This window comes from Marmota flaviventris, chromosome 4 (assembly GCF_047511675.1).
Source record: "Marmota flaviventris isolate mMarFla1 chromosome 4, mMarFla1.hap1, whole genome shotgun sequence".
In the NCBI taxonomy this organism is placed as follows: domain Eukaryota; kingdom Metazoa; phylum Chordata; class Mammalia; order Rodentia; family Sciuridae; genus Marmota; species Marmota flaviventris.
Window position 1 is genome coordinate 33,286,243 of NC_092501.1, and position 59,447 is coordinate 33,345,689.

General features: G+C 40.3%; 1 protein-coding gene, 1 non-coding gene and 1 pseudogene across 3 annotated transcripts; 1 reads left to right on the forward strand and 2 right to left on the reverse strand.

Annotated features, from left to right (window-relative positions):
* Window positions 1-2,440: 2,440 nt before the first annotated feature.
* On the reverse strand, window positions 2,441-11,242 carry Slc35g1 (solute carrier family 35 member G1). 2 transcript variants are annotated; one of them, XM_027939960.2, is made up of 3 exons: window positions 10,968-11,242; window positions 6,833-7,013; window positions 2,441-4,951 (listed from the first exon to the last, which is right to left on the reverse strand). In XM_027939960.2, the coding sequence occupies exons 1-3, from the start codon at window positions 11,158-11,160 to the stop codon at window positions 4,213-4,215; spliced, it is 1,113 nt and encodes a 370-aa protein (XP_027795761.1). In that variant the 5' UTR covers window positions 11,161-11,242; the 3' UTR covers window positions 2,441-4,212. The 2 variants fall into 2 exon arrangements, with proteins under 2 accessions (XP_027795761.1, XP_071467182.1); XM_071611081.1 differs by lacking the exon at window positions 10,968-11,242 and adding an exon at window positions 10,128-10,905.
* Window positions 11,243-21,123: 9,881 nt separating this feature from the next.
* LOC114096393 (large ribosomal subunit protein eL21-like) lies at window positions 21,124-21,701 on the reverse strand (annotated as a pseudogene).
* A 9,631-nt stretch (window positions 21,702-31,332) lies between these two features.
* Window positions 31,333-31,436, forward strand: LOC114096497 (U6 spliceosomal RNA). The gene has a single exon (XR_003583439.1). It is a non-coding gene; the product is annotated as a U6 spliceosomal RNA (small nuclear RNA).
* The last annotated feature ends 28,011 nt before the right edge of the window (window positions 31,437-59,447 follow it).

Consider the following 59,447-nt stretch of genomic DNA (forward strand, 5'->3'; position numbering starts at 1 on the left):
TCATGTGCCCAAATGACACAATAACCAAATTCTAATGCCCACTGCTGACCACAGATCCATACACAGATCTGGGGTGTTATCAAGGAAATCTTTCTTATCACTAGATTACTCTCAAGAAGCTAATTAATATTTGGGGGAACAGAGAAGAGGCCTGAAGAATCATCAGAGGGAAGAGAATAGTGCATGGGAAACACAGATAATCAGACCCATTACCCCACTCAGAGCCAAGCACAACTCCCACAGAGAACTAGCCAACTGGTGACATGGCAACACCTATGCATAAACTAAAAGGAGCAGTGGCATGCAGCAGTTCTCCATGAGCCAACTGGCCAGGAAATAAAAGCTACCCAATAACAGAATTCTGTGCTTGGAGTCAAGGGGGTTTGCATTCTGACATGGTGAGGCTGTTCACCATACCCAGGGTAGACATCATTTTGAAGAGGAGAGTGAATGATCAACACTACAGTATTAACCACAGTTCAGTACTCCATGTTTTTGTCCTTTTCGTGTACAAGTCTATGGCACTCACTTGTAGGATGGCTTAGGTGAGTACTGTATTTCTGTGTAACAAATGAGGAAAACAGGCCCAGGTACATTAAGTGAGTGCCTGATTGGAAAAAGACAAAATCACACTCAAGTCTTTACTCCTAATCTGGTGCTTTGACCACTGCTTCAAGGTGGATTATGTGGGTGAGAAGCTGGAGGCAGTGGAACAAGCAGAGCACTAGCAGAGCCACTGCCAGAGGCTGACAGACTTCACAAGGCAAATAACAGAAGGGGAGGAAAGCAGGGCAACCACAGAGGGAGGATGCTACTGACAGATGTGGGAGTTAGTGGGAAGACTGGCACAAGTATCAAGTTTGTGTTGGGAGGAGGGAAATCAGGGTGGAGAAGTGGGAGCAGGGCCAGATGAATCACTTTGATATGAGGGTGGGCCGAAGGCACCACTGTGGCTTCATGAGAACCAGAGTAACAATCAAAGTGGGGCTTGGGGAGATTAATCTAGCCTGGACACAGGATCAGAGTGGAAGAGTTGAAAACAGGCAACCCCAAATGTCTTCTTTGATATAAGGAGAGTAACTAAGAACAGAGTAGGGACGAAGAGCATGAGAAGAAGATTAACATTAAACAGGGATGAGAGGTGGGAGGGAAAGGGAGAGAGAAGGGAAATTGCATGGAAATGGAAGGAGACCCTCAGGGTTATACAAAAGTACATACAAGAGGAAGTGAGGGGAAAGGGAAAAATAATACAAGGGGGAGAAATGAATGACAGTAGAGGGGGTAGAGAGAGAAGATGGGAGGGGAGGGGAGGGGAGGGGGGATAGTAGAGGATAGGAAAGGCAGCAGAACACAACAGACACTAGTATGGCAATATGTAAATCAATGGATGTGTAACTGATGTGATTCTGCAATCTGTATATGGGGTAAAAATGGGAGTTCATAACCCACTTGAATCAAAGTGTGAAATATGATATATCAAGAACTATGTAATGTTTTGAACAACCAACAATAAAAAAAAAAAAAAAAAAAAGCAGGCAACCCAATGAGGGCACTGTTGTGATAAATCAGGGCTGGGGTAAGTCTTAGACGATGATGGAAATGGCCAAGGAAATAATAAGGAAACAATGAATTCACAAGACAAAAATAAGATATCCCAGGATTTAGTAACAGATCAGCCGTGAGAACCAAAAGTACAGAGTTTAAAACTTCTACAACCTCTGAGGGTCTAGAAAAATAAAGGGCTTATTAGAACAGAAAATTGGTGCCTTTATTTTAGAGATGTCAGAGTTGAAGTGACAGTGGAAGACGGACAGATAAACAACTTGAAATTTGAGAATACATGCCAGCTATATAGCTAAAGGTCAATCTTCTGCAGAGAAGGACTTTTGAAGCACATGATGAAAATGAGAAATGTTATTTTACATACAAAATTTTCTATAATCATGAAAATCAACATATAACTTTCATATGATTTTATTACTTATAAAAACAAGTTATGAAAAATATTTTCCTTTTAGAGATATAGAAACTACAATCTTTGCAAAAATATACACACCCATAATTGTTACAACACATAGCCTTGTATACACCTTGGACATTAGAAGTGTTTAAGAATCATACCCTGTAAAAGTTGGAAGAAGAAATGTTTTCTTTAACTTTAGTCATATATGGCGTCATTCAAGTACTAAAGCCACACTGTTGAAATAAAACATGTCTCTAGAATATAGGTCCAAAGGGATTTAACTTTCAAGATCCTATAGATTCTTTTATTTTGCAAGGTAGAAAACTGGAATTAATCCATCTTAGGTAGCTCCAGGTGTGGTTCATTTTCCCTATATTTTTTTCATGACAGTATGTGGGGGGAGGCCATGAAAACCCATCTTGGGCAGATCTCCTCTCTGTCATCTCTAATCTATGGAGCATGGCTCCTATATGATGATTTCTAAGATACTTTTGAGCTCAAAAATGCTCAGATTTTTAAATTATCCACAGTACTTTCAAAATGATACTTTCACAAGTTTTAATTCCAATATTGCAAGTTAGGTAAAAGTTGATTGAGCTGACTCACCTAAAGAGAGACTTCATTTAGCATTTGTCAGGTGAAAAGCATTAGTTAACTAGATAACCAAAAGCCTAAAGTTCCCTTTTGGAATTACTGGAAAAGGTCTTTTCTCACCAAAGCATAAATCCCAGAAATCAAATTCCTTACTTTGGAAGAATTGTAATGAGAGGGTGGGAAAGAACCTTTAGCCTTTCTACTCAACAGCTTAAGATAATGATAGATGATGTATCTGACACAGTAAGCGTTGGAGGCCACTAAAGGTTCATGTGCATGTATTTCCTATATTGGGACTAACCTGCCACACTTTCCTAGATACCCAATTCTTTCTTCAACTGGAGAATATTGGCCAGAAGATGCTCCAGATAAAAAAAATGTATTCTTTGAATTCATGATGTATCGTGGTGCAGCTTGATAGTTAACATCATGCTAAAACACTAGAACTTCCCAGTGATTTTTTTTTTTCTATGTAAGAAACTATAAAAGTCAATGAACTGTGGGGTTCACAGGTCATTACATTTAATGTATAGCATAAGCATTATTACATATAATCTCATAAAGGAAAAAAGACTAAGTTTAATAGTAGAACTGCATTTTTAAAAGTTACTTAAAGTCTATAGTCCAAAGATAGTGATTCAGTAGGTAAGGGAGATACCTATTAGGATAAACCTAATGAAAGTGAGTGTTGTAAGTTAAAATAGTAAAATCTTAGCAATATTATAGGTTTCAACCTAATAAGATCCTGAGAAAATTTTATTTGGCATCACACTATAAATTCAAGGAGAATTTATAGAAAAATCACATCTCAAGTGAGAAGAAAACACTTCAGGATAGAAGTGTGCACACTGATCATGCCAAGATTTTGCTCTTGTGATTTAAAGACTGGAAATCTTGGAATGTTTAAAAAAAAATAGTGCAGTGTCAAAAAAAAAAAATAATGCAATGTCAAAAAACAAAAGAGGACAGAATTATAAAATGATATCTACAGTTGCTAATGCCACTGAAACAGAAAATTACTGACCAAATTTGGTCATTTAAAGACTTTTTAAAGGTTACATATAAAAACTCCACCATCAAAATGAAAAGGCACAAATGAGTTAAAAGTATGATTGGTAATCATTTATAAAATCCTCAAAAATAAGGCCAATTCATTTGACTATTAATACCAATAAGTAGGCACCTATACCAAACTTCAGTTTTGGCATCCTAAATGGAATTATGTTGCAAATGAATTGTTAACATAATACTAATGATAGCAGCATTATCAATAAGTTTCTTAGGCTCTACACAGCTAAAATAATTTCTAAAATTTCCCCACTCAAATCCCATCAGTACCAAAAATATGTTTAAAAATTATATATTATTAAGAGTCATAAATTTTTTTGCAGTTTTTCTTCAAATAATGAGCTCTCTTCTCATCAAGGCCACCTCAACAACAGCAAAAACAAAACAGAAAACTACCAAAAAATTTTGCTAGACTACCCAGGATAGCTATTCTTAATTAAAGACATACCATATCCAAAAATGGTACTTTATTTATGAAATTTATTAAATATAATCAATTAATAATTGCAAATTTCCAGGTGTGTGTGTGTGTATTTGAAATGGTTGATGGTGTACTTGAAAAAAATATCAATTTCAGCAATGATGCTTCATTTGGAACTCTGGAACCATCTACGAATGGCTGCTCCAGCACTACTGGCTACTACACAGAAAGCACCACCCACTGTCCACCAGCTTGGTATGTCATTAAAGAAAATAATCTGAAAAATAAAAGCAAAGACCACATCCATTGTCTTCATTAGTGCTACGGGTCCTGCATTTTCTATTTGAAGTGCTTTTGTGATAAATATCTGACCCCCCAAACCAAAGAACCCAATGAGTATAAGAAACAGCCTGTCCAAGCCACAGTAAGGCACACTCCATTCTCCTATTATAAAGAGGACGATGATGCTTTCAGTGAGGCCAAGTATGACATAATACCAAATGCTCAGAAAGTAGTCCACAGATTTTCCCATTTTTCTTAGGATAACTAGAGTCACCGCAGCAAACACGGCATGTCCGATTGCCGCAATCATTCCCTTAAGATGGACTGAATAACTTTCTTCCATCCCCGAAGTGTCGGAACCAAACAAAAATGGTGGTCTCACGATAAGGATCACTCCAGTGATTGTGAACAAGGTGAAGAAAGCATCCCAAAGGCTATACTTTTCCTTGAGAAATATCCAAGCAAATAGAGATGTAAACACTGGGCAGCTAAACGTGATAACTGTGGCATCTGCGAGGGACGTTGTCTGGAAAGCATAGTATATAAGGATCATGGCAGTAGAACCAAAGACTCCTCTGAGAATGAGGAAAATTCGTTGACCTTTTGGACCTATAAACCCAGTTCTGTAAATTCAAATGAAGAAATGCATATTAAGTGAACTTGGTATTTGTTTTTCAAGCAAAATGTGTAAACATTTCAAAAGTACTAAATATCAAAAGGGAATAATAAATTAATCATAATATCTGCCACTGAATATTATATACCTTTAAAAAATGTTTTTTAAGTATAGCTAATGACATTAAAAGTGTTCACAGTACAAGCAAAAATAGCATACAAGAATCTCATAAACAATATAAATCAGTAAATATAGATATTATACATACATCTATGATTTTTATGTTTGCAAAAAAGATAAAAAGGAAAATAGGTTGGATGTTAATAGTTATACCTTAGCAGGTAGACTCATAATTTTCCTTATTTTCTCCAAAATTTTTATGATGAAAATGTGTCATTTTTATAATAAATATAATTTCAAAATTTATTAGCACTGTAAAGGGAAATTTGATCCTAGCGAATGTGCACTCTCAATCTCATGAGTTTTTCTATAAAAGTTGAAGCAAAGTGAAAATTTACTTTAGCCACTGAATGTGAAACAACTTTTTGTTATCCTTATGACAAAAGAGTTAAAATACATTACAAAAGCATGTGTAGTGTTTGGATAATATCCGGACAGCTCTGGATATTCAGAATTAGAAATCAAAGAGTGGCTACCCTCGGCCCATTTTTTGAAAAGCCAGGAGTTAGTCTTCTGTGATAGTGAAACATAAAATGTGTCAAAACAGATTAGGGCCAAAGATTTTAAGAAAACTCTTGTGACAATATTTTCATCCCCAAATGGAGAAGGTGGTTATGTTAGGCTGAGTTCTGTTGCCACTAGTACAAATTTCTTATCTTATCATCATTTATTTTCTTAAGTTATCAAGAGTTGCACATATTCACACTGGAAATCCTGATAACATTTATCTTAGTAGATTTTCACTTTTTGCAACAATTCCTCACTCAAGACATGGAGTGAAACTCTTCTAAGTGAATTGGCATCATGTTAGGAGACACAAGGAGACTTAGGTGGCAAACGGGTAAAGATTTTAATTTGGGGTTTAAGCATCTCTGCCCATAGACAGGGAGAGCCAGGCAGCCAGCTAATAGGGACCCACTGGCCTCTCTCCCAGGGTTCAAAGTACACTGGGGTGTGTGTAGGTTATAACAACCTGAGAACGCATGATTTAATCCTGGGGAGAATGGGGGATTCCACAGGGAAGCCAAAGAGGTATTGGCAGGGATGGAGGGATGTGGGGGGAACAGTGAGGGGACAATAAATATAGTGTTCATATACTGTTATGTTCTACATACACAAAGCACTCTGACCTAGAATAAATCTTACTTGACTCTTGCAAACCACCTTGCAGGGCAGAAGACAGAGTATCATTCCAAAGGAGGAAGCTGAATACGAAAGTAGCCAGAAAGACCTTGTTCAAGGTTATCCTTATCCTTATAGCTTTCTGGGGAAGACCTAAATCTTAAACTACTATGGCCTTGTGCCTACACTGGTAAGAGAGCAGCCTGTTTCATTTAAAGAAACCTCTGACTCTAGGAGACACCACTACTTCCTTACCTTTACTTTTTTCCTTCCAAATACTAGTGATGCCAAAGGGAAGAAGGGAAGGTGGTACAAGGTGAAGGGAATTATATAGGGAAAGCTTTATTTTCAAAGCGGGGTAGTGGTGGTGAATGACTCTCTCTCCTCCTTTTGTGGACATGTGGTAAGCGCTTACAACAGCATCTTGTGTGGATAGATTCATGTGCCTTTTTACTTATCAGAGCTAAGGGGTATAGAAACTGGTAAATCTATGATAAAGCAGATACTGTAGAGAAAATAAGGCAGGTCAAAAGATTGACATACATTTATTAATAGCTTCTACTTTGCAGCTTTAAGAAATACTTACTTTCTGTATATTAAGCAAGGGATAATAACTAGCACTTGGAACACACATCGAAATGCACTAATTTCTACAGCATGGACGTCTTGTACTTTTTTAACAAATAAAGAGGCCACTGAGAAAAGGAAGGCAGACAATAATGTGTAAAACAAGCCAAGTCCAGGACAGGGTGCTTTCTTCTTGGTTTCTGAAAAAGATTAAATTCTGGTTAGTCCTTGCTTCCCAGTGTACTTTTTTTTTTTTTTTTTTACATCATTTGCACTTAAAAATTGAGAAAAATGGAACTGTGTCAATGGCTAACAGACTACAAATACTTCCTTCTAAGCATATCCATTTTTTGGACCTGTACCATTTCCCCCATCAATTATGAAGAACCCCTAGATAAGGGCAACAATTTAAACCATTTAAAAAATACTGTTTCACCCTATAAAATGGATTTCCTTTGGCTTACTGAAGAATCACCCTCTCTTACAAGTCACGAAGCAAAAAGCTTGCCAAGGCAGTGAGAGAAATCTTCAAGAAACACTTGTCAAGATGGAAGTGAAAAATACTTCCCCTCTCACTAGTGAACATGGCTTTTTGAAGAAAGTGTTCTTTTCTGGAAAACAGTTAATAACAGGGTTATCTGATCATTTGTTGATTTGGTGAGCCCGTGAGCTCCTCCAGGGCTAGGATCTCAGCTATCCTGTCCCTGCCTGGCAGATGGAAGACCCTGAATAAATATTTGGTGAAATCAAAGAATATGAGAGAACTTCACAAAAGACTTAAGAGTCTAACAGGACTGGCAACAACATAACATGGGAAGGTTCTCTGTTATGGAATCCTGAACTGTAAATCACATACGTAACATGGTTCACGACTCATCTTTCCAGTTGAGGGCAGGGGCTGCAGGGTCCCCAGTGCCCTCTGACTCCCAGGAGTTTTGCAGAGACTCACTTCATCTAATCCTTATTTCTTTGCTTCATCTGAACCAGGAAACTTGTGCTTTCTCCAGAGCATCCAGTGTTCAATCTGCTAATGACAATCTGTGTTTAGCCCCTTCTTGTCTTAGTTTCCTGTCACAGGAGTAGAACCTGCTTTCACTGTCACTCCTTGGTCAATGAAAGCAAACAGAGCAAGGTAAGCAGAACACTCCCTAAAAGACCACACACTGAGGACAAGAAGGAAATACAACTGACTGATGTCAGTTAAGAGCACACTGAACATGATGAGTGTGTGAACATGTACAATTTGCTGGAAAACTAGGATTATCATTTCAATCTAGGAAGGTACAATGTGTTACTCAGCTATAGAACACTATTGCATAACAATGTTTTTTTTTTTAAATGTCCTTCTCAACATCCTCATGTCAGTTAGATACCTTTGCCCACAAGTGACTAAAAATCAAGACCAAAGTGTGATGATGCAGTCCTTCCGGGGTCACTGTATAGCCTGACCTTTGTAGTCAAAGATACCCCCTCTCATCAGAGACCTCCACTCTTCCTCTTCTGCACATCTGGAGAGACTGCTTTGAAGCTAGCAACCATTAACTCTTATAGGTGCCAGAACCTTCTATGTTCTATTCTGTCCCTACATATTCAAATAGTGCAGAAGTGAACTGCATATGCCCACTCAGGCCATGAGAAGGAAGTTTTAGAGGACTTCCAAGTTAAGTACCACAAAATGCATGCCTTGCCTGTGGTCAGCCCTGGAGTTTAACTTCTGAAATTTCAGAATTCAGATCCAAATAAAACAGTTTTTCTTAAAAGCAACCCAGCCCACGATACATAGAAACTGTACCCTCAGAACAGAATGAGAAGGTCAAGGACAGAAAACATCTCCCTGCTCTATAATTCAAGGATGTCCTCCAACCTAAACTTGTCAATTTTTCTCCAGGAAAATTTCAGTTTAACATGATATTTAACTGTTTTAAAAGGTAATTTTACACTCTTGGCTCTGATGATCTTTCCCTTTAAAACACATACACACTTTTTTTCTTTAAACCTATAAATACTTAAGGCTCATGTTTCCGGATTGGACAGGACAGATGTTAGAAGGCTTAGCTGAATCTGATTATTTGTTAATGAAGGTGAGGGATGAGGGTGAGGAACGGGTATACTCAGGCAAACCTCAGTCTTTTACTGAATAATAATTTCAATTCTGTCAATGGAGATGAGCAACAGGGTGGGATAACCCAGAGAGGTGTGTGCTCATGTAATGTATTTCCACGAGCACATGGAACATATCCAATAATGTGGCAACCCTAAATAATTCAAATTAAGTAAGTGTAATTTCCCAAAGGAAACTGAAAATTTGCTCAGCTCTTTGAGCCTCTGCTTTAAACTGGTGATCACAAATCTGGTTGGGAATTAGAATCCCCTGAGTAACTTTAAAAAACTCAATTCCCAAGCCCCACCCCAGACCCACTGAAACAGAACCTCTGGGGCTGTAAAAGCTCCATTATTTGAGGACCACTACTGGTCAACAGAACTCACTCCTTCCAGGAAGATACAAGGCCCAGTACTAAGCCAACTTCTCCCTGCTTCAGCCTAAGATCTACATTATTCCTGAAGAAAGCAAAAAGATCTCTTAGGACAGCTGTACACTGTCTGTTAGGGTCATGCAAGAATGCAAGAAAAATGGGTAAGAATTCTAACCTGAACTTGAACATCAACATTGTTAAGATAACTACTTAGATAGAGTCTAAAAAGGAGACAGTCAAAAAGTTCCATGACAACAGTATAGTGGTTTAAAATACTTTTTATGACAATCTTCTTTTCAGATTGTTATCTGATTGCCTTACAATAACTATTACTAAGTCTTATTGTTAGGAATTTTCTTTGAAGTTAAAAGACACCACAAGATTCTTAGGTGTGCTCAACACAGGTTTGTCATTTTGCCATGTGTTAAGTATTCCTTGTTGATTCACAAAGAGGAAATGTTCATGACTTTGCAAGGATTGACTTAGGATTTATGACATTTAGCCACTGGCTGATAAGGTGAGAAACTGACCTCTTCAAGAGCTGCTCACTGACCAATTTGAGGTAACCTGGCTCTAGAGGTACCAGTGCTTGTATAAATGACCAAAAATCGGACAAGTTTCTATGAGCACTTAAGGAAGAAATGGAGCAAGAATCATCTTCCAGGGCTTGTCTCTCTAAATTGGGTAAAGTGCATACAGTGAGGAGGTAATATTGAGGCAAAATTAAGATAAAGGAGATAAAATTAAGAGACATAGAAATCCCAGGTCACATTTAAGGGAGGAGATCCAGGAGATCTGGGGATGCAAACATTATAACTTGGTCTTAAAACGAGACCTCACTATGTTTCCTTCTAGGAAGCTGTGCCATGGAAAAGGCCTTGGGCTGGGTCTTTGACAAGCTGGGATCCTAAAGCTGGTGCTGCTCAGACCTGCAGTGTTTCACACAGTCAGACCTTGGAAGAAAAACAAAAACAAAACAAAACAAAACAAACTCTCCCCAAATCCTCACTTTCCTGGAACTCACTTTTCTTCTTTGTCAGAGACCAAGGGTTGTCACAGGGTAGAGGGGGGTGGGGTGCGGAAGGGGTTTCCTGTCTTTGAGGACTAGGAAATCCTTAACAGGGAGTTTTGCATAAGTTGCTAAAAAGTCCTCCTATTCTCCAAAGGTTAAGCACCAATGGTCCTACTCAACTTTGCCTTTCCAAGAGTCTAAGGTTCTGGGACAAACACTTTTTTGGAGCAGACATGCTTTTCAACTTCCTCTTCAAGGAGTCGGGTTTAGGACCGAGATAAGTTTTTGAGGGTCAGCTTTCTTTTAACCTCGGCCTTGGCCTCTCTCGCTAACCTCCCACCTACTACTTCCTCGGGGAGGGCACAACAAACAGCAATCTGACTCCAAGGTCCTGCCAGCAACACTAATTACAGGAGGAGCCTTAGAATCCGCAAAGGGTTGCGAACACAATCCGAAACTTTCTCCAGTCTTGGCGCCGGCGGGGGCACGGAGGGGCTTGTGCTTTGCAGCCCCCAGGTGACAGCTCGACGGTCTTCCCGGGCGCGGGGCGGAATGCTGAGGGAGGCGCGGTGGTCACTGTACCCTGTCTGCGGAGACCCCAGCCCCAGCCCGCCGGCCCCCGCCCGGCCCCCAGGTGAGACCCGCGCCCGGGCCGCACGCGCACTCACCGGGCTCCGCGCGAGAGCAGCACGGCGAGGATCTGCAGAGCCAGCATCTGCCGCCTCCGGGTGCCCCGGCTGCCTCGGCGTCCGTAGGCTCCTCGCTGGCGTTCGAAGGCGCGTGGTCGGTCAGCTGCAGCCCAGACTCCAGAAGCTCGGCAGGCTCCCCGGCGCGCTCCTGGGCGCTCTCTTGGGGCCCCATCTCGTGGCCCACGCTCTCCCGGCGGCCGGCGCGCCGTCTGGCGCCGACAGCAGCCGCTCGGCTGCCCTGTTCTTCCGGCCGGCGGTGGCGCTCGTGCGCATGCGCGCGCTCCCTCCCGACTCCCCTGCTCCCTTGGGACCGCGCTTCTGTCCTCCGCTGCCCTCTTGAGTGCTTCTCCCGGAGCTTCTTGCCCAGGGGCAGATCCGCCGCCTCCCTGGTGGGGCTGCGGTCAGGCTAGACGGGCCAGCGGCTTTGGACCATCCTTCCCAGGGCACACTGGTCCTCTCTCTGTCTTTGCACAGACAGGGAGGGACGCTGGGTTTCCAGCCCTGGCGCCGCGGGTCCCTGTGACCTTCTCTTGAGATTCAGAGATTGAGTATTTATGTATTGGTATGGCACCGCATTCCGCACCTTTGGGATACCCTGGAGACTGCAGAACACTGTGCCTGTCTTTAACCCACCAGGGGCTTGTTGTCTGTTTCTCTCTTGTCTCATTGCTATTTTACTGGTTTGGGAAGTAATGTGTAATCATTGGGAAAAATATATAAGGCGAAGCAGAACTCATTTAGGTGCTTTTTGCAATAGTTAGGACACAACACATTATTAATCTGTTTTTTGTTGTTATTGTTGTTAACTAAGGCATCCTGATTGAGTCAAATGTAAGATACAAATTATCTTATCTAGTAAGATCAAAGATACATGTCATTTGACCTCAGGATTCACTAACAGTCCCTTTATGCTGGTGTCTCTTTCTGTGTGTGTGTGTGTGTGTGTGTGTGTGCGCGGGCGCGCGCGTGTGCTGGGTTGCAGGGGTGGTACTGGGGATTGAACACAAAGACGCTTTACCACTGAGCTACATCCTCAGCCCTTTTTATTTTTTAATTTTAAGACAGGGTCTCACTAAGTTGCTTAGAGTCTCTTTATATTGCTGAGGCTGGCATGGAACTTGTGATTTTCCTGCCTCAGCCTCCTGAGCCTCTAGGATTACAGGCATACACTGCTGCAGCTGGTCTCTTTATGTTTAAGTACTTCTTTTTTCATTCCTTTGCTTGCTCTAAATGTGACAGGACATTCTCTGGGCAAAGATGAAGGTGTGTAAGCCATTCTAGTCCAGTCTCCAAGCAAATTACCAAACAAGAGAGTGAGGTTTGTCTTTTTTCAGACATCTCCACAAATGGAAACAGTACTAGACTCTAGGAATCCTACATTCTGGCCTGAGTGTGTGACCTCAGACAGTCACAACTGTACCCCTTGAAGCCTTGATTAATATTCTTTATCAAATAGAGATGAAATGTTTCTCTTCCTACTTTACAGAGTTGCTCTGCAAATAATATGTCATTAACAGCCCCTGGAAAACATTTTACTGGAAAATCAAGATGTATTTTTACCTAGGGTGAACATACAGTTTGTCCTTCAAACTGGAACTTCTTTTTTTAAGATTAGAAGGGTGAGCTCTTTTAAAACTTATGAGGACAATAGGCATAAACTGGGACTGTCCTAGGCAAACTGGGACAAATGGCCACCTGAATTCTAGCTAGATTAATATATATCATTGCCATGTCTGGAAAAAGAAGTTAAGGCTGATCAAAAATATATGCAACAGGGCTGGGGCTATAGCTCAGTGGTAGACAGCCTGCTTGCACGTGTGAGGCACTGGGTTGGATCCTCAGCACCACATAGAAATAAAAATAAATAAAGATATTGTGTCCATCTACATCTAAAAAAATTTTAAAAATAAATGCAACAGCTTTTGTTGTTGTTGCAGGGAGGGAGGGTTAGGGTGGTAGATCATGAATATGAAGGAACAACCAAAAAGCTTCTCCAAATATCAGGAAAGTCGGGTGCAGTTTCACAGTTGCATTCTAGGATGTAGATGTGAGGAGAGTCTGAAGAATCTCCCTCTTCAAATGATGAAGATGGTGGCTAGGGAGTGTGAAGAGGAAGAAAGGAAGTGCCTAACGTGTAAGGCCCTGGGTGCCATCCCCAACAACCCCCCCCCCTCAAAAAAAAGAAAGAAAAAGAAAAAAGTGTGATGAATTGAGAAAGTGTCCTGACCACTTCATTTTCAATACCATCCTTAAAAAAGGAGAAGAATAAAAAAAGAAGGAAAGTACCATTGTGACTAAGATTTGGAGGCATAATTTCAGTATTGTAGTTTCTTTCCTTTAACTTTCTCCCCTTCCACTGCTGACCTTGAGAAATGAATGGTATCAGTCATATTCATTCTCCCATCTTAGCTAATCAAGAGCCATGCAGAAACAAAGACAACTGATAAGAAAAATATGAACCACACCAGACTCAAAAGTCATGGGCCTGCTGCAGCTTCTCCTAGGAGGCATGCAGACGTTCTTCCTTGAGCTTTGTTACATCAGGGCTTTGGTGACAGTGACACGGAGTTGGTGAGGATGGATTTCACTCACCCTTATTGTGAAGGATGGGGGAGACCTGCTCTCAGCCAATTGTAACAGTCAGATGTTACATTCTGACCCAGGTAGAGGAGACAGGGAAGAAGGCTTGACTTTGAGGTGGCATGGAGATGGAACGGACAGGATTCACTGACTGGATGAGAAAGAGTATTGCATGAGATGTTCCAACTGAAACTCTTCTGCATCTAAGGGGATTCCGTCTTCCAGTGAGGACAGGAGCTCCCACCATGATGCCAGTAAGCATGGTGGGGGTGGCACTTCTGAGGTCAAGAAGCAAGACGAAAGCGGAGGAGAGATGGGTTCTACTTGTCCCTGTTAGCACCTGGAAGTCCATTGTCCTTGCTGTTCCCATGGCAACAGATGGAGACCTTCGTGTACTGCCAGAGTGAGCCTCCTGACTTCCAGTACTGTTTGCATGTCAAGGGTGTTCCCATGCGAGACATTTGTATATCAGGAACTGTCTTTTTTTCTAGTATGTCACTGCATGCCTACCAGACTGGTACCTGGGTACTGATTTGAAAGACTGCTTTTTTTTTTATTTTTCAAAAAAGATCATAGTTTCTTACCCTTTCAATTAATGTACCTCATGACTCGGGACATAGAAATTTGTTCCAAAGAGTGCAGCCTGATGTTTATGTTTGGGGGGAAAAAATCAGTACTGTGAAACACAAGATCATACTTCTAAAAAACCTTGTTAAATGAAAGAGGGAACATGCAAAAGAGAGGTATAAATGGATAAATGTAGCCTAGTATACCAGAGAGAGAGAGGAAAAATAAACTGTTCAGATAGTTGATATGAACTGACTCTGGAAATATAACAAGAAAAAAAAAGCCAGGAATAACTCCTCAAAACATTATACATAGAATCACCATACGATGTAGCAATTCCACTTTAGGTGTAGACCTAGAAGAATTGAAAGCATGAACTTGAACAGGTTTTTGGAATGCCCGGTACTCATAGTGTATATGCAAATGAAATAAACCAAACATAAAGGATAAATATCCTGTACTTATTAGAGGAGCCTAGTGTAGTCAAATCCATGGAGACACAAAGAATAGGGAGTTAGTGTTTAATGGATGTGGAATTCAGTTTGGGAATGGTGAAAGAGTTCTGTGGATGAACAGTGGTGATGGTATGTCACCATGTGAATGCACTAATGCCTCTGAATGTGTACTTAAAGTCGTTTAAAGGGTAAATTTTGTGTTATGTACATGTTATTAAAAATTTTTTTTAAAGGTTAAAAAAGTTGCCAGGGGAAACCCTTCTGAGAGTGTCATCGACAGATAATAAACCAGCAATGTGCATCCAGAGTTGAAGTTAACCTAGGCCTGCACTCACACCGAGGCATGCAAGGTATTTTCTTCAGCACCAGTCTTGCCCTTTCTTCAGCTCTGGCTCACAAAATGAAGATGAGCATAAAAGAAAGAAACAACTGGAAGCCAGGCATGGTGGTGCACGCCTGTAATCCCAGCAAGTTTGAGGCCAGCCTCAGCAATTTATCCAGATCCTGACTCAAAATTAAGAAAATAAAAAGGACTGGGGATGTAGCTCATTGGTAGAGCACATCTGGGTTCAATCCTCAGTGCAAAAGAAAATAGAATAGAAAAAGTAAAAATAATAGGAGAGGAGAGGCAGCATGGTATAGTGTCTTCCAGGCTCTTGAAACTTACCTACCCAAGTATCCCCAGTTGCTAAAAAATGTCAACTTGGAACTCTGGGGTCAGAATTTAAAGTCCTTATCAGATTTTTAAGTTTCGTTAAAGTCCTATGTTCCAACTTAAAAATGCATGCCAATTTTCCTTTCTGGTCCCTGATATGTTTATCTTTATCTTCATACCATCTTTCATGTAACACATCTGACTAATGTTTGAATGCTTACATTGAACCATTTACAATTCCTGGCAGGCAGAGAGTGAGAAACAAAAGAGGCAAGGTTCCCGACCTCAGGGAAGGGGAGAGGTATGCTGGAGAATGGAAAAAAAAAAATGCTGGCATTATCTAGCAAAATTGCTGTTCCAGAGGGTGTGGGTCTGTCTTAGCTCTAGGCTTTTTGTCCTCTCCCAGTTTGAAGGATTGGCCTGGGAGTCCGCATGCTGGGTCTGGGCTGGTGCAATGCTCTGGATGATTCCCCTCTCTCTCCCAGCCTCCATTTCCTGAGTCACAGGGCTGCATCCCCAGCAATGATTGAGGGCTGGAGGTGCACCCTGCAGGCCTTGGCAGCTCCCTTTCCCTGTACCTGGGACTTTCTCCAGTTCTCCCTTGTTTTCTTACCCTTTGGTCTGTTCCCACACTGCAAAAGGTAACTCCTGTATACATAAATGATTTCTGACACCCCAGGGAACCTCTGTCCTCCTCTGAGAACTTTTTGTTTACAGATTCTCTGAGAGGGAGCATGCCTGAGCTTTTGACTTGGCCCCAGATGATTCTACATAATCCACTGTAACCTTGGATTTGTTGTGATTTGAGACTTGGATTCCACTCAGCTCTTGTTTTAATAACTACCATTTATGAAACACTCAAAATATGCCACGCACTATTAAGTATGTTGACTCTTTTAATCCTCCTGTGAACTTTATCAGGCAGTTGAGCATAATTGTTAAAAGCAGGACTCTGGAGTCAACTGCTCTGGGTTCCCATCTTGGGTGCTCCACTTATCAACTATGTGACTTCAGAAAAGAGATGGCCTCCCTTTTACTGAGCCTCTATTTTCGTGTCTATAAAATGAAGTAGCAGTAGCATCTAGCTGCTGCCAAGATGAAATGGGACAATACATACAGAGCACTAGATAGCAAGTACTCTTTAACAAAAAAAAGTATGCATTATATTGTGTGCATGCATGAATATGTAACAACAAATATCATCATTATGTACAACTGTAATGCACAATAAAAAATGTAGAAGAAATAAATCAAAGGAAAGCAAAACAAAACATCATGGGATATAGCAAAAACAAACAAAACAAATGTGTGAATTTTATTGTCCCCATTTTACAGATAGAAAAGTGAAGCTCAGAGATGTTAAGCAACTTGCCCAAAGTCACATTGATGGGGAAGGGAGGAGGTAGGATTAGCACCCAGGACTGTCAGTCCCCTAAGTGGGTAGCCTAGGTAACTGTTCATCCAGAACGTCTGATTGCTGGTTTCTGAGAGCACCTTTTTAGAACATAGTTTCTTTCACCTGATATTTTGGCTTGAACCCTGAGATCTATGCACTGTCAACATCAACATTCTGTGACAACTTTCGGTGTAACAGTGATGCTGTATGCTTTGCACCAGACTTATGGTGTCCTGTGCCTCTAAAATCTGAACCTTCTTGGAGTAAAATGCTATGAAAAAAAGCAGAAAATCAACTTTTAAAATGATGTTAACAGAAGCCACGATTCCTGCAGATGTGCATTTACCAGCAAATTTTGAGTCATTAGCCTACTAATCAGCCGTCTCCCACGCCTCCTGAAATCTCTGACTTCTTTCACTCTCCTTATTGGTTCATAAGTGTAGTTTCAACTACGTGCTTAATGCCAACTCATAGTTCTCATGCAGAAATTATACTTTGATGCTTCTACATATAGTGTCATGTTCATAATTATTTTTTGTAAAAATTTAAATGGGACTAGAATAATCATACAAAAAATATGGAAGTCATAAATGTATAACTCAATGAATTGTCAGTTACCCATGGAGCATACCCAAGTAAATTACACCGAGATCAAGAAAGAGAATGTGCTCAGTTCCCTAAAAATCCCTTTTGTGCCTCCTTACATCACTATACCCTCCAAACTTAAGTGCCATCTGGATTTCTACAACTATAGAATTAGTTTTTAAACTTCATGTGATTGGAATTATACGGTATGCATTTGTTAGGCTTTGAATGTGCCCCAAAGTTCATGGTGGAAACTTAATCCTCAGTGCAACAGTGTTGAGAAGTGGAATCTTTAAGAAATGATCAGGTCATAAGGGCTCTGCATTCTTGAATGGATTCATGCCATTAGTATGGGAATGAGTGAGTTGTCCCGAGAACAGATTCCTGATGAATTTGACCCCCTTCCCTTTCTAGCACATGTTCCCTCTTGTTCTTCTGCCTTCTGCCATGAGGATGACCCAGCAAGAAAGTACTTGCCAGAATGTCAGCACCTTGACCTTGGGCTTCCCACCTTCTAGAATTGTGAGACATAAATCTCTGCTCTTCGTTATCCAATCTCCAGAATTCTGTTTTAGCAGCACAAAATAGATGAAGACAGCATTCTTTTTTTGCCCCCATGTGGTTCCTCTAATACCATATTTGTGAGAGTCACCTATGTTACTATGTACGACTTTTGTTGATTCTTTTTTTTTTACCATATAAGAGTATAGTGTATATCATACCTCATTACAATGTTGACTATCATGAGAGACACTACTACATTTAGAACTACATGTCTGTTGCCTATCTAATATATTTCTCTCGCAAAAACTTGGAGAGACTATTTGACCTGAGTTCCAAAAAGTGTTATGCCATCCTCTCCATATAGTGAACTCCAAAACTCACGTTTATATTTGTTCACAAATGTATATCAACTGTGTACTAAGTAACCAGGTACCAGGGTGGACATCAGACTGGAGGACCTTGAGGATTTAACAGCCTAGTGAGAAGGGGCAGAAACATCAGCAGATAAACACAGAATGCTGTGGTAATGTTAGAGAAAGCCAAACCTAGGACTGTTAAAATTACTTTAAATGATGTAATTTTTAAACATCCAGTCAAAGTTTAAAACATTCGGTTTTCACTCAGCTCGTATTAGGGAGCCAACCTTCTGGAATTCCCACAGGCGCCTTTATAGATCATTTAGAAGGCTTTAGGAAGATTAAAGAGAGTCACTCTGTTCAAAGGGTCTCAGTGTTCAGTCAATTGAGAAGATCCCATTATGCATCAAAGAAATGCCAGGCTTTCCTCCCCACAGGCTTCCCTACCTTTGTGTTCCCCTTAAATGTCCTCAGTCCTTTTCATTTCTTACTTACATCCTCTCTCAACCAGCCCATCCATTCTCTGGGCTTTAACTATCATTTGTATCTATCCATGACCCCCATATCTTTAATTCCATTTTGATATTTTCTCTGAGTTCATATTTAAGAACCTGAGGGCTGGGGATATAGCTCAGTTGGTAGAGTGCTTTCCTCACATGCATAAGGCCCTGGGTTCAATCCCAGAACCACCAAAAAAAAAAAAAAAAAGAAAGAAAAAAAGAAAAAGAAACTGATATGTGGGGCACAGTGGTACATACCTAAAATCCCAGTGATTTGGAGGCTGAGGCAGGAGGATCACAAGTTTGAGGTCAGCCTCAGCAACTTAACAAGACCCTGTCTCAAAATAAAAAACAAAAGGGCTAGGGATGTAGCTCAGTAGTAGGGTGCCCCTGAGTTTAATCCCTTGTACCAAAACAAAACAAAAACCAAAACCCTGATATTTAACTACCTATCAGGGCACATGGATCCCTGGTTGAACTGACTGCTGTCTTCACAATCCTCCCCTTCATCTCTCTCCTATCCCAGTGGAAGACCTACCAATCACTCAGACTGGGAGCCTTTTTAGATCCTTTCTCCACCGTCTCCCTCCAAATCTAATAATCTATAATCTAATAATCATATCATTCAATCAGACATGTTAATTCTACTTTATAACTACATCTTGACTCTGACCACTCTCTTTAATTTCATGGCCACTATGCTGATTTAGACTCCTTCCATCTTCCTCTGGATTATTTCCACTGCCTTCTTACAGATTGTTTGATTTCAGTCTAATTTCTCATACTGATCTGTCTTCTGAACCATGATTTAGAATGTGGATCTGATCATGTTGTTTCTTCACTTCAGTATCATCAATGATTCTCCTTTACCTATAATAGTACTTCCCAAAAGGTGTTCCCTAAATCTGCTGCGGTAGACTCGGATGTGCTAAGGGTGGCCAAGGTTGGCCAGATGTGTTATACCCCAGTGTACCACATATGTTTCCATTTTCCTCATGCAGCATGAATGGAAAGATTAGAAAGGACTGGCTACAAGATTTGGTACAGACTCCAGACCTTCCCAGCTTCTCTATCTCATCTCCAGCACTCATCATTTCCTAACTTATGATCTTCTGGTTGCCATTTCTTGTTGCCTGCAAAGCTACTGCTTGCCCAGGTTGACAGAAGAGCACAGTGGGCGAGCTCTGCTATCAGCCTGAAATGAACTTCTCCTTTTTCCATCTGGCAAACTTCTACACGTCTTTTAAATTTTGATTCATGCTTTGCCTTCTTGAGTAGCCTTCTCTGAGTTTCCAGGGAGGAATTGGCCATTCCAGCCTTTGTGCTTCCACTGTAACTCATAATCTATCTATTATGTGCTCTTCACCATTACTCATAATCAGTTATGTGCGCATGGGAACTTGTAATATACTGCTATTATGTGCTTCCATTGTGACTCAAAATCCTCCGTTACGCAATTCCACTGTAACTCATAATCTACCTCTATTATGCACTTTCACTGTAACATATAATCTACCTTAATTATGGCACTGTCATGCCAAAGAGCACCTTTTGGTTTACATATATATTTCCTTTGCTAGTTTGTAACTTGTTTGAGGCTTTCCATCTGTTTTCCCAGTGCCTGGCACAAAAGAGACTTAAGAAAAGATTAGGTAAACCAAATAAAATATGATAATTTATAGTGAGGATGGGGCAGGTTATGCTGCTGTGACAAGTGACTACACAATAGAAGTTTGTTTCTCAGTCAGCCTTTTGTCAATCAGGTTGATGGATGCATATCAGCTCATAGAAGTGTATCAACTCATGCTTCTATGGTCACTCCAGAGAATTATGCTTGCTTCTGTGTGTGTGTGTGTATGTGTGTGTGTGTCTGTATATGTGTGTTCACTTTTGAAACTTGTATAGTATATATAGCATAAATTTTAGTATTTTACCAAAGCGTTCAACTCAGTGGAGTTAATTATATTCACAATGATGTGAAGCCATCACTACTATCTAGATCCAGAAATTTTTCACAACTGCAAATGAAAATCCTATCCTCATTAAGCAGTCACTTCCCAGACCCACTTTTCTCAGCTCTTGGCAACCATTAATCTGCCTTCTACCTCAATGATATCTGACTATTCCGGACAGTTCATAACAATAGAATCATAAGATATGTGATCTTTTATGTCTAATTTCTTTCACTTATAATATTTTCAAATGTCATCTCTGTTGAGATATATATATATATATATTCAGTACTTCACCATGTTTCATTCTTGTTTATGGCTGAATAATATTTCTAATATTTTGTTCCTCTATTCATCAGTTGATGGATATTCCCCCCCCCATACCATCTTTGGCTAATGTGAACTGAGCTGCTCTGAATATTTGTGTGCAAGTTTTGTTATAGGAATAGAATTGTTGGGTCATATGGTAATTCTTTTTTATTTTTTATTTTTTTGTACCAGGGATTGAATCCAGGGTCACTGACCACTGAGCAACATCCTTTTTAATTTCTTATTTTGAGACAGGGTCTCACTAAGTTGCTGAGGCTGGCTTTGAACTTGTAATCCTCCTGCCTCTGGCTCTTTTTTTTTTCAATTAAAAAATCATTTTTATAGTCCATGGGCCTTTAATTTTTTTTTTTACATTTATTATGCCATGAATTCATAGGGAATAGTTTCCAGCGATTCAGGCTCCTTTCCATTTGTTCTCACAAAATGTGCTTCTCTGGGTGGGGCAGGCTGGCACTTCAGCTGAACCCAGGTACCTTTCTCTTTGACTTCCTTCTTTTTCTGATCATTTTCCTTCACATATTTCAGGAAGCTGTCTTGGCTCTTAAGAGTGCTTAATATGCCCAATACGCACATTAATTCTCTTGGCAAGAATCTTGCCCTTGCTTATTCTAACAATGCCAACAACATGCTGGGTATCATTGTAGACTCCCAGTTTTGCCATGATAACATTTGTGGAGCATTCCTTTTTGAACAATACCCATTCCCTTGATGTCTACAACATCACCCTTCTTATAGATTCTCATATATGTGGCCAAAGGAACAACTCCATGTTTTCTAAAAGGCCTAGACAACATATATCGGGTTCCTCTCCTCTTTCCCTTTGTGTTCTTCATTTTGGAAAATTACTGGAAGATGGCGGATCTGGATAAAAAGCCTCCCTCTGGCTCTTGAATTGCTGGTGTGTACCACCACACTAGGCATCACATGGTAATTTTATGTTTAATCTATTGTACAACCACCAAAGTGTTTTCAGCAGTGGTTACACCATTTTATGTTTCCTCTAGCAATATATGAAGATTTCAATTTCTACATGTTTTCATCACCAATTATTATTTACCATTTTTTAAAGAAAGTATTATTATTACCATTATGGCCAATACATGCTGTTGATAGATTCACATCACTACTCATGTTTTATTGGACAAGACAAATTATATGATCACATGTAACTTCAAGAGAGGTGGGAGGCCCAGTTCCATCACATGGCAGATGTGGGTGGATGCAGTGCTGGGATATTTGTGAACAGCCCTAATGACTATCACACAGTTGATGTCAAGGGAGACAAAAGATTAAATCAAAATAGACCCATCATGTCTCTGCTAGTCCTCATGCACAAATCAGGCCATTATCTCTTACTTAAGTATTATAAAGTTTCCAGAAGGAAATTGAAATAGAGAATTGCTGAGAGTGGCACAGATGTGAGCTTAGAAATATGGGAAGGAGGCATAAAGGCCGAGGAAAGAACAGAAACCAAGAAAAATAATCTAGGGCTAGAGATGTAGCTCAGTGATAAGAGTGCCTGCCTAGTATGTGCAAAGCCCTAGAATTGCAAAATGAAAAAAAAAAAACAAAAAACAAAAAAAACTTCTAAGTAGGATACTTAAGTTGGTTAATTATAAATACACTTTAGGAAAACATACAAGAGCGTATTTCTTTGAAAAAAAGTTAGATCTCTTTTTAGCACAAAATGTACTGTAGCCAAATACCACCCAAACTCTATAGTGATGAAACATTCACCCTAGAAGTTAATTCATCTCTCAACAGCTTCCCAAGTAACTGTGATGGTATATTTTGTTAGATAAATTAACTAAATGATAATCTTCTGATGCAACTACAAAATCATTCTTAAAAATAAGGAAATACAAATGTGCATGAAAGGATTTTGCTGAAAAGGAGCACTTGGTGTCACCCAGCAACCTTGCTCTGGAGTTTCCCTTAATGGGGTAATTTCAGCTGGCAGCTGGTGCAACCTTGAAATGATCCTGTTTGTTTTCCCTGCTCCCCGATGTGTAGAGGTCATTGCTGATAATAATGTAGTTGCTATTCCTTATTATCTGGAGTGTGATAACATGACAGAATTGCCTAGAAATGCTCTTTTTTTTTTTCCAATCTTGACATCAGCTCTGTGTCCACAATTGCTTCATACTAGATGCACATTTCAAAGCCCAAGAATATTTACATTTTAGAAATAAAAATGATCTAATGGGCTAGGGGAGGGGTATGAGTATCGTGTAATTTGCCCAGTTTGTAGCTCTGTAAGCAGTAAATAAATATTCATTGTTTACACGGTCTGTGTTTGAATCTCAGCTCCATCCCTACTAGTTTTGTGTTCTTAGACAGGCTTATTAATCTAGTGCATAGTAGTGTTTAGTCTTGCGAGGATTAAATGAGCTCATATATGTAAAATGCTAAGAATAATGTATGGTATACAGTAAGCACTACATAGATGATGACTGATTTTCAGGATTGTGCTCCCTCTTGATAATCACTTCCTCTTCCACCAGCCTAGGTTAGGCACCTCTGCTGTGTGCCTCTCTGACATGCTCCCCTCCCTAGGTCTAACCAGCAGTTAAAGGGAATTATAATTTTGTGTTTAATGTCCCACAATAGCTAGAAGTTCTGGGCTGGTAGAGACTCAGGCCATCTTCATCACTATGTCCTTATGTTCTCTGGTCCCCAATAATCTAAATATCATTGTTCTTAACTCACTACCACATGCCCTGAGGCTGCAGAAGTGGCCAACCTAATTTACTGGGGAACAAGGGAGGGCAGCAGTTGGCTGATATTTACCAGGACTTTGCGGAAACTCTGAGGAGAAAACTGCCGAGTCACAGGCATGCGTGTTGAGTGGAATGATCTCAACTGTAGGTCTTGTAACGTCGCTTCTTGGGCATGTAGCTTGGGCATGTAGCGGCTACTGGCTGCCCCCTCAGAAAACAAATATTCAATATCTTATCTTTGACATCATTATCTTTTATGCAAGTAATGGGATTCACTTGAACTCGCTTCAGAAAGGAAGGAAGAGTGAGAAGGGGTGAGGATGTCTATAAGGGCATACAGGGCAGATCTCAGAATTCAAGAGCAGGGTCACAGCTGGGTCCCTGAGGAAATGCCATCAGGAGCTGAGCCACCCTCTCAGGCTTCTTTCATTTTCTCTCTGGGGCCAGATGGCTCTTTGACATAGGTCTCCCTTACCATCTGCTTCTTTCTTCACCCTCTTCAGGCTGCCTCTCTTCATTGCTCCATTCAGTGTAAGAAAAGTCTCTGGGCTCCTGGGGTTGTGTGCCCTCAGTTCCAGCTGCACCCTGAGAATGATTAGCTGTTGCTACCACTAAACTTTTTTTTTTTTTTAAAGAATTTAACCCTTATTTTATTTATTTGTTTTTATGTGGTACTGTGGATCGAACCCAGTGCCTCACGGGTGCTAGGTAAGCACTCTACCACTGAGCTACAACCCCAGTCCACTACCACTAAACTTAACTTCCAGGGAAGAATCTGATTGGTTCAAATGAAGCTGGATGTTTCTCTTGATCTAAATCATAACTGCCAAATTTATCTATTACAAACATGGAAGTCTGGTGAGTAATTCTCTAGGAACAGGGTCACTGAGAGATGGGCAGATACTCTGGCATCCAAACATCGTCATCCAAAATGGTCCCCAATGTTATGCAAAGTTGGGTCGAGGCAATAACAGCATGGGGTTGTGAAAGTCAATGATTCTAAGATGAAATTATTTTTGTCAGATCAGGCAAAATTAGAGCTGGGAAGTAATGAAGGGGGAGTGCTCATGTCTAAGATAAGTAAGGACTTTTTAAAAGCCCCATAAGATAATCCTTTTCATTCTCAAGTACCCCGTGATTTGCTCAGCTGGCACCTACACACAGATTTCTGTAACCAAATTTATCTTTAACATCCTTTAAGACAGCAACAGCTCAGACAAGATGCTCTGGCCAGAACACTTGTCTGGCAATGGCACCCGTACCAATGAGCTGATACCAGCAGGAGCTGGGGGGCTCTCCAAGACCAATGGGCTTAGTATGCAAACAGCCACGTAAATTCCTCCCCTTTGCCTTTAAAAACTTCCCCTTGTCTCAACCTCTTTGACCATGTCTGTAGTTTACTAAGGCAAACTATGGTGATGTTCTCTAGTCCCGATAATCTAAATATCTTTGTTCTTGAGAAAATCTCTCTTTCTGATTATTCTTTAGGTTGACAGAGCATAAAACTTATCTTAACTAACCAGAAACCACTAGGTTTCAATAGATTTTGAAAACTGTCCTTTTGATGGGATTAAAAACATACAAAACCAAACTTTTTGGGATAGGACCTTATTTTAAGTGAACTATATAATTCTCTGAAAACAAGGTGACACCTGCTATTCCCTTTGGAATTCTCTTCCCTTCTTTTTACATCCGACTAACCTCTAATTACTATTCAGATACAATTATTATTCAGATCTTAGTTTGATGGATAAGCTCAGATACGCAGATTATGAAAACTTAGTTTGCTATACATTTAATCTCTGTTGTGAGCATCCATTTTCATTTGAGAGATAACCACTTGACCTTGGCCACTTAAGGATTCCCCTCTTGCCCAGGGTAGCACCAAGTTCTGGCATCATTTGTAGGCAGAGGCCAGGGTGGGAGCAGATGGAATGCTTGGTACCTGATTGCAGGCATTTGCTAGGAAGTCCTTTCTTCTTACCTGGTCTTTAGTTATTAATCCACATAGGTCCCATACGAGCTATCCCTTCTTTCCAAGTACGACCTCTGTTGGGTCTCGGGCTTTCTCAGCTCACCTTTGTGCCTTCTTAGGAGCTGCAGAACTCCAGTGTTCCACATCATACCAGGCCTCCAGAAAATATACGGGGCCATCACTGCTCTGCACTGTGTCTGGGTTGTTTTAATTCACAAGTGTTATCCACTGTCCCACACATAGCTGGGTATATTAGGGACTCTAATGAAGATGTCTTAGCTGCCTTTGCTCAGGTCAGCACAGATTTCTAGTCTGAGATTTTGCTTCCAATCCCCCCAGTTCTTCCTCTGAGTGTAGAACCCCAAACCTGTTTAATTTCTACTGTTCACCACCTCCCCCCAGGCTCTACTGGAGAGAGACAGCTTAAGTCTTCTCTGCATTTAGAGCCCCCAAACCCATCTAGTATTTCTGCACCTTTCTTTCCTCATGCCCTGACAGCCCAGAGGAGAAGCAGGGAGAGGCAGTGTTCCTCTTTTTGAACCAAACAGAACCAATCTACTCACAGGCTGAGGCCAGGGAAACTTTATCTAGTCTGAAGGTAGAGGAAGGAAGTGGGTTGGGGTAAGGAAATGGAAAAGGGGAAAAGAGAGAGAACAGGAATAAAGAAACAAAATCAAGAATGAACAAAGTGAAGTTTTAAGTTTTTGTGAATAGCAAGAATGACTTTCTATACTTTTCTCATCCACTGGCAAAATTCTAGAAATGCTCATTTAATGTATCTTTTACCAGTGGGAAAACTGTGGTCAGTACGAGTTAGCAAGACTTCACTAACTAAATTACTTTTATTCATTTTTTGATGGTTTATGAAGTTGGAGGATCAAGACAATGCTGAAGACAGTGTTAGGAATTTCAGCCAAACACAGGGAAAGCAGTGGTCACTAGGCGTCAGCAAGAAGAACCAGTAGCATCACTACCAGTTACTTTGATGCATATTGTTTTATTTACTTCTAAAACAATCCTCTAAGTGAAGAAATGAAATACAGACATATTGTGATTGTCAACTACAGTCCTACATAACTAAAGAAACTGAATTACAGGCAGATCTTACACTTTCCTTAAGGTTACTTGGCTGATGTTTCAGCTAAAACTCTTGGTTGTAAATGACACCTAAATCCTACTCAAACTGAATGTTTTAACTATCTATTGCTGTGGAATACACTGCTTCATAATCTAATGGCTTAAGATAACAATGATTTTATTTGTTTGCAATTGGGCAGGATTCAGTGGCTGGAGGACCCACTTGGAACATAGCTACTCCTCCGGCTGACAACTTTGGCCTTCTGCTGGGAGCCTCAGTTCTTGTGGTCAGCTAAGTTCCACGGTTCTTTTCATGGCCTTTCCATATGGTTGGCTTGAGCTTCCTCACAGCCCAATAGTCTCAGGGTAATTAGGTTTCTACAGGAGCTGGAACCTTAAGGCCTATGCCCAGAACTTGCATGATGTTATTTCTTCACAGTTTATTGGTTAGGATGAGGCAGAGAGCCAGCCCAGACTCAAAGAGAAGAGACTAACATGGGTCTCAACACCAGGAGACATGGTTCATTTGGGGTCACTAAGGTAATGGGCTAGGGATTTTATTGCCTCATATTTCAGGCATACCCAGCAGTAGAACTGGCTTAGGCAGGTCAAAAGTCAGGTTCAAAAGTTTAAGCTTCTCTTTGCCTTTCACTGCTACTTCCTTCATGTTGACACCACTCTCGGGCTCCTTGCCAACTGTGGCAAGACAGCCACCATATTTTGACTTCAAGCAAACTTGTGAGATCATCCTTCCACCCATGGACTCATACTGTGACTCAGAGGATAGATATGCAAATTGGCTAATCAGGGCTATCTATTCACCTTTGGCACATGCTTTTGGTTAACTACCCACCTGACAATATTTCCCAACTCTCCTCCCTATTGATTGAGAGTCTGAAAAAAGCTCTCAATTTCTCCATTTCCTTTCTAACTAGGGACATCCATGTGACTGAGTAAGACCAGTGAGGTCTTTGAAAGGGGAGTTAATGTTTTTGATTTCCACAGAAGATTTTTCTTCTCTAGTTAAAGGAGAAACCAATCTTTATGTACACTCTTTCTCTCCACCAACAACTTTCTGCTTTGACACAAATATGTATGATGAAGAGTCTCTCCGCCTGGGTTACATTAAGCTCCATTAGGACAGGAACCTGTTTTTCTCACTGTTGTATTCCGAATATCTGGTTTATTACTTGGTACAAAGCAAGGGTATAATAAATATTTGTTGGATCTTGAAAGAATTCACTGGAAATGTCCAAGGGGATTTAAACCCCACGCCATAGGAGAAACATTGAAAGTAAATTGAGGTTTAGATAGAAAAGACTCTCTGGGAACATGAGTTCTTTTCAAACATTTAATGGGTTGTCATGTGAAAAATGGAAGAGACTCATTATGGACACTTCCAAAGGTAGGTGAAAGCTACCACTGACTGGTGGAAGTTCTGAGGTGACAGATTTTATCTCACTTAAACGAAAAACTCTGTAAAAACTAGGAACTTTTTACAATGGAAGAGAGTACCTAAGATGGGAGTAAGTGCTGGAAGATCACTCGCTGGGAATATGCCAAAAAGGAATAAAAATTGGATAATGTGTAGGATCAGATGGCTTTTATGGAATTTTGAGGTTATGATTCTATGATCTCAGATTTATGGTACTTACGTAAAATTAAAACATAAAACAAAAAAGTGTGATTTTTTTAAAAAGCAGATTTATTTATTTTTCTTTAAATATTTATTTATTTATTTTTCACATCTTCATACATGTATTTTGTATAATGATGACCATCTCCTTCCATCATCCTTGCTATTCCCCTTCTCCTTCCCTTTCCCTCTCACCCCTATTCCCTATTTAGAGGTAATCTTCCTCCCATTCTCTCCCTCCCTACCCCACTTTGAGTCACCCCACTTACATCAGAGAAAGTGTGACTCTTAATTGGCACTAAGCAAGCAAGGTCTATCAACTCTGGGGTTGTAGGAGAAGGAGGAGGTGAAGTTAGGAGATTCCTGCAAAGGTAGTTCCAACTTTATGACAAAAGTGAATCAGACAGAAGCAACAGAGAGAAGTAGGTGGAAAATGTGATGAGCTTGGAGTTCCAGCTGTCACACCTTGCAGTTTGGTTTTATGAGCCAATAAGTCCTCTGTTTTTTTTTTTTTCCATAGGAGTTCAAACTACATTTCTGTCACTTACAATCAAAATTCTGACCTTTCTGGACTTCCCTGTTCTGGTTAGTGACACTCCCACTGGGAAGTCGCCAAGCTGGGAAGTCTCCAAGTCTTCTTTTCCTTGCTTCTACAAGTCCTGTCAATCACCATGTCCTAAGAATTCTTCTCTCACCCAGCCAAGAAGTTGAACATCCTAAAATACTGCTTTGGACCAGTTACTTGCTCTAAAGCCTCTAAAAATATGAATCTTCTTCAAATTTTGTTATGATTATAGAATGATAGGTGGAAAGATTTCATAGGATGCCTTCAAACTAATTGGTTGATTTTTTCCACCATAGATTTCCCCTGCCTTGAATGTCCTTCTCCTGCCTACTACCCCCACGAATCTCACCCTTCCTTCCAAGTCTGGCTTAAGTCTACCTTCTTTTTTATTTATTTATTTATTTATTTATTTATTTATTTATTTATTCTTTAGTTGTCAATGGACTTTATTTTGTTTATCAATTTGTGATGTTCAGGATTAAACCCAGTGACTCACCCATTGAGGCAAGCGCTCTACCGTTGAGCCACAACCCCAGCCCTTAAATCTACCTTCTTTTTATTTATTTTTTAGGTGTACTTGGACACAATACCTTTATTTCATTGATTTTTATGTGGTGCTAAGGATCAAACCCAGGGCCTTACACATGCTAGACGAGCGCTCTGCTGCTGAGCCACAACCCCAGCTCCAAGTCGACCTTCTTTAGGAGGTTTTTTCCCTAAGCATTCATCCCAAGTCAAAATAATTTCCTCTCTTGGACTCTTGGAGTATTTTGTCTCCTCCAGTCATTTGCCAACTTAATTATATATAAATCTTATTTTTATAATTAGATTGAATTAATTAATTAATCCTAATTAACTAAATTGATTCTAATAAATTGAATATGAGGATGGTGGCGTATGCATCCTGCATCCTCCACAATTGCTGTACACAGTATGTTTACTTATTCATTAATTCAGTTCATCCACCAAATAGTTATTGGATGTCTGCTATTATGTCAGGAATTATTCTGGGCTCTGTGAATACAATGGTAAGTGTACAAATGGAAGAGGCCTACTCTCGGTGAATTTATAGTCTAGTGGAACCAAAACAAAAAATAAGTTATCAGGAACAACCAAATCTAAAAATATAACAATATCTGTTAAGCTATAATGAATAGCCATATATTAAAAATATAGGGAGCGATATTGGCCAAATTATATTGTTATAGTGTGTGCATGTATGAATATGAAACAAGTCCCATCATTATGTACAACTATAATGCACCAATAAAAAAATGTGGAAAGAGAAAAAGAAATCACACATACAAAAAACACAAATATAATCAATAACTAAAGGCATGTATAATATGTGCAGTGGTGATAAGTGCCATGGAAAAAAAGCAGAGTTTGGAAGTTACAAGGATGCAGTAATAGATATTGGTTGAACTTTTTTCTTTACATAGATTTTTATGTTGTTTCATTAACTTTGCAAATTTATTTGATGAGGTTTGACCCTCTTTTTATCGTATTTGTGAAATCCATTCATTTTCAATATGTCCTCTAGTCATTTAAATTTTATTTTAAACCTGTAATTAATCACTTCTCTGACATTTTATTAAATGTTCCCTAAAAATGGTTCTAAAATCCCAAAGAGCAAAGGTTGTGAGTCCAAATACTCCTGGGGCTAGGATGTGGGGAAACAGGAACAGGAAGCCTGGTTACCAGGCAGGGCTCCAGGCCTGTGTTGCTAGATTTTTTTCAAGTGAAACCAGAAATCAGATTTTTAGATCTGCTAACTAATCATATTTAAAAATGCCTCATGCAGGCCAAACAAGACAACTCTGAACTGAGTCTGGCCTACAGGCTTTCCGATTGTAATTTTTGGCATAGAGAACACCGCCCTGCCCACCCTTGCTGCCATCCAACCCTGATCATTCCTGCTTTCCTTGGACACTTGCTTTAATCAAAAGGGTAGATTTCACTAATATTATTATGTTCAAACCTGGTTTTAACTGCCAGTAACTCAGGGATGGACAGACTGGCTACAATAGCTCAACTAATGTGTTTTCGATGACCACATCTCACATTCCTTAGTCCAAGTATCCTTTAAGTGGGATCAGAAAATTAATGCTTCAGAAGGCAGTTTGCAGGGGTGAGGTGTGAATGTCCTATAATTTACCTTCCCCCCTTCTTTGGCTTTTTTTTTTTTGGTGCTGGGGATCAAACCCAGGGCCTTGTGCATGCGAGGCAAGCACTCTACCAACTGAACTATATCCCCAGCCCCTCCTTTGGCATCTTTATAGATGGTTGCTGAGGTTCATCACAGCCTTGCTGTAGGCAGGCAGCTCACTGCCCACCAGCAGTAGGTCCACCCAGGAATGAGTGTGTCTACCCATGGACACAGGACAGCATGTAGCACTTAAAACTCACCTGCAAGGATCCTGAGCTTGTAGGACAGGACAAAATAAGGCTACTCTGTCAAAATTATAGAATCAGAAAGTAGAATGGTGTTGTGCTCGCTTCAGCAGCATATATACTAAAATTGGAATGATACAGAGATTAGCATGGCCCCTGTGCAAGGGTGACACGCAAATTCATGAAGCATTCCATATTTTTACATGTATAAAGGCATGAATTGGCGTGAACATACTCTACATACAAAGATATGAAAAATTGTACTCTATGTGTATAATAAGAATTGTAATACATTCTGCTGTCATGTATTTAAAAAATAAAATCAATAAAACTAAAATAGTAATAATAATAATAATAATAATAATAATAATAGGCATTTTTCAGGGAGATATTTGGGACTATACAAATATCCTATTTCTTATCAAACTGTCTACCACTGTTTTAAATATCCATTGATGATCCTGCCCAAATCAAGTATTACTATGTTGTTTCTAAATGTTGATTATTTTATTCCCATCATTCCTTCTCTATTTATTAATTGGAATTTACTGTTAAGTACAGCTATTATTCATTCATTTACTTATTCATAAAGTAGACTCATAAATATTTAGGATATTCTGTAGGTTATAATCATTGTTTTTCATTTTGTTGTTCAAACTATTCCATATTTGAGCAGCAGAAATGTTTTCAATCTTGCTTCTGAGTCCTTATAACATGCTACCATCGATTTTTTGAACCCATCCTCATTTTCTGGCCCTATGAGATGTTCTTCAGGTTCCTCTTGTACTTTCTTTTCCCCACCCCAGGAATCAGCTATTTCTCCAAAGACTCTTGGTTTCTTTCATTGAAACATTGTATTTAGAAAGAAAGATGCAGGTACCATGTGTGCTTGTTGCTATTAAAGTGCTATTGCATCTGTACTCTCATCAAATAAAGCTTAAAAAAAAAGCATATATATATAGAATGGTGTTTATCAGGGCTGGTGAGGAGTGCATTGAGGGGTTAGTATTTAATGGGTCAGAGATCCAGTTAGGAAAGATGAAAAAGGTCTGGAGAGAGATGGTGGTGATGGTACCTAACAATGTGAATGTGCTTAATACCAAAGAGCTATCCACTTGGCCGTGGCTAAAGTGGTAAATTTTATGTTACATGTCTTTTGCCACAATAAAAACAAAATGACTTTTATGATGAGCAGAATAGTCTCCTCTCCATGGGATGCTATTTCAGAGTTCCGTAACATTCACTTTACTTAAGACTTATTCTATTAAAATTCCAATACTTTAAAATAAAATACAATAAAGTCTATTCTGTATTTCATGTGCCCTGCTGATTTGCCAATGACTAACAGGCAAAGTAGTTTTGTAGTGCTACTTTGCTCCAGATGCAAGTCAGAAAAACAGGAAGAGGAGAAGCAGGAACTATGGAAAGAGAGAGAAGAATGGAAAAAGGAGAAATAGTGAAGACTTGGAGATGCTAGGTGAACTTCACCCAGACAAATGAAGAAACAGAAACTATTAAAAGTTATATTGGGGGGACTAGGGCTGTAGTTCAGTGATAGAGCACCTTCCTTACAGGTCTGGTACACTGGGTTAGATCCTCAGCACTGCATAAAAATAAATAAGTAAAGATATTGTGTCCAACACAACACCACCACTACCACCACCATCAACAACAACAACAACAACAAATACACACACACACACACACACACAAGCTGTATTGGGCAAACAATACAAGATAAAGAGAAAAGACAAAGAAGTTGGACTTCTGGTTAGTAAGAATAGGAACTCAGCCAGGCACGGTGGTTCACGCCTGTAATCCCAGCGGCTCGGGAGACTGAGACAGGAATTCAAAGCCAGCCTCAGCAAAAGCGAGGCACTAAGCAACTCAGTGAGACCCTGTCTGTAAATAAAGTACAAAATAGGGCTGAGGATGTGGCTCAGTGGTCAAATGCCCCTGAGTTCAAACCCCGGTACTAGGGGAAAAAAAAAAAAAAGAACAGGAACTTGGATAAAGCAGGACCATATTGATAAACCATGAAAATCAACTTTACAAACTTAACCATGTAAGATTTCCTCATTCTAAAGCAAAGTGACTATATCTATGCTGATGGAGCATGTCAATATGAGAACATATGGTACCAGAAAGATGTAGGGGGCAAGGGTATAGGTCGAGTCAAGTGCAGCGGTGTAATCTGTAATCTCAGCTACTCTGGAGGCTTAAGCAGGAGAAACACAAATTTGAGGCCAACCTCAGCAACTTATCAAGACCGCGTCTCAAAAAATAAAAAGGACTGGGGATGTAGCTCAGTGGTAGAGTGCCCCTGAATTTAATCCCCAGTACCAAAAACAAAATAAAAAAAGTTGAAATTTCAATAAAATAAGATCTGAAGACTACTAACAAAATCATTTTATGGGGCTCTGTGTAACTGTCAGTCCTTAATATCAGTCAGGATTCTGATCACATACAGATGGTATATTGTGTCAAGTTTGAGAGAATCAACACAGAGTGGTGACCTCTTAGGGACTATCCATAGCAGAAAGCCATTGGATGGTCACGGACACTGGTAGGAGAGGGACTACCTGGCAGCCCTTCAATAGAGGAACATGAACTCTGGCTATCCCAGAAGTTGGCAGAGCAGGAGAGGGAATACCTGGCTTCTGTCTCCTCCCATCCTCCAATAGCACTGGTTGAATTCAATGGGAAGCCTGAGGCCTGTGTACTACAATTCTAGAAAAATAGGCTTCTAGAACCCACATCAGGATAGGAAATGTGAAGGCGCAAATGGAGAATATTCAGGATGGTATTAACTTAACAGGGACTTCAGGATGCCAGAAGCTAGGCTACCTGGTGTGAATGGTGGCACTACCACTTAGAAAGTATTTAACCTGATCAAACAATTTGTCCTATCTCTGGCTGACCCAACAGTCAACCCCAGCTCTCTTCTCCCTTGTTGCCTTTTACTTTAGAGTCTGGAAAAGTTAGAGACATACTTCTCATGCTCCTTTGTAGCCAGGAGTACCCAAATAACATAGTTCTTGCCAAGAGAACATACAGATAAAATAAGGTAACAAAACTGACATTTGGTTAGCACTTAGGATGTGCCTGGCACTGTTTGGGGCCCATTACTTACGTGAACTCTATAAAATCTCTCAAGAACTCTGTATGGAAGACATTATTGCCATCTCCATTTAGAGATAAGGAAAGAGAGATTAAGTCACTTAATCAAAGACATAAAACTTGCAAGTGGAAGAGCTAGTATTTGCATTCAGGTAGCCAGGGTCTGCCCACTTATAAAACACTTAGGACATGTAAGCACTCAAATAATAATAATCATGCTGATCAGTTATCACAAGAGCACCCAGAAAAGGATGCAGGGGCACTTTTGTTTGAGGTAGCTTTGGAATGTTTCCTTTCCAAAGTCTAACTTGAAAATGGAACTGTGCACCCAGTGTAAAAAAATTCTTAGAAGGCAAGATAAGAAACTCAAGGAGAGGAAGGGCTTAAAATTAGCAAAGAAGTTCTGGAATGAATTATCCTATAGTACTCAAGAACTTACCTCATGGCTCTCTTCCTTAGATCTCTTCTCCTCCTTGGGTCTCCATTTTCCACTTAATGCACTTTCACCCACCTGATGCCAGGATCTCCCCACTTGGTGCCTCTAAACCCAAGACTAAAACATATTGAGCATGTAATACCCAGTATTGACAGTAGGTGTCAGTATCTATCACAAAATAAAACATGGTGAAAGCCATCCCTTTACATTTGAATTCAAAGATTTCAAATTATGTAAAACAAATCAGTTTCTTAGTTTATTCATGCTTAGAAAGTTGCGATTCCAATTCCAACTTTCTATATCACTATATATATGTGCATAAATTTTGTCAAACATTAAAAAATGTAGTGAAAAGTTTGAAGATAGAAGCTGCCTACTTGAAAAGATTAAAATAATTTTCCTGTAAAAGTTACTTATTGGCCTCATTATTCTATATAATCAATGACACATTATTCTATATAATCAATCACACAACCAGAAATCTGGAAATAGGATATCCTACTAGTATAAGATCTTACATGCTGTACGAGGCTGAAGTTTAAAATGAGCCATTTTCAGTTACTGGTACCTTTTTTGGGTGTGTTTGCCTTAATCTGGTGTTTCCCCCAGTTTATAGATATTCTGCACAACAGAAAATCGTACCCCTATTTTAAGAAAATTGAGCGTGTGGAAATCTGAATGTACTAAACAACTCAGCATTATTGAAATAATACCTGCTGAGCACCTATTTTTTGTTACTTGATGATATCTCAGACAGAGCTGCTTTGTCAGCTCAGGTATTAGAAAGCTAGCCTCATCCAATACAATGAAAAGTTTCAATTTCACATTCAATTCAATGCTCTCTCATTGCGCAATGTGGATATGACCAAGGGGTCCTCCTTCCCACTTTGCTTCTGTATCCTCTAGCATTGGAGAAGGGGTGGGAAGGACTACAGAGGGAAACCCAAAACCTCTGTAGGGAAGGAGGTCCTGTAGGATCTGTGAACTGCAGACTTTGCATAGCTATTGGCCAGAATTTGTACACTCAGGAGCAAGGGGAGTGGGTAAGTTAGGACACATAGTCTTTCTTCTGAATAATCATGCACCCAAGGTGAAATGACTTCTCCCAGCATAACCTTTTCTGACCACCACCCTCAGTGCCTTGTGTGCTGGGAAACTTACCCAGAGGGCAACTCTAAGTATACCAATGAGAAGGCTCAAGTTCTGCTTATTTTTGCGGAGTTTACTTGCATCACAGAATATGCAAATATCCTTGCTTGAGAAGCCTCTGTACTCTTCCTCTAGGGCGACTCTACTACATTGGAACTATTTCTACTCTTTTTTAGGCTGTAGGGAATGCTAACATAATGATAGCAGCAGAAACTGTCGGATTGCCTCTTCATTAGTCCTATGGATTTACTTAGCACTAAGCACTTGGCTTGAAGATGGTATTGACAATTCCAAGATAACAGCAAAAGCCCCATCCAATATGGTGTAAACCCAGGTCCTAAATAAAACTATCAAGTATGGAAATAAATGAAGACCAACTAAATGAGAAAAACAAAGGCTATTCATTCTAAGCTGCTGTAACAGAAGAATCAGCTACCTATCCCTGTGTTGGCTGAGACTCAAGGCAGCAGAGGAGTGGGAAGGCTTCATGGGGGAAAAAAGGGAGGGATGACCTCAGTGTGGCATGAATGGAGCTGTTGTCATGGGAAGCTGTGGGCAGGCTACCTAATTAACTCCATTTTGTCTCTCTCTGACCTGTTCTTTTCTGAATTATTCTTCCTCTCAGTTTATGTTAAATTCCAGGATCGCAGGTCTGATTTAGATAAACATCTTGAGATGAAAACTGCAACTGCCTGCCTTCCCTGGCACCAAACGGACTCTGTGTGACCAGTTCCGGGTTAATGATCAACTAGATCATGGCCTCACCAAGACTGCTAGCTGTGCAAATGCCTTCAACTCTTGCCTTTGTTCGTTGAGTACAACCCCAAAGCTCTTGTTGACACTTAGATATGTCTTCCCAGTGTAGCCACACTGACAATAAGCTCCTTTCTTATCTCACTATCAATTTTTCATATTTGGTCTTTGGGGGCAAGTGGCCAGGCCTGGTGGGTTGGAACCGTTCTTCTGAAGCCAGGCCTTTGGCTAGGACTCTGGAATCAGAGAGCCAGAGTGTGGTGGAGGAATAGGGAAATGACATTTATTAATCAAGTTTTGGACATTTTGGGCCAGTTGTGACAGAAGTTGTTGTTTACCTATTGTTTAATGCTGTCACTATTAGCACTCTGGCAAGACTGGTTTATAGCAGGATGACTTCTTAAAAAAAAAAAAAGAAAAAAATATATATATAGTAGATGGGCACAATATCTTTATTTTATTTATTTATTTTTATTTTTATGTGGCACTGAGGATCGTGCCTCACATGTGCTACATGTGCTAGGCAAGTGCTCCACCACTGAGCCACAACCCCGGCCCCTAGGCTGACTTATCGAGCTGCTTATCGTAGATAAGATTAAATTTTCTAGGCAGCTGTGGGTTAAAGTTCTATTTTGATATATAGTTTGGCCATTGGCCATTGGTATATTCAGTATGTCCCTTGCAAGTCATGCACTTAGTTTTCCTTTATCAAATATGATAGAACTTCACATTTTAATCATGTTTCATAGTTAGCAATGTACTTTTATGTGTATCTCCATAATTAGTAATGCAAGATCTTGTTGTCTTCTTTGTAAAGCTAAGAAATGTTGATTAACTCAAGCTTTGAGACTGTAAAAGAACTTTATTTGGGAGTCTTAGGAATTGCAATTCAGGAGACAGATTCAGATAGCACATAGTAGGCATTCTGAAGGAGGAAAGGAAAGTGGGAGCATACATAGGCAAGCAGTGCTGAGTTATTGGCAAAGCAGGAAAAATTCCCTTCTCTTGGAAACTTCTATCAATTATTGAGAAACAAGGGCAATGCTGAGAGGGATAATGTGACTGGTTAAAGATTAGGAAAAAATGCATATACATAGTGAAAATGTCCATAAAACAATAATCCAATAACTTCTTGACATAGAACTTGAGTCTCTGGATACATGGGAATTTGGTCCGTCCAGATGACCGCAATGGAAGGTGAAGGTCACCCAAAACTTCCCAGGCAGCAGCTGGAGGCGTGTGTGAATCCTGTTTCCTTAATGGCCTTCCAACTCCATTTTGAAAAGCTCTCTCACCGTTGCTTTTATGGTGGCTTTTCTTTGTATTTTTATAAAGTCAAGTGTCTTTCCAAAGTCACAAAGCTGCAAGAGACAAATTTGCTTAGAAATGTCCAATTTTTTTTGTTCTGTTTTGGCACCCGTCCAAAAAAACACCCCCTTTGGCTTTCACAAATGCCCTGGTCTGAACAATAAATTATCTGATCAGCCTGTGCCACCCAGAAGGGACTTGAACCTATGACATCTGAGTTCCAAGGCCACTGCTCTGTTCCCAGGGTTTTATTAATCCTGTACTCCTTGTCACTGTCTCTCCCACTAACTCCTCCAGGTCTTTTCCAGGCCAGCCACCCAGTGAGCGGAGTCCAGATTTGTTTAAACAACAGCTTTCTTTTAAATCTGTCCCATCAGCAACATGTTGACGAAGGTCAAACACAGAAAGTTTCTGTTAAAAGATGATTCTCAAAATGAAACAATTGTGAAAATGAAGCTCGATGCTTCCTAGTTTAATATTCCTTAAGGAATCAGTAGCATCAGTTTGAATATGATAAACACAGGACAAGGACAATATGCATTTGTGTCAATGTTTAACATCTTCCTTCAGCAATTTTTTTAATTACCATACAGCCTCTGGCCTTTCAAAACTCACTTGAATGCTTAAAAACAACAAAAATTGTGTAAATGCACCAGTTACAAACCCATTCAAGATTATTCCCCTTCAACAGGACTGTTGGAGCAGAATGTCAGTTTATTTTCTGAAGTCAATTAATTGTGCCTTTCTAAAGCAGAATATCTAATTGCCTTAAGCTACAGAGAGGTTTTTTTTTTCTTTCTTTCTTTTTTCTAGAACAAAAAGCTGTCTGCATCCTTTATGTTAATACAAACCTGCAGGTGGCAAATGACTGCTCTTTGAAATGAAGGCAAATGACTACTTTGAGACTACTGAGATGCATTAGGGCTCTTGATTTCAGAGAAAGGAAACATTGAAGCAAGAAATAAATTGGTCTTAAGCCATTTATGGACTAACAAGCACCCCATGGTCCCTTTGTGAACCTTGGGTTCTTGGGCCGGCTGCTCTTCCAGCCCTCGGCCAAGATCCCCCTTCCGCGGGACTCTCAATTCTCCTCTTTGCTGTGATCCTTGAATTAATGAACTCCTCAGGGAGGGAGGATCCTTTAAGTCAATATCAAAATACCCCTGCATCCAAAACTCTTCATAAATCATTCAAAGCAGGAATTCTTCACGGTAGGAGGTAAACATTGTGCAGCTCTGCTTTAATTTTGTATCATTGTTAGAATTGCAGGAGATGATCTGGTTCAGGATCTTAACTTCTGACAAGGAAAATGTGTATTAAAGGCACTAAGCTCATTTTATTGACAAATTATTTGAATATCTGGATGAGTGGAAATTGGGACCAAAACACCAGTTGCCTTGTGCAGTTTTCTCTCCATGGAACCCCTCTGCCACTAAATAGAAGAGACAGACATCTCTGAAGGTTCCTTAGTGTCACTTGTCTGGAATCCATAATGGGCTTTCTTCTAGAAATTTGCTTATTTAAATATCAGCCGGGTTCTACTTTAACCCACTACATTGTAATCCTCAAAGCAGCTCAAGTTCCTGAAGAGGTTCTGAGTATGCCACCCAGAATGTGTTACTCTGGCATGGGGATTCTTTTGAACTGAAGGCAACTGAGAAAAAGCAGACACAGGAATTAGATAGAAATTTAGAGATACAGAGAGAACGCTCAGTCTCTAAAGGAAAAAAATATCACTGTTAAAATAAAGAACAAACAACTTGGAAACGACTGGTGAACAGGACAAAGAAGACTAAGGAGACAGAAAAGGGCCAGAATGTAAGGATGCAGGAAGCAGGCCATAAATTACTTTGTAACTTTCCAGTTCCCTGTAAATTCTCTGGAATGTAGTAAAACAGGAACAAGATCTTCCTAGGATGATTAACCCTTAGTGAGGCTAAGGGCTCATTGGACGGTGACCCTCTGGTCTTGTTAGGTTGTAGATAGTAATGAGCAGTGAAATATGAATCAATAACATAGCAGGGTCACAGGGGTGTCTTTGAAATTGTCCTTAATGAATGATGAACTAACTTGTAGAACCACAATAGGTGTGTTAACCTTGAGAATAAACACGTGGAAACAAAGGGAATGAATTGAATTAAGAAATACCTCAAGGAAGAAAAAAAGATCAATGGGGTTAACTCCTGGCAGGGTCTACTGAGGTCATTATAAAATTAGGATTTATGGTTTTGGGTTTCTCAATGTATTTCAGAAGGGAAATTTCATGAATAGCACAGGCACACTAAAATGAAGTCAGCCTGGTCATTGACCCCTGAATCTGAGTTAACTTAGAATTGACTTGTAGATGAAGCCCCTTCTCCCCAAAGGAAGTATTGCTTCCTTTGTCACTCAAATTCTTTCCTGGGGCATGAAAGACACTGAGGTGACCTACTCAGTCTATTATGAGAGTGTTCTTTGCTTGAGCTTTACTTTCGCTCATAGTAAAATTCTCTTGCTTGACTTTTCACATCTGAGTTGAAAGTCTCTTTGATTGGGACACAAAAAACAAGGTTTGGAGCTTCAGTAGCTTCTGTGACAGCCCCATCACGGATTGGATACCTGATGGCCAGAGACATTGATGTTAAATTGAAACTCAAACCAGATGTCCTAATGGGGAAAAAGGATCTTGCTCAATATTTCTCAATCCCAAGGGTAGTGGGCTGGGGATAGAGCTCAGTTGGTGGAGTGCTTGCCTCGCGTGTACAAGGCCCTGGGTTCAAACCCCAGCACCACAAACAAACAAACAAGCAAAAAATCCCAAGGAAAGTCCAGCCCCTTTGGGTTATACATAGTCTGCCTAATTATATGCCCTAATAGAAACTTGACATTCAGTATCTAGAGGTGCATCTCACTCTTGAGATTTCCTGCTATCTGCTTTGAGAATGTGTACCTTCCCTTTATAATAAGCCTTAAATTCTTTCCTGGGACATGAAAGAAACTGAAAGGTTTGAGTAGAGATCTCCACCTCTGGAAAAACCTTCTCAGACCCACATCTGAGCTCTATCCCCCCCCCTTATCTGCCTAAAAGCCCCCCATGTTGTTGTCCCTTCCCAACCAGCACTAGGAAGCAGATGACAGCCTTACCACAGAGATGGCACCTGGAGAGAAAGCTCTACACAAACACACCTTATTAACTAGCACTTCCCTTCCGTTTGTTCTCCATCTATTTACCTTCTCAGGTTGGCTGCCTCTGAAAGTCTCAACCTCTTTTTCCTTGGTCTCATCTGGTCTCTACAGATTTGCTGTTCTTTTGTTAAGATGCTAGATAAGCCCCTCTGAGTTCCTCATCCCTGAGTTTCTCCCCCAGGTCTACGAATGATACATGTGTCAGTAAACCTCTGTTAGTGATCCTATGTCTCATCTTTCCCCTATCGGTCATAGCTGCAGGGCCCCAGATGAAGGAAAAGCATCTCTTCCCTTCTTTTCACACCCTTAAAGCTCAAGTGCAGGGCCTGATAACTAAGCTTCTCTGAAAGCTAAGCCTTGAGGTATTGGGGAACCCCAAATGGGCCTGGAGATAGAGGAGACCATGAGGCTGATTGAGGATTTACGAGGGGGAGTCTCTTGGAGGTGAAGGGGAAGAGTGGCAGAGAAGGGGTCAGTTGGAGAATTTCAGCTACTGTGGATGGGTGATGGAGAGAAGGGCAGTTTTCAGGTGTAAGGGAGGGAAAATGCTTTCTTCTACCTTTCTAGATTCTTTGGTTGGTCTACAGATTAAATTGACATGAGACAGGCTAATAGGAGAAAAACCAATTTTAACTACACATGTATGCACAGGAGTCCCACAGAAATAGGAGACTCAAGAAAGAACCAGCTGGTTGAGACTTACATATCATCCTGATCTACAGAAGGGAATAGGGGCTTGGTGCTCCTGGGGTGCTGCAGGCAAATTGTGGGAAGGAGAGAGAGGGAGTGTGTGGTGAACAGAGGTTGCTTTCCTATGCAGGTGAAAAACTCTCAGGGAGCAAATATCTTAGACTAGCTCTCTTCCTAGTATGGTTGTATTCACTAGTGAAAATTTTCCTTATAAATTTAAATTTCCTTTACAAAAGGGGAAACTTATACTTTGTTTTAGGCCTTTTCTGCATTGGCTTCTTCACAGGGCTAGGGAATGGTCTAATGGGAGAGGAACAAAGGTATGTTATATATGTTCTGATAAGTTGCTACAGGGCTGAGGACATGCCAACCCAAAATATGTCTCTTTAGCATAAGGATTAGCACAGAGATTACTACAGTGGACAACCCACAAGCCTGGTACCCAAGGAGCTCCTAGTCTAGGGATCAATGATTCTTAATATTTTCTGGTTGCGGATTTCTGCTTATCCCCATGGGTGGCCCATGGATTTCAGACTAAGAACCTCAGTCTAACAGGAAAGGCAGACAAACAAATTATGTCAGGGGGTGTTTGATCCAACAATACAAGTGTCTACAGCAAGGGTTCTGGGCTTTGGCTGCATACAGAAACATCTAGGGAGCTTTCACAGAACACCCCTGGTCCCACACCCAGAGGAATGGCATGACAAAACCCCTGTGAAAACTTCTAGAGCAATGCTGTCAATAACAGAAAATGTGTAGTGATAGGAAATGTTAACTTACTAAGAACATTCATTGGATGTAATTAGCATAGAATACCATAAAGATCAAGACCTGGTAGAATTTTGCTGGAGGGAATTAAAAGCAGGAATAAAAATTCCATCAAAATATTTGGTTGATCACTAAGTAACTATGCATCACATGCATTGTTTTATTTAATGTTCACAACGGGTCCTATGGAGTAGTTATGATTATCCCATTTTATAAATGATAAACCTGAGGTTTAAAAGTATGAAAGAAAAAGTACTCTGGACAAGAAAGGAATAGGTGTATTTGGGTATTACAATGGGAAGAACATTCACTTATGAGGAACATCTCAAAGAAAGGATAGGGAGGCTGAAGTTTCTAGAAGCAGGTAAAGGAGGGAATGAATCTTACAAGGGTCTGGAGGAAGGGTGGAGACAGGTTTTAGCAAGGAATATGCTAGGGGAGGGTGGTTCTTGACAAGATTGTTTCCCAGAATACAAAAGGTAGAGGGACTTCTTGACCCTTACTGTTTTCTCAGGCTCAAGTAAAATTTAATATGGTCAAAATACTGAGCAACTTACCTAAGGTCAATCAGTGGCTCAGCTGGATTCTCACCCAGAGTAGCTGGTGCAATCTGTTCTAGATTTGTGGCCAGAACATCCATTTCTGTAGAAAAGATTGGGTGTTCATCCAGGAAAAGTCAGGCAAAGGGAAGACTTTGGAGTGTAAGATCTTAACTGAGTTATTCTGTGAGCCTGGACAGAATCACAGGAGTTGAGTTCCAATTAAATAGCTCTGGGAATGTGACAGTGGTCCCCTTCACCTTCTGAATATAGCCCTCATTGCTCTAAGTTTTCTTTCTTTTTTTTTTTCCTCTTTTCCCCTCCACTCCTCCCTAACAAGACTAGGGAGACAGTGTTATCTTTTCTTCCCCTAGTTAATTGCCCTTGAACACACCCATTACAGAAAGGAGATGGCTTCTAGGATCTGAAAGTTTCCCAAGATTCAGTAGGGACCCCCTACTGAAGTGTAATCCTTGAAGAGTTCCTTTAAAACCTCCCAGTCCCTCCTGATGGGGAGAGTCACAGCCTTTGGGACAGGAGTCCCCTGAGTTTCTCTTTTGCTAGCAAAGCAATAAAACTTCTTTTTCCCTTTTCTCAAAACCGTGTCCTCATTATTAAATTGGCATTGATTGGCACTGGGGACAGGGACCGAGTTTTCAGTTATAGGAAGAAATCCAACAAAACAGGGCCCAGGACAAGGGCTTCTCTTTGGACTAATAAAGTGAGAACTCCCCGCCTCTTGTAGGCAAGGAAATCAAGTGGAGCTGGCATAAACCCCTGGGCAGAAGCTGGCTCTGCTTTCCTCCGAGGACCTTAGATATCCCCTGGGGCTTGGACAGAGGTGGGAAGATGTGCAGAGAGCCTGAGAGGCCTGCTCCACTTCTGAGCTCCCAGGTAACCCAGGCCACCAACTGGCCGAGCTTTACATTAACTGCTTCATGTTAATTAGACATCATTCTCATGGACTCATTAAGCAAGTTCAAGGACCTTTAGTGCTCTGTTGACTGAAGTAGAAAATGAAAATGAGTTTTTACACTTGTGCGGCTTAATAATTAAAAGGCAGAGAGATGGTTCTGTGCTTTCTAACATGTGGGGCCTCAGATAAAGTTTCCCTGGGGTTCCTAATGCCAAGACCTTCTCATTTTATACAGATTTATTGAGTATTCACAATGTACTAGCACTGATATGGGCCATTTAGTGACTAAAATAGATAATGGCCCACCCTCTGAAACTTCCAGTCTAGTAGAGTAAGGGGATAATAAACACAATAAATACATTATAGAGAATAATAGAAACTAATATGGGATTTAGAAAAATAAAAGAGCAAAGGAAGCTTAGAAGTTGTGGTAGCTTTCCAGTACTGTAATAAACACCTTTGTTGATACAAAGAATCAACTTATAAGGGAGAAAGTTTCAGACCCTTCAGTCCATGCCCCTTTGGGCCTGTGACAGCATAGTACAACCTGGCAGGAACACGTGGTTGAGGACGTCTGTTCACCTCCTTGTGACCCAGAAACAAAGAAAGAAGTAGAAGAGGGTCAGGGTTCCCAATATCCCCTTCAGGGGTGTATCTGTAATGATTTGATTTCTTTCCCTAGGCCCTATGTCCTAAGGCTTCACTATCTCCCAATAGCACCATAGGCTAATGACCAAACCTTTGACCATTGGCCTTTGTGGACTATTCAAGAAGTGCTGAGTAGGTGGGGTGAGGCATGCATTTCATTTATTAATTTGTTTGAATCAAATATATCTTTAATGGATACATGAAAACATAAGATTATATATATATATATATATTAATGGTATCCCATGTAACATTTTGATACATGAATATATTGAATAATATTTAAATCAGGTTAAACATGTCTGTGTCCTGAGACAGCTATCATTTATTTATGTGAAAACATTCACATTCCTTTCTTCTAGCTTTTTGAAATACACAGCACATTATTGTTGTCTATAGTCCCCCTTCTGTGCAATAGGACACCAGGATTTCTTAACTCCTCTCTAACTGTAACTTACTACCCATTGGTAACTATTTATTTATTTATTTTTCTTCAGTGCTGGTGATCAAACCCAGGGCCTCACAGGGACTAGGCAAGCACTTTTCCACTGAACTATGTCCCCAGGTGTATTTAAAATAAGGAGGTCAAGGGAGAAGTCAAATATGTGAGCACAGGTGAGCCTTGCAGATATCTGAGGCAGGATGTTTTGAACAGAGGGAGGAGCCAGTGCAAAGGTCCTGTGGTGGGAGTATGCCTGATGTGTTCGAGGAATAGCAAAAAAGTTGTGGAACTAAGGATGGGGAGAATGATAAGAGTTCAGAGAAGGAAATAGTAGCCAGATGATGAAGGGTCTGAGACCTTTGTAAGGGCTTTTGCTTTTACTCTGAATGAGTGGGGATTATCACATTGGTTATTATCACATTACTCTAAGTCTTATTTGCCTACTCTTGGGGGGAAGAGGACTGGTTCTTTCAGTCACAAGGGACCCTGGACACCAAACAGGAATAAGAGTACCAAGGTCTAAATGTTAACTCCAGGGCAACAGTCAGATGGGTCAGAAATAAGGATGTCCGTGTGTTGGCAAAATCAAGGGAACAAACGGCAGAGGCCAGAGGTAGGAACTTGGTTCAGCTTCTCTACCTCTGGGCAGGACACTCTCTAGGCTCTGATGGGACTTTAGACTTGCCTTTTCATAACACCAGTCAGTCTAGTGTGCTTATCTGTTTGCCTTCCCTCAGAAGCCTAGCTCCTGGAGATTAGGGTCTCTGTCTTATTTATTGTTTTGCTTTGTTTTTTTTTCTTTCCCATTGTGTCAGACTTACTGCAGTGAATGACTAATGAATGGTCAACAATAGTAACATTTATTGAGTGTTTACTGTATGCTAACTATGCATTTTAAATTCATTAACCCACTTCATTCTCCCAGAAATACTCAGAAATAAGGACTACTGCTTATTACCTGCTAAGAGCCAAGTATATGATGCATGGCATTTTTGGTCGAAAGGTGACGCCAGCTAGCCATTGAGATGATATGATTATGTTAAGATTTGCATTCATATGGATATTGGACTCCTGCTGTTCACCTAGGCCGGCTACGGGACTCCTGGAGAGTTCCCATTGGTTGGGGAAGTACAGTAGGAGGGAGTTCCGGGGGAGGAGCTCTCTCAGCGGTCCGGGAGGAGGCAGGGTGGGTGGAAAAAATTCTTCCTGGGCGCGTACCGGACATTGGCGGCAGTTTCAAAAAATAAACTTTGTTCCTGCTTGAGTGGCTCGTGATTTTGTGCCCAGCCAGACTGCGGCAACTGGCGGCCCGCACGGGGAACGCCTGAAGCTTGGAGGTGAGTAAAATTGCTCACCCCTGAGGGAAGGCAACAAAATGGGTGACCATTTCAAAAAACAATGTGTTCTCGTTTTGATTTATCTTGTTTTTGTTTCAAGCTGCCTATCCCTAGAATTTTCTCAGGCAAACTGGGAAAAATGGTTGGCTCAAGGTTTGAAGTTGTTCGGCCCTGAGAAAGAGAAAATTGATACAACTATTCTTTGTTCGGTTTTTGTTTCATTCTGTTTCGGTTTTGTTTTATGCTATCTTATTGGGTTGCGTTACCTTTATAGTAGATTAGAAACTAGTAAAAAACAAACCGAAAGACTGTTAAGTAAATTGTTAGAGGTCCAGACTATGGTAGAAAACATGTTAGGTCAAGCGAAAGAGAAGGTCTCTCAAGCTAGTCAGACAGAGGAAGATTTGAAGAAAGAAAGCTTAGAGGAAAAACAACCATCAGGCGGGGAATTACAACAGGAGGCTGCTACTAACCCCGTTCTATCACCAGAGGGCGTAATTCAACCAACAGCTCCATCTACAGCTGAGTGGCCCTCAACTCCCGTAGTTGATGGACGGAATCCTGAGGCAGGACCCCAAAGATTAGCATGCCCTGTACTTGAGCAGGCAGGAGGGCAACGAATTCACCGTGCTTTAGATTTCAAAACAGTGAAGCAATTAAAGGAGGCTGTAACAACCTATGGGCCGCAAGCACCCTTCACTGTGAGCATGGTCGAATCCATTACCAACTTAGACATGACGCCAGCAGATTGGGCTAACATGTGTCGATCTGTGCTAAATGGAGGACAATATTTGTTATGGAAGGTTGCCAATGAGGAATTTTGCATGGAGACAGCTAGGCGAAATGCAGCAGCCGGTTACCCTCAAAGAAATCTAGATATGTTATTAGGAAAAGGACCTTATGAGGGTCAATGGCAACAAATTGAATATGATCCTGGCGTATATGCACAAATTGCTGTAGATGCAATTAAGGCATGGAAAACTTTACAGGGGCATGGAGATTTACAAGGACAATTATCTAAGGTAATACAAGGAGCTAATGAACCTTACGCTGAATTTGTAGATAGGCTTATTCAGACAGCATCTAGAGTATTTGGAGATACAGAACAGGCAATGCCATTTATAAAACAACTGGCTTATGACCAAGCAAATCGTTGCTGCAGAGAGGTCATCAGACCATGGAAACATGAAGATTTAAACACATATATTAAATTATGTAGAGACATTAATGAACAAGGGCAAGTCTTAGCAGCAGTACAACAGGCTTTAGATGCCAGGCCAAAAACATGCTATAATTGTGATCAAACAGGACATTTTAAAAGGAGTTGCCCCATAGGAGGAGGGTTTAACAAGGCTAGGTATCAAAGGAATAGAATACCGGGTATTTGCCCACGATGCCGTAGAGGGAAACATTGGGCTAATGAATGCCATTCTCAAACCACCATAGAGGGTATTCCGTTATCAAAAAACAGACAAGGACCAAGTGTTTACCCACGATATCTTGGAGAAAGACATCAGGCTCCATTGCCAAAAAACGGACTGGAGGGCCCAATGCTCCGGGGCCCAAAACCACAAATATACGGGGCAGTGGAGGAACCCAGCAACACCATCAAGGTAGTGCCCAGGACGCATTATCCATTAAATCCCTCATCAGACAAACTAGAGGGAGCGCAGGGTTGGACATCTGCGCCTCTGCCAGAGCAGTACTAACTCCAGAGATGGGAGTTCAAATCATTCCCACAGGAGTAAAAGGACCTCTTCCCCAAGGAACAGTAGGCTTATTATTGGGACGCAGTTCTTCAACACTAAAAGGACTTATGATAAGTCCTGGGGTAATTGATCCCGATTATGAAGGTGAAATAAAAATTATAGCTAGTTCTCCAAGAGGTATATCAGTAATTTCACCAGGAGATAGAATAGCACAGTTATTAATAATACCCAGCCTACATGATAAATTTTCCAGTCGTACTGTAGAAAGAGGTTCCGGGGGATTAGGCTCCACAGGTGTAGATTGGGCTATGCTGTCTTTAAATCTAGATTCTCGCCCAATGCTAAAACTAAATATTCAAGGACATGACTTTAATGGGCTACTTGATACAGGTGCAGACCTTAGCATCATATCTCATCAAGAATGGCCGAAACATTGGCCATTACAACAAGCCACTCAAACGCTTCGAGGCCTAGGAGTGGCAACTAATCCCCATAGAAGTGCAATGGTATTAGATTGGAAGGATCCTGAAGGATGTGAAGGAACTATACAGCCCTATGTATTGGATCATCTTCCTATAAATTTATGGGGACGAGATGTCCTAGATCAATTAGGTTTGACACTAACAAATAATATCAATCCTAATGCGCCCACTACTAGGGCTAGACAAGGCTTTAAGAAAGAAGAAAGATTAAGAGAACAAGAACAAGGTATGACAGCACCAATTCAAATAGATCAAGAAACAAATAGACATGGATTGGGTTTTCAGAAAGGGCCACTGAGACAATCAAAATTACTTGGAAATCAGAAAGACCAGTGTGGGTTCCTCAGTGGCCCCTGACTAAAGAAAAGATACAAATAGCCCATGACCTGGTCAAACAACAATTAGCGGAGGGACATATACAACCTTCCATATCTCCCCATAATACTCCCATTTTTGTCATTAAAAAGAAATCTGGTAAATGGAGATTATTACAAGATTTAAGAGCCATTAATAATGAGATGGTTATTATGGGACCTGCTCAATCAGGGATTCCCCAATTGTCTGCTTTACCAAAAACCTGGTATGTTTTAGCTATAGATATTAAAGATTGTTTTTTTTCAATTCCAATTCATCCCGAGGATAGTCCACATTTTGCATTTACTATCCCTGCACTGAATCATGAAGGTCCTGATCAGAGATATGAATGGAAAGTACTCCCTCAAGGGATGGCTAACAGCCCAACTATGTGTCAAATTTATGTTAACAAAGCAATCCAGCCACTTAGAAATCAAAATTCTGGACTACAAATATTTCACTATATGGATGATGTATTATTAGCACACAAAGATAAAAACACATTGCTAGAATGTTATGCCACACTTACAAACTTATTAAAAAATTATAATCTAGAGATAGCAATAGATAAAGTACAATTAAATTTTCCAATTAATTATTTAGGAGTTCTATTATCCTCAACCATGGTCCGTCCACCAAAAATTCAAATACGAGTAGATCAACTCAAATCACTTAATGACTTTCAAAAGTTATTAGGAGACATAAATTGGATAAGGCCTTATTTAGGTATACCAACAGGAGAGTTGGGACCTTTATTTGATATCCTAAAAGGTCCATCAGATCCAAATTCACCCCGAATGTTAACGCCTGAAGCAAGAAAGGCATTAAAAATCATTGAAACATATATGGAAAATATGCATTTGGATAGAATTGATATAAGTTTGCCTTTATTATTTATTGTACTACCAACAAAAAATATTCCTACAGGAGTATTTTGGCAAGAAGGTCCATTATTATGGATACATTTATCTTATTCTCCTAACACTATTCTTACTAGGTATCCTGAGGCTGTAGGACAATTAATACTCAAAGGAATAAAAGCAGCAAAGGGAGTGTTTGGAATTTCTCCCAATAAAATTATTACTCCATATACTATGAATCAAATTGATGAGTTAGCTAATGAGTTAAATACTTGGGCAATAATCATGTGCAAATCTAATGTTTCATTTGATAACCACTTACCATCTAATCCTTTATTGTCTTTTTGGTCATTGCATCCTGTAATTTTTCCAAAAATGACAAGAAAAACACCTATCATGAATGCTCCAAATATATTCACTGATGGGTCAAATAATGGTACAGCAGCAGTAGTTACCCCTGATCAAACTTTTACATTTTTAGTACCCAAACAATCAGCTCAAAAGGTAGAGCTTAATGCAGTATTACAAGCTTTTATGATGTTTAAAGATTCTGTATTTAATTTATTTTCTGATAGTCAGTATGTAGTTAATGCTATAGTATCCCTTGAAGATGCTGGTAGGATTTCCCCTTCTTCTACTGTTTTCTCTTTGTTTTCCACTATACAAAGTCTAATCTGGGACAGAAAAGATCCATTCTTTATAGGACATATCAGGGCACATACAGGATTGCCTGGAGCCCTTAGTTTGGGCAATGAGTTAGCAGATAAATCTACACATGACATACATATTTTCTCCACAATAGAAGAAGCTATAAATTTTCATAAAAGGTTCCATGTCAATGCTAATACTTTACAAAAGCGTTTTAAAATAACTAAAGAACAAGCCCGACATATAATAAAACAATGTCAAAATTGTGTGACATTTTTACCACAAGTTAATCTTGGAGTCAATCCTAGAGGACTGATACCTAACCATATTTGGCAGATGGACGTCACACACTTGCCAGAATTTGGAAAATTAAAATATTTACATGTTACAGTTGATACTTCTTCCGGATTTCTGATGGGCTCCCTTCATGCCGGAGAAAAAACTAAAGATGTTATAGCTCATTGCTTACAAAATTTTGCCACTGTGGGCGTTCCAAAACAGTTAAAAACCGATAATGGTCCTGGATATGCGTCCACCTCTTTTAAACAATTTTGCTCATCATTTGGCATTACTCACATAACAGGAATTCCATACAATCCACAAGGACAAGGCATAGTTGAAAGAGCTCATCAAACTATTAAAATGTACTTATTAAAACAAAAGGAGGGAATTGGAAAGGGGTATATATCCCCCAAAGATAAACTTAAAATAACCCTTTTTACTCTAAACTTTTTAAATTTGGATTCATCAGGGCTTAGTGCTGCGGAAAGACATTTGTATCCAAAAAATGTACATAAGCCCAAGGTACTTTGGAAAGATATTCTAACAGGACAATGGAAAGGTCCTGACCCAGTGATAGTCTGGAGTCGGGGCTCTGTTTGTGTTTTTCCACAGGAAGAACAGCAGCCGATTTGGATTCCAGAGAGACTAACTAAAACAATTTCTACAAACCAAAAGGAAGATGATTTGACTCAAATCCATAACAGCTGATATCCAGATCTCCAGCTTGGCTATTCTTACATCTGCGACAGTGATTAACCAGGATGCTTTTTTCAATATCTATTTTATTATTGCTTTTTCCCACATCATAAAGTTCTATTTTATTTTTGAGCTCATACAGACCTAGGTTAATGTTTTTTCTGATCAGTTTTATTTTTTGACTGTGGAGTTTTTGAACATTGCAATGGAGATTTCACCTAGGTAAAGCTACAAGGCCTTTACTATTGTCTTATGTGTTATATGTTACGTGTGCACACTTCTGTTTTGTGTTGTATGTCTGTATGTGCGTATGTCCATATATCACACATGAGGAGCGCTCATGCACATGGATCCAAAAAAATTTTTTTTATTATTCACGTGATTTTAATAGTTTAATTTAATTTGGGTAAACAGCTGTTGAGGATTGTTTTAATATATGAACAAATAGAAGGTTAACAGATCTGTTTGTTTACTTTCACCTTTCCTTTTCATTATATTTAATAATTCTGTTCAGGATAATGTAAATTGTTCTAAATATTGTTTTCTTAGTACCTGTTAATGTTACATATTTTTTTTTTAGCATCATTGTCAAAATTCCTATTTTCATCCCAGTGCCGGTGAAGACAAAGATAAAACCAAACTACAACTTCTTCGAGAGTTATCACAACAAACCGTGTAAACTGATACATCAATGATTTATAACTCAACAAGTAATGCTCAATCAATGAGTCGATTTATTTTGGAAGGATATGGACATATTGATAGATTCCTCTGCTTTGAACTGCTTACAGAACTTGCCTGGACTATGTATCACTTGTATGCTTTGTGATCTATTTGTTGATGCAGCGAATTATGGTAGTGCTAGCGTATCTTTGCTGATGTGTCACCAGTGATGCAATTTTTCCTAGGAGCCGTTAATTGACTTGGTGTCATGACATTTCTGTATCCTCCTCCCTTCTACTAGTGATGGTCTAATTTTGGGGGCCAACAGAGGTGAGGCAAAGAACCTCACCCCCCCACTGGTACATAGGCCTATCCACAAGTATGGCTATATGCTGGACCGGTAGTCAGTGACGGGTATGATCCAATTGCAGTGGTATCAACCTAAGACAGGAGGCTGACGCCTAAAAGTCAGTTTTCCGATGACGGGTAAGAACCATATGTTGAATTGGACAAACCTAACAGGCACGGTCCCTAGCCAGATTGCTTGTTACTTAAACAGAAGGGGGGGAGATGCTAAGAGCCAAGTATATGATGCATGGCATTTTTGGTCGAAAGGTGACGCCAGCTAGCCATTGAGATGATATGATTATGTTAAGATTTGCATTCATATGGATATTGGACTCCTGCTGTTCACCTAGGCCGGCTACGGGACTCCTGGAGAGTTCCCATTGGTTGGGGAAGTACAGTAGGAGGGAGTTCCGGGGGAGGAGCTCTCTCAGCGGTCCGGGAGGAGGCCGCGTGGGTGGAAAAAATTCTTCCTGGGCGCGTACCGGACATTGGTGGCAGTTTCAAAAAATAAACTTTGTTCCTGCTTGAGTGGCTCGTGATTTTGTGCCCAGCCAGACTGCGGCAATTACCCACCACCCACAATGAGTAACTTGAGGTTCAGAGAGGTTAGACAACTTGTCCAAGGTTGTTTGTTAAGAAGCCACAGTTTCTGGGCTGGGGTTGTGGCTCAGTGGTGGAGTGCTTGCCTAGCACATGTGAGGCACTGGGTTCGATCCTCAGCACCACATAAAAAATAAATAAATAAATAAAAGTATTGTGTTTATCTACAACTAAAAAAATAATAAATAAATAAAAAAGAAGCCACGGTTTCTATGGGGATAGGAAGGATAATAGAATGAAACAGATGTTATTACCGTCTGTACTGATAGGACTGCATGACCCATGTGATTCTACAACATGTATAACCAGAAAAATCAGAAATCATATCCCCTTTATGTATGATATATCAAAGTGCATAAATGCATCCTACTGTCATGTGTAACTAATTAAAACAAATTTTAAAATTTTTTTTTAAAAAAGAAGCCATAGTTTCAACCTAGGCAGTGGGGTTCAGAGCCTGTGCTATTAACCACTACAAGAAGATGACGGATGGGTCAGTAGATGGATGGCAGGACATGTCAGAATTACAATGCAAAGTTAGAATTAGTGTTTGCAGAAAGGAACGGGGGGGGGGGGGAAAGAAATTTTAAAATTTATTTCTAGTTGCTAATAGATAGTATTAGTGAACAAAAACCCAGGGGGAAAAGAAATGGACCGTCATGGCAGCAAGCCATCTGCATCGTTACCAGATGCCTAACCTCACTTTCTTTGGCTCCTCTGGCTTTCGAGGAAGGTCTCCCCCAGATTCTGGAATTGGCAAGCTTGATGGTAAACCCTGCTCAGGTGGGGTGGGTGTGGGAGGTGGTTCAAGGAAGGACTCTCAGAGGAAATAAAGTCATTTTTATCTAACTTTTACTTTTTGGAGTATATTCACCAGTAGAGCTGTGCACCAATTTTAAGTGTTAGAATTCAGTGGTGAAAGTGAAGTGTTGACTTGTATCTTGTGAGAGTGAGTAGGAAGTTAAAGGTCAGGAGTGCACATCCCATGCAAAGGCTAAAGAGCATCAAGTCCCTTGTGGTGTAGTTTGTCCCAAGAATAACATGCTGCTTGGGTTTGACCAATAGATAAGACTGGAGAAAAGTCCACAGAAAAGGTAAGTCTGGCACCTGCCAGAGATAGGACGCTAGCTTAGAGTGCAGAGTTTTCATGTTCCCATTATATTCTGAGTTGCTATTTTTGTATGTAAAACTTTAATTCTCAATAGCAAGACCTCTGTCTTTTGCTTTGTCTTTGAAATCCATGAAATCCCAGAGTCCTAGCCAAAAACTTGGCACCAGGGGACCCAACAGACCAGCCTTGCTATTTTCTGTATATGTCAAATCAGAAGGCATTATACTACAATTTGATCAAAATGTAAATGCTTGACTTTTGTGTTTTTCTGCCCTGAACTTGTATAGGTCAGTAGAGTCTCGCTAAGTTACCCAGGCTGGCCTCAAACCTACAGACAGTCTTCCTACCTCAGCTTCCCAAGTCACTGGGATTCCAGGTTGCACCACCATGCATAGCTGTTAGTAGCTTTTCAAAATTCAGGATCTATGAAATGATCCACATGGATTTTGGGGGGTGGTGCAACCTGTGGGCTCCTGTAACACTGATGCTTCTTTTGCCAAAGTCTTTATGCTTATGTTTCTGGGATGAATCAACAAATGTTAAAGGTGTTTAATGAAAAGAAAAACATTCATTCATTCAACAGGTACTGTGTCAAGTACTTACCAAATGCCAGGCATAGTGCTAGGAGAGGGATTACACCTGTGAACAAAGCTGATGTGGACCTGCTCTTATGGAATTAACTGTCTAGTGAACAGAAAGATAACAAAACAGATAAATTAATGAGCAACATAATTTTAAATAGGTGAGTAGTACTCTAACAAAATTAAAAAGTAACAGGGTAGAGAGGAAGTGATTTTAGGTTGAGTACTTAGGGATGGCCTCTCTGAGGATCTGTGGATGAAGACCTGAATGACAAGAATAAAATTTGTCTAGAAAGATGGGCTAAAAGATGAAGGGAAGCTGTCAACATTCTGTGCTGGACAAACTGCTGTCAATCACCCAAACTTATTTTTAATTCCTCCCTACATACACCTTTCACTCCAGCCAGGTATGTGCCAAGAGTTGACAATCCTCACCTCACCCTCCCATGAAGATGATATATGATACACGAACACACACATACACACAGTCACACATTTTTTTTTCCAGTACTGGAACTTGAGCCCCAAGGCCTCTCACTTGCTAGGCAAGCACTCTGCCCTGACTAAACCCCTAGCTCATTCTATGTTTCTTATGAGACAGGGTCTCACTAAGCTGCATAGCCTGGCCTTGAACTTGCTCCTCCTCCTTCAGCCTCCTAAGTAACTGGGATTAAAGACATATGCCACCATGCCTGGCTAAAAATGGTATATTCTTCATAGTCCCCAAGTCACCCTTCATAAACCCCAAATGGGCAGGGCCTTCTTCCCCACAAAGGAAGAACAATAATAGGGCAGAAGGAGGAGGGGAGATGTTTATGGCATCGTTTGGCATCAGGGGAAACCACAACACATTTTCACATACCTTTATCCTGTGGAAAATATGTGCAGTGTTGTATGAAGACCTCACCAAAGGCATCAACCATAAACATGAGCTGCTGGACTGGAGTGCCCCGCTGAGTGGGGACCAATAGTGCCCTCCTGACAAATGGCCATTTGGTGTATTGTATTGCTACCTTTGAGATCTAATTAAACCCTTTAGGGAGAGGCCTCTGGTTGTTTCCAGGGGGCCATGTGGCAGCATAAACTTGAAACTGTGTGTTGGAACAAGGGAGGAATGCTCCTGGGTCCATCACTAGCATGGTTCTGGAAACCACACTGTCCTTGTCATTGTTTATAAGAGTAAACAATGCTTCTCCTGCCTCCAAGCCTTAGATTCTATTATTCTAGAATGCCCAGACCTTTCTTATCTGTTTGCAAATATTGCTGATCATTCAAAGCCATCTCTGCCCTAAAGCCTTTCCCGGAGACTCTGGCTCTCACAGATCCTGCTGTGCTCAGCATGTTACCCTGAGTCTCTGATGTGGTAGATCTGCATTTCTTACAGAACTCCTCTCCCAGAGGTGATGATAATCAGCTTGATCCAGGTACTTTCTTCCACCTAAGGAAGATTAGAGAGGAAAGCGAAGGAGAGTGGGTCAGTGGTTAGACAGGATGGGTCCTCTGCTGCCTTTTCTTTGGTGACTTCAGAGAGACCTCTCAATTTGGACGAAGCTAGTCTGTCTGGTTTAAGGTCTCTCTGTTCACTGTCTGGAACGTTGTCACATTGGAGGTGGCAAAATTACCCAGATGCTTACCATAAATGCAGATCTCTGAGGATCAGCCCCAGAGGTTCTTGTTGACTAAATCTAGTGAGTCTTAGGAATCTGTTTGTAACAAGAACCTTCAGGTAGTTGGGATGTTGCTGATCGGTGGATGTTTTGAGAACCTTTTGCATCATGGAGCATGAGGGACTGCTGTTCACCTCTGCCTTTTTCCTTGTAAAGGGGGCTCTATTTTAAGATGGGTTCCTCAAATTCTCACTCATCTAGTAAACATTTACTTAAGCCAAACATCCTACAAGGCATAGAGATCAGATCCATAAAAATATTTGAGCCATACTTAAACTAAAATTGTTATCTGAAATTAAAATTTAATTGGCCTTCTACATCTTACCTGGCAACACCAGGTAGCACAGGTGAGAGCAGTTGTTGCAGGTCAGGTCTTAGAGCAAGCAGAGTCTGAGAGGTTAAAGTGCAAGATGCTTATTAGGAGATGAACACATTTGCAAGGGATAAGAAAGAAGTTGGCTTGAGCTGAGAAAGAAAAAAAAATCTGAGATGTAGACACAGCAACCTCAATCTACCCCATAGGAAGCCATGGGCCAGCATCAGAGCTGTTCCATGTTGGAATGAAATGGCTGGGACTCTATACCATGGCTTCCATTCACCCTGGGTATAAGCTGCCCTGGGAAGCACCAGGCTCTGCAGCTGAGGCAGACCCTGAGGGTGACCACTGAAGGTGCTTTGCTGACAGCACTCCCAGCTCCAGGCAAGTCCTTCCTGGATGGGAATCCCTGGAAGAAGCATCCTTCATGCTTGAAGTCGATGCATCTTTGTCTACTAGAAGCATCTGAGATCTAGCAATGAAGCCACTGTGGGTTCCAGACATTAAAAATTTATGCGATCTTATTTTATACTTGATAGAGTGCAATACCTGGATGTAGTGGTTATATTGGTTTGGCAGGAAGCCGCTGGCTATTTTGAACTGGTTCACAGTGTGATACTTTTGTTAATACCAACTTTCACACCTCCCAGAGCCCAGAAAATAGAATTCTGAGAAGTGAATGAATGATTCATAGGAAAGCCACTCCAGGTTTAAGGAACAGAACTGATGAAAAGCTGGGATCCCTGGCTAATCATGGAGTGATGGATGCCTTTGAATCCTATCCTAGAGTATGACCAGGTCAGTTTGCCCAACATGGGCTCAGGATTACTCTGTTTCCCATTCTCCGCTCATTCATTCATTCAGTCATCAAGTACTGATTGACAGAAGCAATAGAAATATGGCTTTTATTCCCCACATAGCAGGATTTCTGGGACCTTGCTATTAGTAGAATAGGAGTGAAAATGAAAAAGTTTTCTTATTACTTAGTATGGCTAGGATTTTTAAAAAATCTTTTCATATCTTCCAATGCCTCATTTACTTTTCCTTAAGATAGGAATCACAGCCACTTTCTCCTCTACATCAATAATTTATTAAAAACCACTGGTTCCCATAGCAACTTCAAAGGTTAACAACTCATCTAGGTCAGAGGGATCTTCAGAAATTGTTTATCACGGATTCACCAGGTCTTCTAAGGAAATAAAAAAAAAAGGTTTCATAAAACATTTAAGAGAATAAACACTGTGATAGAAAACACACACACACACACACACACATACAGTCTGCTGGTGTAATGTGGGATTTTCTGCATTCTAGCATCTTGTTATCTTATTACAGGGTCAGAATGGTGGAGAATTCCTGGGGTGATTGGGCACAACACCATCCTAGAGGATTCAGGACTACAGAAAAGGACAGGGACCTAGCCATAGTGAGACTAATCTTTTCCTGCCATAAAGCTTCAGGGGAGCGCTTGGGTTACAGGGCTGGAGTTCCTCATCTTTGCCAAATGTTAGAAGAATGCTTAAGAATCAATTATTATATCTCTGATTTTACAGAAGAGGAACACAGGCTTAGAGACTAAGGATATCTAAGAGAGCAAAGACTGGAACAGAAAGTAGTGACAGCAGGGCATGACCCGGAAAATGTACCGCTCAGATTTCCTATTGCAAAGAGCAAAATTGCCTGACTGGCTCCAGTCTCTGCTCATCGGCATCCACTGCCAATATGGTGTTGAAGCTCACTCCCCATGAGCTGCCCTCTCCAGTGCTGGGCATGGCAGAGGTACCAGGGCAAGCCCATTCCCTCAAGAGGAGTATGGCCGACACAAGGACTTCCTATCCACCAGATGCACTGCATTGAGGCTCTTCCTCCTCCATCTTCCTTCTCTCCAGTTTCCTTCCTCAGGGGTCAGGGCTGCATCTCAGTCTGAAATTCTTCCGATCTTCTTCTCCTTCCTTCAGTAATTCTCTCACAAATCTGATTCCTTTTAACATCTGCTTCTAGTGGGACAACTAAAATAGATGGAGTTTGAAAGGAACCCAAAGCAGGTAAGAATCAAGTAACATTTTGAATATGTTGACCAAAGCCACCTTGGAGTTCAAATCAGGGAAAGCCGAAGTCAGCCTAATTAATGCTGAGAACCTTGAGCAGGAACTCTGGGAAGCACATGTGCTCAAATTCAATGGTTGTTTCTGTCAATCCTCTGACACATACAGTGTTAGAGACCCTTTATGGAAAAGAAGAAAAACAAAATGCCTACTTCTTAAAATAAAATAAAGTAAAATAAAATAAAAAGCTTGAGTTCATAATTCTTTTTACTGGTTTCTGCATAATATTATTAATTGCATAATATATAATTATGTTATAAAGCTGAATTTTCTTCCCATAAATATTCTAATATGTCTTCATTCTATCTCATTTCTTTCATCTCCATGGTCACATATCAATCACTAGGGTTTTTTTTTTTTTTTTTTTTTTTTTTTTAATAGCCTCCTTCAGATCTTCTTGCCTTCTCAGAAGCTCTTGGCACTGGGGAGTAGATTCTTCTTGAATACAGATTTGATTATGTTAATTTAATACTTAAAACCTTTCAGAGCCTGGTCATTTTTTTCAAAATCAAACTAAAT

Bases quoted from the DNA above. Each gene is read 5' to 3' on its own strand.
- Slc35g1 (XM_027939960.2), bottom strand. From the start codon at position 11,160: ATGGGGCCCCAAGAGAGCGCCCAGGAGCGCGCCGGGGAGCCTGCCGAG. The intron at 7,014-10,967 runs GTGAGTGCGCGT...AATCTTTTTCAG, and splicing joins CTGCTCTCGCGCGGAGCCCG to AAACCAAGAAGAAAGCACCC. The intron at 4,952-6,832 runs GTAAGTATTTCT...TTGAATTTACAG, and splicing joins CCTTGCTTAATATACAGAAA to AACTGGGTTTATAGGTCCAA.